The sequence below is a fragment of the Theropithecus gelada genome, chromosome 16 (genome assembly GCF_003255815.1).
Source record: "Theropithecus gelada isolate Dixy chromosome 16, Tgel_1.0, whole genome shotgun sequence".
NCBI lineage: Eukaryota > Metazoa > Chordata > Mammalia > Primates > Cercopithecidae > Theropithecus > Theropithecus gelada.
Window position 1 is genome coordinate 9291441 of NC_037684.1, and position 72089 is coordinate 9363529.

The window sequence follows — 72089 nt, forward strand, 5'->3', positions numbered from 1 at the left end:
CAGTGTAGAGAAGTCCTTAAATGATCTGATGGAGCTGAAAACTATGGCACGAGAACTATGTGGCAAATGCACAAGCTTCAGTAGCCGATTTGATCAAGTGGAAGAAAGGGTATCAGTGACTGAAGATCAAATGAATGAAATGAAGCGAGAAGACAAGTTTAGAGAAAAAAGAGTAAAAAGAAATGAACAAAACCTCCAAGAAATAGGGGTCTATGTGAAAAGATCAAATCTACATCTGATTGGTGTACCTGAAAGTGATGGGAAGAATGGAACCAAGTTGGAAAACACTTTTCAGGATATTACCGAGGAGAACTTCTCCCAACCTAGTGACGCAGGCCAACATTCAAATTCAGGAGATACAGAGAATGGCACAAAGATACTCCTTGAGAAAAGCAACCCCAAGACATATGATTGTCAGATTCACCAACGTTGAAATGAGAGGAAAAAATGTTAAGGGCAGCCAGAGAGAAAGGTCGGGTTACCCACAAAGGGAAGTCCATCAGACTAACAGCGAAAGTCTCAGCAGAAACTCTACAAGCCAGAAGAGAGTGGGGGCCAATATTCAACATTCTTAAAGAAAAGAATTTTCAACCCAGAATCTCATATCCAGCCAAACTAAGCTTCATAAGTGAAGAAGAAATAAAGTCCTTTACAGACAAATAAATACTGAGAGATTTTGTCACCACCAGGCCTGCCTTATGCAAGCTCCTGAAGGAAGCACTAAACATGGAAAGAAACAACCGGTACCAGCCACTGCAAAAACATGCCAAATTGTAAAGACCGTCAACGCTAGGAAGAAACAGCATCAACTAATGAGCAAAATAACCAGCTAACATCATAATGACAGGATCAAATTCACACATAACAATATTAACCTTAAATGTAAATGGGCTAAATGCTCCAATTAAAAGACACAGACTGGCAAATTGGTTAAAGAGTCAAGACCCATCAGTGTGCTGTATTCAGGAGACCCATCTCATGTGCATAGACACACATAGGCTCAAAATAAAGGGATGGAGGAAGATCTGCCAAGCAAATGGAAAACTAAACAAAAAAACAGGCAGGGGTTGCAATCCTAGTCTCTGATAAAACAGACTTTAAACCAACAAAGATCCAAAGAGACAAAGAAGGCCATTACATAATGGTAAAAGGATCAATTCAACAAGAGAGCTAACACCCTAAATATATATTCACCCAATACAGGAGCACCCAGATATATAAAGCAAGTCCTTAGAGACTTACAAAAACACTTAGACTCCCACACATAATAATGGGAGACTTTAACACCCCACTGTCAATATTAGACAGATCAACGAGACAGAAAGTTAACAAGGATATCCAGGAATTGAACTCAGCTCTGCACCAAGCAGACCTAATAGACATCTACAGAACTCTCCACCCCAAATCAACAGAATATACATTCTTCTCAGCACCACATTGCACTTATTCCAAAACTGTCCACATAGTTGGAAGTAAAGCACTCCTCAGCAAATGTAAAAGAACAGAAATTATAATAAACTGTCTTTCAGACCACAGTGCAATCAAACTAAAACTCAGGATTAAGAAACTCAATCAATACTGCTCAGCCACATGGAAACTGAACAACCTGCTCCTGAATGACTACTGGGTACATAACGAAACGACGGCAGAAATAAAGAAGTTCTTTGAAACCAATGAGAACAAAGACACAACATACCAGAATCTCTGGGACACATTTAAAGCAGTGTGTAGAGGGAAATTTATAGCACTAAATGCCCATGAGAGAAAACAGGAAAGATCTAAAATTGACACCCTAACATCACAATTAAAAGAACTAGAGAAGCAAGAGCAAACACATTCAAAAGCTAGCAGAAGGCAAGAAATAACTAAGATCAGAGCAGAACTGATGGAGATAGAGATACACAAAACCTTCAAAAAATCAATGAACCCAGGAGCTGGTTTTTTGAAAAGATCAACAAAATTGATAGATCACTAACAAGACTAATAAAGAAGAAAAGAGAGAAGAATCAAATAGACTTAGTAAAAAATGATAAAGGGGATATCATCACCAACCCCACAGAAATACAAACTACCATCAGAGAATACTATAAACACCTCTATGTAAATAAATTAGAAAACCTGGAAGAAATGGATAAACTCCTGGACACATACACCCTCCCAAGACTAAACCAGGAAGAAGTTGAATCCCTGAATAGACCAATAACTGGCTCTGAAATCAAGGCAATAATTAATAGCCTATCAACAAAAAGAAGTTCAGGACCAGATGGATTCACAGTCGAATTCCACCAGAGGCACAAGGAGGAGCTGGCACCATTTCTTTTGAACTTATTCTAATCAATAGAAAAAGAGGGAATCCTCCCTAACTCATTTTATGAGGCCAATATCATCCTGAAACCAAAGCCTGGCAGAGACACAACAAGAAAAGAGAATTTTAGGCCAATAGCTCTGATGAACACCAAAGCAAAACCCTCAATAAAATACTGGGAAATGGAATCCAGCAGCATGTCAAAAAGCTTATCCACCGTGATCAAGTGGGCTTCATTCCTGGGATGCAAGGCTGGTTCAATATAAGCAAATCAACAAATGTAATCTAGCATATAAACAGAACCAAAGACAAAAACCACATGATTATCTCAATAGATGCAGAAAAGGCCTTTGATAAAATTCAACACCCCTTCATGCTAAAAACTCTCAATAAATTCGATATTGATGGAACCTATCTCAAAATAATAAGAGCTATTTATGGCAAACCCACAGCCAATATCATACTGAATGGGCAAAAACTGGAAGCATTCCCTTTGAAAACTGGCACCAGACAGGGATGCCCTTTCTCACCACTCCTATTCAAATAGTGTTGGAAGTTCTGGCCAGGGCAATCAGGCAGGAGAAAGAAATAAAGGGTATTCAGTGAGGAAAAGAGGAAGTCAAATTGTCCATGTTTGCAGATGGCATGATTGTATATTTAGAAAACCCCATCGTCTCAGCCCCAAATCTCATTAAGCTGATAAGCAACTTCAGCAAAGTCTCAGGATACAAAATCAGTGTGTAAAAATCACAAGCATTCCTCTACACCAATAACAGACAGAGAACCAAATCATGAGTGAACTCCCATTCACAACTGCTTCAAAGGGAATAAAATACCTAGGAATCCAATTTACAAGGGATGTGAAGGACCTCTTCAAGGAGAACTACAAACTAGTGCTCAATGAAATAAAAGAGAACACAAACAAATGGAGTAACATTCCATGCTCATGGATAGGAAGAATAAATATTGTGAAAATACCCATACTGCCCAAGGTAATTTATAGATTCAATGCCATCCCCATCAAGCTACCAATGACTTTCTTCACAGAAATGGAAAAAACTACTTTAAAGTTCTTATGCAACCAAAAAAGAGCCCACGTTGCCAAGAAAATCCTAAGCCAAAAGAACAAAGCTGGAGGCATCACGCTACCTGACTTCAAACTATACTACAAGGCTATGGTAGCCAAAACAGCAAGGTACTGGTACAAAAACAGAGATATAGACCAATGGAACAGAACAAAGCCCTCAGAAATAATACCACACATCTACAATCATCTGATCTTTGACAAACCTGACAAAAACAAGAAATGGGGAAAGAATTCCCTATTTAATAAATGGTGCTGGGAAAACTGGCTAGCCATATGTAGAAAGCTGAAACTGAATCCCTTCCTTACATCTTATACAAAAATTAATTCAGGATGGATTAGAGACTAAATATTAGACCTAAAACCATAAAAACCCTAGAAGAAAACCTAGGCACTACCATTCAGGACATAGGCATGGGCAAGGACTTCATGACTAAAACACCAAAAGCAATGGCAACAAAAGCCAAAATTGACAAATGGGATCTAATTAAACTAAAGAGCTTCTGCACAGCAAAAGAAACTACTATCAGAGTGAATAGGCAACCTACAGAATAGTAGAAAAGGTTTGCAATGTACCCATCTGACAAAGCTCTAACATTCAGAATCTACAAAGAACTTAAACAAATTTACAAGAAAAAGTCAAACAACCTCATCAAAAAGTGGGCAAAGGATATGAGCAGACACATCTCAAAAGAAGACATTTATGCAGCCAACAGACACATGAAAAAATGCTCATCATCACTGGCCATCAGAGAAATGCAAATCAAAACCACAATGAGATACCATCTCACATCAGTTAGAATAGCGATCATGGCCGGGGGCGGTGGCTCACTCCTGTAATCCCAGCACTTTGGGAGGCCAAGACGGGTGGATCACGAGGTCAGGAGATCGCGACGATCCTGGCTAACACGGTGAAACCCTGTCTCTACTAAAAATACAAAAAAAAAAAATTAGCCGGACGTGGTGGCTGGCACCTGTAGTCCCAGCTACACGGGTGACTGAGGCAGGAGAAAGGCGTGAACCCAGGGGGCGGAGCTTGCAGTGAGCCGAGATCGGGCTACTGCACTCCAGCGACAGAACAAGACTCCGTCTCAAAAAAAAAAAAAAAAAAAAAAAAAGAATAGCAATCATTAAAAAGTCAGGAAACAGCAGATGCTGGAGAGGATGTGGAGAAATAGGAACGCTTTTACACTGTTGGTGAGGCTGTTAACTAGTTCAACCATTGTGGAAGACAGTGTGGCGATTCCTCAAGGATCTAGAACTAGAAATACCATTTGACCCAGCCATCCCATTACTGGGTATATACCAAAGGATTATAAATTATGCTGCTATAAAGACACATGCACACGTATGTTTATTGCAGCACTATTCATAATAGCAAAGACTTGAAATCAACCCAAATGTCCATCAATAACAGACTGGATTAAGAAAATGTGGCACATATACACCACAGAATACTATGCAGCCATAAAAAAAGGATGAGTTCATGTCCTTTGTAGGGACATGGATGAAGCTGGAAACCATCATTCTCAGCAAACTATTGCAAGGACAGAATACCAAACACCGCATGTTCTCACTCATAGGTGGGAATTGAACAGTGAGATCACTTGGACACAGGAAGGGAAACACCACACACCGGGGCCTGTCCTTTGGTGGGGGAGGGAGTAGGGATACCAGTAGGAGATATACCTAATGTAAATGACGAGTTAACGGGTGCAGGACACCAACATGGCACATGTATACATATGTGACAAACCTGCACGTTGTGCACATGCACCCTAGAACTTAAAGTATAATTAAAAAAAAAAAAAAAGATTCTTATCTCTTCCTTCATTTTCCGGGTTGCTTTAGTAGTTTCCTTGTGTTGATTTTCAACCTTGTCTTGGATCTCGTTGAGCTGCCTTGCAGTCCATACTTCGAATTCTCTGTCATTTCTGAGCTTCCTTTTTTGTTAGGATCCATTGCTGGAGAACTAGTGTAATCTTCTGGTGGTGTCACAACATTCAGATTTTTCATGGTGCTAGAATTCTTACACTGTTTCCTTCTTATCTGGAGAGGCTAGCACTTATAATTTTTGTAATTATTTTCATGTGGAAATAATTTTTTGTCTTTCCCTTTCCCCGCCACCCCATCTCTAGGAGGGTATAATTGTAGAGTATGTTGAGTAGGGCCTTTTGGCTTTGCTTCTGTAACCCTATGCACTTCCGTTGGCAGGTTTTATATTGGGCTTTGAGATTTGATCTACAGGCCAGTAGATGGCGCTTAAGTGTAATTTTCAGCTGCAGCACAAGCAGATGAGTGTGTATCTGATCTTTCTTTACAGTGAAGTTCTCTCTATTGTCTCAGGAGGTGGGCTGGGCAGTGAAGAGCCCCCGTACCCTAAGCTTTCCTGTTCTTGGAGGGTAGCTGGAGCCCCTGGCTTGCCTATGAAGGCCCCAATAGTGACTGCAGGCACCAGCCCTGATGAGAGTGGCTGGGTGGCTCCTGGTGAAATGCGCTGAGGTCTCTGTGGGGTAAGGAGGTTAGGGGGCTGTACTGGCTCCCCATCCTACATAGGCAGGAACATGATCTGCTTCCCTATCACACCCCTGTTCTGGGCGGGGTTGGTGACTCCTAGTTCAGACACACATAGTCAATCTCTGGACCCCTATGAGGTTGAGAGCCACAGGAAACTGTTACGTGAGTCTCCATGGGAGTGGTTGGGGCAGAACCTTATAACTCAGCCCAGTAGAGGTAGCGTTGTGGCTCCTCTGTTTTCCGATGTGGTAGCGCTACTGCTTCACCGAAGGGTGGGGCGGTGGGCGCTCTACCCCAACCGCTTACCTGGTTGGTTATGGCGGTGTCCGCTGTTGGGTCGACCTGAACTTGGGCCCCGAAGGAAGTTGTCGGGCGGCAGCAGAGTTGGAATGGGATAGGTAGTTCCCCAGTTTCCAGGACCCTAGACGGCCTGCTGGGACAGTGCATATGAGTCCGGAAAGGGCTGGACCAGGGTCAGACTAGCCCAGACTTCAGGTACTGGCTGTGATGAGGAGAAGAGGTCTAGTCCCCTGGTCGGTCACCAGCTGAACTCGCAGGTGAGGGCAGGCAGAACACTTGGGCGGTGGAATCCCAAGGGAAGATCAAAAGCTTGGGGGGTTACGTTTTCAGAAGGGCTCTAGGCTGCAGCTGAAAATGTTCAGATGGGGCAAGGTGGCTGTGCTGTGGGTCTTCCACCAGGGAGGGCAGGACCCCTCAGCTGGGGCAATGGGGACAGGGAACTCTTGCACTTCCCTCCCACACAAGCAATGCTGGATTTCACTGTTGCAGGCACACAGAGGTGCATAGCCTCCTCTTCCCATTCTGGCCTGGGTGGTAGGGATGGAGCCAAAACGCTTGTTGCTGGCCTCAGGGAATTGGGCTCTAAGGAACCGAGCCATGGCCATAATTTCAGGTGGGGGCAGGAAGGCCTTTGTGGGCCGGAAGCCAGCGAGCCCCATTTGGCAGGGAACAGCAGACTCTGGGAGTCCTCGGTTACACAGTCTGCTCCTTCTTATCTCAGCTGCGGCATCAGTGCTGAAGGCACACGAAGGTATCCAGCCTCCTTGTTCCCTCCCAAACCCGGGAGCAACAGGGGTGGAGGGGGAGGCAGAGGCAGCAGAGATAGAAAAGGGCCTGTCAGCTACCTCGATGAGTTCTCACGCAGAGGAACACCAAGTCTCCACCTCGGTGTTCCAGCAGGAAAGGGGCGGGTGCGCTGGGCGCCAGAAGGTGGTGAGCCTCACAGTGTATGCGGAGAGTTGCCTGGTGTGCAGTCTGTCCACTACTCCTCCATATCTTGGCTGTGGCATCCATGCTGGAGGTACACTCAGATGTGTCCAGTCTTCTTGTTCCCTCCTTGGCCTGAGGGCAGCAAAAGCGGAGGCAGTGGCAGTGGCGACGATGGAGGGCTTGACAGTTACCTCTGGGGAACTTGATCCTGGAGGAACGCAGAGCCGTTAGGAGCCAGTGTTCAGGCGGGGTCAGGGCAGCTGTGCTGGGAGCCCAAGCCGGGGACCCTGTCTGGTGAGGAGCAGTGGGGATGCGGGCATTGTGCAGTGTGCAGTTTTGCCTCTCCTCAGCACCACAGCTGCAGCATCTATCTTAGGGTTGTGCAGAAGAGCCTGGCCCCACTTGTTGGCAGGGCTGCTTGGGGATCAAAGGCCCATGGGGTTCCACGTGGGCTTAAGTGTGCCTCTGCACAGACTCTGTGTAGGTCTGGAGGCCTACACAGTGGGGCGGGGGTTGGTTAAGGGACTCTCCCATACCCCTAATTGCAAAGATCTGTGGTTAAGTGTGGATTCCCCAGGGACTCTTTCTCTGCCTTAGGAAGCTTCTCCCTGCTCCAGCTTCGCTTCTCTCTGTTCTCTGTAGGTCCCATCACTTCCTTGGTGAAAATCCTAGCATGATCTCAGCCTATTCACTTGTAGAGTTAGTATTTTCTCACTGCTTTGTGTTCCTCTCTGAGAGAGAGGCCGGCACTAGCTGCTTCTACTCAGTCGTCTTCAGCCAGAAGCTGATGCTCTTCTTTTTTTTCTTTTGAGGCAGGGTCTTGCTCTGTAACCCAGACTGGAGTACAGTGGTGTGATCTCAGCTCACTGCAGCCTCAACTTCCCAGGCTCAAATGATCCTCCCACCCCAGCCTCCTGAGTAGCTAAGACTACAGGCAGACACCACCATCCCCAGCTAATTTTTGTACTTATTGTAGAGACGAGGTCTCCCCATGTTGCCCAGGCTGGGCTCAAGTGATTCACCCACCTCAGCCTCCCAAATTGCTGGGATTACAGAGAGGGGCTGATGCTCTTTTTCTTATAAACGACTCAGTCTTTTTGTGTGACTGCCAATGGAGTCTGTTTTTACATTCCGACAAGTATATTTTGGGTTATGTCCCAGTGTTGACTACTCAGTGTTAAGCTTCTCAGACACATGGTAGGGCTCTAGGATATATAGATTCGGGTGTTCTTTTAGTTTGAACACATTTTATTCAATTACCACTTTAAATATTTGCTCCATTCTAGTGCTTTATTTTGATGGACTCTTTGACGGACTCCAATTATATATACACTGAAAATCCATTAACTATCTTCTCATTAATCTTTTATTATTTTTCATTTTTAAAAAAATAGACTTTTATTTTTTAGAGCAATCTTAGATTCCCAGCAAAATTGAGGGGAAGTACAGAGTTCCAGTACACACCCTGCCCAGCACATGCAGACTCTGCCGCCAACCCTCTGCTTCTTAGTCAACATCTTTATCAGAGTGATACATTTGTTACAATTGATGAACCTACATTGACATATCATTATCACCCAAAGTCCATACTTTACATTAGGTTTCTCTCTCAGTGTTGTACGTTCTATGGATTTGGACAAATTATTTTTTAAATTTCATTTCAATAGTTTTCTACGGAACTATTGTGGTTTTCGGTTACATGGATAAGTTCTTTAGTGGTGATTTCTGAATTACTGGTGCAGCCATCATCCGGGCAGTGTTCATTGTACCCAGTGTGGAGCCTTTTATCCCTCACCACCCTCATTCTTCCCCACAAGTCCCCAAATTCCATTGTAACATTCTTGTGCCTTTGTGTCCTAATAGCTTAGCTCCTATTTATAAGTGAAAACATATGATATTTGGCTTTTCATTCTTGAGTTATTGCACATAGAATAATGGTCTCCAACTCCATCCAGGTTGCTGCAAAGGCCATTATTTTGTTCCTTTTTATGGCTGAGTCATATTCCATAGTATGTATATAATATATATGTAACTCATATATATACACATGTGTATATATATGCCAACATCTACTTTTTTTAAAATTTTTAAATTATGGCCATTCTTGCAGGACTAAGAATGGTGAGCTGGTATCACATTGTGGTTTTGATGTGCATTTCCCTGATCGTTAGTGATGTTGAGCATTTTTTCATACGTTTCTTGGCCATTGTATATCTTCTTTTGAGAATTGTATATTTATGTCCTTTTCCCACTTTTCAATGGGATATATATACCACATTTTCTTTATTCACTTGTTGGTTGATGGGCATTTAGGCTGGTTCGATATTTTTGCAATTTCAAGTTCTCCTGCTAGAAACATGTGTGCGCAAGTGTCTTTTTCATATAATGATTTATTTTTCTCTGGACAGATATTAGGTAGTGGGATTGCTGGATCAAATGGTATATCTATCCTTTTAGTTTTTTAGGGAACCTCCATACTGTTTTCATAGTGGTTGTACTAGTTTATATTCCCATTGGAAATGTAAAAGTGTTCCCTTTTCACCACATCCATACCAACATCTATTTTTTTTTAATTTTTAAATTATGGCCATTCTTGCAGAAATAAGAATGGTAAGGTGGGATCACATTGTGGTTTTGACTTGCATTTCCCTGATCATTAGTGATGTTGAGCATTTTTTCATATGTTTGTTGTTCATTATATATCTTCTTTTGAGAATTGTTTGTTTATGTCCTTTGCCCACTTTTCGATGGGATTTTTTTTCTTGCTAAGTTTTTTGAGTTCCTTGTAGATTCTGGATATTAGTCCTTTGTTGGATGCATAGTTTGCAAATGTTTTCTCCAACTCTGGGTTGTCTGTTTACTCTGATGATTATTTCTTTTGCTGTGCAGAAGCCTTTTACTTTAAGTCCCATCTATTTTTTATTTTGTTGCATTTGTTTTTGGGTTCTTGATCATAAATTATTTGCCTAAGCCAATGTATAGAAGAGTTTTTCTGATGTTATCTTCTAGAATTCTTATGGTTTCAGGTCCTAGATTTAGGTCTTTGATCCATCTTTAGTTGATTTTTATATAAGGTGAGAGATGAGGACCCAGTTTCTTTCTTCTGCATGTGGCTTGCCAATTATCCTGGCCTCATCTCTTGAATAGGGTGTCCTTTCCCTACTTCATGTTTTGTTTGCTTTGTCAAAGATTGGTTGGCTGTAAGTATTTGGCTTTATTTCTGGGTTCTCTATTCTGTTCCATTGGTCTACGTTCCTATTTTTATACCAGTATAGTTTGAAGTCGGGTAATGTGGTGCCTCCAGATTTGTTCTTGCTTAGTTTTGCTTTGGCTATGTGTGCTCTTTTTTTATTTCATATGAATTTTAGGATTGTTTTTTCTAGTTCTGTGAAGGACGATGATGGTATTTTGAAGAGAATTGCATTGAATCTGTAGATTGCTTTAGGTAATCATTTTCATAATATTGAATGATACCCATCCATGAGCATGGAATGTGTTTCCATTTGTTTGTATCATCGATGATTACTTTCAGCAGTGTTATATAGTTTTCCTTGTAGAGATCTTTCACTTCTTTGGTTAGGTAGATTCCTAAGTATTTAACTTTTTTTTTTTTTTTTTGGCAACTGTTTTAAAGGGGGTTGAGTTCTTGATTTGATTCTCAGCTTGGTCACCGTTGGTGTGCAGCAGTACTACAGGTTTATGTACATTGACTTTGTATCCTGAAACTTTACTGAATTCATTTATAAGATCTAGGAGCTTCTTTTTTTTTTTTTTTTTTTTTTTTTTTTTTTTTGGAGACAGAGTCTCCCTCTGTCTCCCAGGCTGGAATGCAGTGGTGCGATCTCGGCTCACTGCAAGTTCCGCCTCACGGGTTCACACCATTCTCCTGCTTCAGCCTCCCTAGTAGCTGGGACCACAGGCACACGCCACCACCCCCAGCTAATTTTTTGTATTTTTAGTACAGACAGGTTTTCACTATGTTTGCCAGGATGATCTCAATCTCCTGACCTCGTGATCCGCCCACCTCAGCCTCCCAAAGTGCTGGGATTAACATAATCCTAGACTTCTTGGAGGCTTTGTTCATATTTTCTTTTTTTGTCTTTGTTGGATTGGGTTAATTCAAAGACTTTGTATTCGAGCTCTGAATTTCTTTCTTCCACTTGTTCAATTCCATTGCTGAGACTTTCCAGAGCACTTTGCATTTCTAGAAGTGTTTCAGGAACGTCGTTTCCTGAAACTTTTATTGTTTTTTATTTACATTTTTCCTTAAATATTTCTCCCTTCACTTCTTGTATCATTTTTTGGATTTCCTTGCATTGGGCTTTGCCTTTTTCTGGTGCCTCCTGATTAGCTTGATAACTAACCTCCTGAATTCTTTTTTGGATACATCAGGTATTACTTCTTGGTTTGGGTCCATTGCTGGTGAGCTTGTGTGATTTTTTCAATGTGTTAAAGAAACTCTTTCTTAAATGAGAATAAAAAAGAAATCTATTAATTGCAAAGAGCAAATTGTAACTGCACAGTGGGGAAACCTGGCAGACGCCACTTTATCCAAATGATCAGAGTTAACATCATCAGGAATGGAACTAATCACTATCAAATACCTTCTAATACCATGAACTGAGAACCATAACCGCCCTTCTATGGAATTCTTGCCAAAAATGCATAACCTGAATCTAATCATAAGAACACGTGAAATGACCCCAAATCAGATACTCTGCAAAATAATAGGCCAATCCTCTTCAATAGCAGCAAACATATGACAAAGACTGATTAACATCTCCAGATTAAATGAGACTTAAAAGAAAAGAAAGCTCAATACAACGCGTGGTATTAGATCAAATCCTAGACCAGAATTTTTTCTTATTTGCCATAAGACATTTGTGGCACAACTGATAAAATTCAATAAAGTCTATAGATTAGATAATACTATCGGGGCTAATTTACTGATTTTGATGATGGTACTATAAATGTCTTTTAAGGAAATGCCTACTGAAATATTTAGAGGTAAATGGGAACCCTGTCTGCTACTTATTTTCAAATGTCTCAGGAAGAAAAATGGTAGAAGGAGGCACAGGAACAAGGCAAGAGAAGGCCATCAGGATCATCTGTTGTCAAAGGACTCTGGGCACACTGACATCCAATACCCAATTTAAACTTTGGATTGTTTTATTATTATTTTGTTGGAGATGGGGTCTTACTCTAATGCCCAGGCTAGGATGCAGTGACACGATTATCACTCACTACAACCTTGAACTCCAAGAATCAAGCGATCCTCTTGCCTCAGCCTCTAGAATAGCTAGGACTGCAGGAGCACACCACCACACCCAGATAATATTTTGTTTTTGTCTTCTGGGGGGTGGGTATTGCTATGCTGCCCAGGCTGGCCTCATATGATCCTCCCACCTCAGCCTCCTGCTAATATATAATGTAAATATTTGCCTTTCACTATGCTCAAAGCTTTACTTAGCTTTGTTGGACCAGGTGTTGACTGTTAATTTGTGAAATGAAAGATGTGACTTCTTTCCATGCTTGGGATACAGAGGAGCATAGAGGAGCAGAAGCTTAGAAAAGCCATTATGTCAAGCCAACTAGAAACTATCAGAGGCATTGGTACAGCACTTTATTGCAAGAAGTGGCCGGAGACTACCAGGACAGATCTGTGGAACGTAGAAGTGTTCCTGGAATTCTCAGAAATCTTAATAGAAAGAAGCTAGGTTTAAAAAACAAAAACCTTTGCCTATTTATACATAATGAGAGCTCAGACAATATTAGTGGGTACTAAATATCTCAGTGACACTGATACCTGGAGAATTTAGATACATTCCAATTTCAAATAACTAATTTTTTCTCCTATGAAGTAGAATAAGTTAAACAAATGTCTTGACCCTCCCTCCATTGCCCCTTGTGTCAAATCTAGAAGTAAGAGAAAGAGGAAACAGGTGCTGTGGAGTTGTTGGTCATATAGATTCCCAAAAAAACAAGGAGAAGTTCATCCTGATGTTCAGAACCAAATCATATACATGTAAATGTGATCAATGCCTTGAACAGGGAAATAGCTAAGAAGTACATTTTGGGGAATGAGGTATTTACAGCCTTATGCAAAAGAAAATAAAAGGCTGTAGGAGAGTGGGGTGTGATAGACATGGGGATGCACTCCCTAGATCCCCTTTTAAAGTACTTGCTACCCAGATATGGAGAGGGCGCTCAGCAAACAGCCTGAAAGTGTCAGTTCCTTTGAAATCTGCCTCAACTGCAGAGCCACCTTGCCTGGGGTCACAATCCCTTCCCAGAAAGTTCACAACTGGGCCCTGAGCAAGACTACATTCCTCCTCACATGGGGATCCAGGTTGACAGAAGGTCCCTGTCTGAGACATTGTCAGTCTTGAGGTAGAAAGAAACAAATGTATGGAGAATCTAAATGGTGGCTCTGAAACCTCTTGTTCAGGGTAGCACACATCATTTCTACTCACATTTATTTGGCCAAAACAAATCACATGGCCCAGCTTGATTGCAGTGGAGTAGGAAGTGTAATCCTAAGAGTGTAAGAAAATATTTTGGGAACGAATACAGTCAGCCAGGCATAGTGGCCCATGCCTATAGTCCCAGCTACTCAGAAGACTGAGGCAGGAAGATTGCTTGAGCCCAAGAGTTTAAGTCCAGCCTGGGCAACATGTCTCTTAAGAAAAAAAAAAACTATGAAGAATACTTACTCACAAATAATCACTTTTATTCCTTTTATATACCTTTCCTTCCTTAGAGAAATAACAAAAATTCCATTCCAATGCGATGCCCCATCATAGACAAAGTCCAGATCATGTGGTGGTCCTTCTATCAGACCTGGGTATGACTCCTTTGGAGATGTATGACTTAAAAATACAAGTTATCATGCATACACACAATATACATATGTGAAATAAATAGTACAATAGTGAAATATTTATACAATATTGAAATAAATAGTAACAGAATAACATTTAATAATCCTCTCATTTGATAGGCCAGGAGTGGTGGCTTATGCCTATAATCTCGGCACTTTGGGAGGCCAAGGCAGATGGATCCCTTAAGTATGGGAAGTTGAGACCAGCCTGGGCAACATGGCAAAACCTTGTCTCTAAAAAATATTACAAAAATTATCAGGCATGGTTGTGTATGCCTGTGATCGCAGCTACTCAGGAAGCTGAGGTGGGATGGATATTGCACAATGGCACTCCAGCCTGGGCAACAGAGTGAGACCCTGTCTCAAAAAAAAAAAAAAAATCACCTCTCATCTGGGAAGGGGAAGAATGGGAGGCACAGAATAGTCCCTGGTCCATAGAAATTTTGAAATGCTGCTGGGCAGACACTGTGACGCACTGTTACCCAGGGGTGGGGACTGTTCTCTGAGTGGTTCTGATTCTAGTCAGTGGTTCCCGATGGCTTTTTCCTCCATTTCACTCCAGCCTTACTGAGGTATGATTGACAAATAAAATTGTATATATTCACAGTGTACAACATGATGTTTTGATACATTTATACACTGTGGAATGATTAAACCCAGCTAATTAACATATCTATCACCTCACATAGGTATGTTTTGTGATAAGAACAATTAATTTCTACTCTCTTGGGAATTTTTAAGTATACAATACATTATTATTCCTTGTAGTTGCCATGCTGTACAATAGATCTCCAGAACTTATTCATTTTGTGTAACTGAAACTTTTGACCATTTGACCAACATTTCCCCATGCTCCAGCCTCTGTCCACCATCCAGCCCCTGGCATTCTTTCTTTGCTTCTATGAATTCGACTTTTTTAGATTCCACATATAAGTGGAATCACGTGGCAGTCATCCTTCTGTGGCTGGCTGATTTCACTTAGCATAATGTCCTTCAGGTTCATCCACGTTGTTGCAGATGACAGAATTTTCTTCTTTTCTAAGGCGGAATAGTATTCCCGTGTGTGTGTGTGTGTGTGTGTGTGTGTGTGTGTCATACTTTCTTTAACCATTCATGCATCAATGGACAGTTTGGTTAATTCCATATCTTGGCAATTATTAATAATGCTACAACAAACATGAGATTGTAGATACCTCATTGGCCTACTGATCTCATATCTTTTAGACATACACCCAGAAATAGGATTGCTGGATCATATGACAGTTATGTTTATTTTTAATTATTTTTAGAAATTGGATTTCACTCTGTTGCCCAGGCTAAAGTGCAGTGGTGGCATCCTAGATCATGGCAGCCTCAAACTTCTGAGCCCAAGTGACCCTCCCGCCTCAGCCTGCAGAGCAGCTGGGAACACAGGCTCATGCCACCATGCCCAGGTAATTTTAAAAAATGTTTTGTAGAGATAAGATCTTGTTATGTTGCCCAGGCTGGTCTCAGATTCCTGGCTTCAAGTGGTCTTCCTGCCTTAGCTTCTGAAAGTACTGGGGTTACAGGTGTGAATCACTTAGCCTGGCCTATTTTTAATTTTTTGAGGAACCGCCATATTGTTTTCTCTAATGGCTGCACTAATTTAAGTTCCCACCAACAGTGTGCAGATACTGCCTTTTCTCCACATCCTTGTCAACACTTATCTTTTGTCTTTTTAATAATAGCTATATGGGTATGAGATAATACCTCTTTGTGTTTTTAATTAATATTTCCTTGATTATTAGTAATATTGAACACTTTTTCATATACCTATTGGCCATTGAAATGTCTTATTTTGAGATATTTGTCTACTCAGATACTTTGCTCGTTTTTAAATTGAATTATTTGTTTCCTTGCTATTGAATTGCTTGAGTTCTTTTTATATTTTAGATACTAACCCCTTATTAGATGTATGGTTTGCAAATATTTTCTCTCCTTCTGTAGGTTGTCTCCATTCTTTTGATAATTTCCTTTGCTGTGCAGAAGCTTTTTAGTTTTGTGTCATTCATATGTCTTTTTTTGCTTTTGTTGCCTGTACTTTTGGGGTCATATTCTAAATATTCATTGCCAAGACCAAAATCAATAAATTATCTTTTGGGTTTTCTGCCAGTGGTTTTACAGTTTCAGCTTTTACATGTAAGTCTTTAATCAATTTTGAATTTATTTTTATATGGTAAGAGGTAAAGACCCAATTTCATTCTTCTGCATTGGATATCCAGTTTTCCCAACACTATTTATTGAAAAGAGTATCCTTTCACCATGTATGTTCAAGGTATCTTTCTCAAGGTTGCTTGGCCTATGAATGTGTATATTTATTTCTGGGATCTCTATTCTGTTTAATTGGTCTATATGACTCTCTTTATGCCAGTACCATGCTGTTTTGATTACTATAGCTTTGTACTACATTTGGAAATCAGGTAGTGTCAAGTCTCCTGCTTTGTTCTTCTTACTCAAGATTGCTTGGGCTATTTGGGGTCTTTTGTGGTTCTATAGAAATTTTAAGACTGTTTTTCTGTTTCTGTGGAAAATGTCCTTGGAATTTTGATAGAAGTTGTAGTGAATCTGTAGTTCACTTTGAGTAGAATAAACATTTCAACAATATTAATTCTTCCAATCCATGAGCATGGGATATCATTTCATTTATTAGTGTCTTCTTCAATTTCTTTCATCAATGTTTTATAATTTTTAATGTACAGACCTTTCACTCCCTTTGTTCAACTTATTGCTAAGTATTTTTTGTAGCTATTGTAAATGGGATTGGTTTTCTTGATTTCTTTTCTTTCCTTTTTTTTTTTTTTTTTTTTTTTGAGACAGAGTCTCACTTTGTCACCCAAACTGGAGTGCAGTGGCTTGATCTTGGCTCACTGCAACCTCCACCTCTTGGGTTCAAGTGATTCTCCCATCTCAACCTCCTGAGTAGGTAGGATTACAGGTGTCCACCACCATGCCCAGCAAATTTTTGTATTTTTAGTAGAGATAGGGTTTTACCATGTTGGCCAGCCTGATCTCAAACTCCTGGCCTCAAGTGATCCACCCACCACAGCCTCCCAAAGTGCTGGCATTACAGGTGTGAGTCACCATGACTGGCTGATTTCTATTTTGCATAGTTGTTATCGGACAGAAACGTTGCTGATTTTTGCATTATTGGTTTTGTACCTTGCAACTTTACTGAATTTGTTAATTGGTTCTAACAGTTCCTCTGGAGTTTTTAGGGTTTTCTTGAAGGGAAACCCCCTGAAACCATTGCTACGGAATAAAAGATGAAATGCTCCTGATTATTGTAAATACAAAATTGCATGCAGGATTGTGTAAAGACAATGCAATGTTGGGCTGCCAGAATGAGCCAACAGCGCATGATGTGCTTCCCCTGCAGAAAACCTATAAACGGACATGCAGTCAGGGAGGTTTCACATCACCAAGATTCCTATCCCAGAAAAGCAGATGTTCATAGCCCTGGGAATAGAATGCGACTCCTGTGGAGAGCCTATAAATGGACACATGAGGGTGCCTGTTCATATGAATAAGCTAGGGTTATAAACACCCTTATCTTGCCATGGCTCTTCTAGGTCTCTTTAGGGTTAAGGCATACTCCCGTCTGAGAATTTGTGGTCTAACCAGTTGTCTAGCTTCACGTCCTGTTTCTATTGATTGTTTGCAGCCAGCTTTTGCTGCAACTGTTAGTGCTGATTAATATCTTGCTAAACATAGGTTATGAATAGACTGTGTTTCTGTTTTAAGGCTCTGTTAAAAATTGCTGATGCACACACTATATTGTAACTTCTTATCTCTGTATATTGCACTTCTGCATACTGTTAAAGAATTACTTCATCCCCATGTGACCATCTCACCTCATAATCAAATGACCTAAATCCCTCACTAACCTACCCCTGCCCTCACTAAACTTAATAATAAATGCTGGCATATCCAGTGCATTGGCAGCATCGCAGGACCAGAAAGCAGTGACTCCCCTGGACCCAGCTTTCACTATCTCATGTGTGTCTTTTATTTCTCGACCTGCCGATCTGTCTGGGAACAAAGAAAGAGCCCCATTGCAATGCGGGCTGCTGGCCCGATCCCACAATATTTTCTATATATAATATCATGACATCTGCAAACACAGATAATTTTATTTTGTCCTTTCCAATTTGGGTGCCTTTTATTTCTTTTTCTTGCCTAATTGCTCTGGCTAGGAATTCAGTATCTCTTGAATAGAACCCATGGTTCCTGCTTTCACTCTCAGGAGGGTGTCATTAACTTTTTCCATTTTTTTTTTTTTTTTTTTTGAGACAGAGTCTCACTCAGTTGCCCTTCTTCCACTTTTAAAGTGGAAGGTTTCCCTTTTCTATTATTTTCTTCAACCACATTTAAAGCAGGAACTGGGGACTATACCTTCCTTTAGAGCTCACCATCTTTCTCAACCTACTGCTTGCCCAAAGAATGTTGGAGTCCAAGAGCTGTGTTAGGTCTCAAAGCATCACAGTTTTTGCTTTCTGGATTTTAAAAATCTAGGTCTGGCTCCTTGGCAATTTAACTTTATCAAAAACATCTTGTTGGTTTTTTTTCAAATCTGTATGGTCCCAATTAACTCTGTGTGCTAATACAATTCAATATTTTTGAGACGTGCTTTTCTCTTTAGATTTAATTATATTACCTTGAATTAGCAGGCTTTCATCAGAAAGCAATGCACTCAAGCTCTTTTCTCTGAGTAATTTTGTCCACTGAAAGGATTTATTGACTGACATCTTAGTTGATTCAGAGGTTTCCACCATAGGTTTAATAGCTACTTATTAACTGCCTCTTTGCCAAAGACTGAGTTTGAATTTCTGTCTTTGTTACCCAAAGACATTCTCAGATTTTTTATTAGTTGAAGAAAAGAAATATTTGCAACTTCTTATTCTAAAAGTCCAAAAATGTGTAGACCATTTTCTTCCCTTCCTGCTTGCAGAGAGTTTAGTGCTTTTCCAAGCTTATTGTTCCTCCCACCTTTTGTATTACCCTACCTATTAGCAATCAAACTATATTACTAGAATCTGTTTCCTTACTTCTTCACTCAAACCCACAGGCTCATTTAATACATTATCTTCATTCTAAGTTATTAAAGGTGACTGCTTTGTCCAGTCTTTCACTACTACAAAACAGGGGTTGCTGTCTTCCCAGCCTCCAATATTTTCCTCATTGCTCACCACTCAGCCCTGGAACAAAAGCCACAGTTTAAGTTATTTTGTTATGCAGCATCCCCCTCTAAGCACCAATTTCTGTATAAATCAGAACTAGCCAGATTTTGCCGTGGTAACAAATTATCCCCAAAGTTTCTGTGACTGTTTAAAAATAACAAATGTTAATTTCTTTCTTAAACGACATGTCTGTTGTGGATCCCATTTGGCTCTACTCTTCATTGTTTTCATTCCAGGACCCAGACAAAGCAGCCACATCTGGGTCATTGCTTATCTTATACCAGGAAGAAAAAAGAACACGGCAGAAACACTCAATGGCTCTTCAGAATTCTTCTTGGAAGTAACACACGTTACGCCTGCTTATATTTCATTGATCATAACATGTCACATTGCCAAGCCTGACACCAATGGGACACAGCATATGATCTACTTCTGCATAGGGACATCAACCTTACCAAACAATATTTCAATTTACCACACCATCTTTTGCTCCAAGATGACTATACCAGAATCTGGCATCTCGTCCACATTTCAGCCAGCAGAAAAGAATTCACACTCTTTTCAAGGGCACAATATGAAAATTACACACATTACCTTCCAATATTCCATTGGCCAGGCCTTGGGAATAAGCCATATCTATGTGCTTTGGAGCATAGGAAATATAGTTTGTGGTTTTTTGTTTTGGGGTATTTTTTTTGGTCTATCTTCCCCACTACCCCCAAAATCACAGTTCTTACCTGGGCACCCCGATAGTGGGTTTTTTGTTTTGTTCTGGGTTTTTTTTTTCTTTAATCTGGTCCAATAATTGTGTCTTACTTGGAATTTAGTCTCAACACTATTGAATAAATAACAACAATCCAGTCTCCACTATAGGCTCTGCACAGCTGCCAATGCTAACGTGGAAGATGGCAAGGAGCCCCGTGCCTTGTCTTCTCACTCTGGGAGCACAGGCTGTGAGTTAAAATGGCAACAAAAATGTTCTGTCTCCAGATGTGAAACACAGTGGGCATGTAGAGCTGGGACATGGAGTGCCACACAACTGCTATCTGCAGGGTCCAGGTGATGGATGCCTTTATTGGGTGTCAAGCTGAAAACAAGCAAGAGAACTGTGTTCTCATCTGAGGAGAATGTAATCACTCCTTCCACAACTGTTGCATGTCCCTATGGGTACAACAGAGCCATCTCTGACCTCTCTGCCAGCAAGACTGGATGGTCCGAAGAATCAGAGACGGAGAGTAGTAGAAGGCTTTCTTAGTGCACTTGTCCTGACCCCTGGTGGATCTTGTTATCAAGTGTCCAACAAAGGCTGAAACATTCCAGGGCATTAATTCTTCAAATAGGACACCATGGATCTGTCGTTTGGAACTCCTCAAAAGCAGAATTTACAATTTCATCAGTTTTATTTTCAGAAATTCTCTACAATTAAGAAGATAATTTACTAAAAATGGTCTTTCCTACCTCTGTGGTGTGTCACACACACTGATTAGAAGTGCTATAAAAAAGAAAATTCCAAATCGAATGACCTTCAAAATTTGCCTATTAATATACAGTGTGTTATGAAAACAGTTCCATTCATTCAGAGAACTTTTGCATGTTCATGGTTGATCAGTTTTTAAAACAGAGAATAGTAATAAATAAAGTACAGTTTAAAACCCAGAATTGGCAGGGTATGGTGGCTGATGCCTGTAATCCCAACAGGTGTGACTGGGGTGAGAGGAGTGACACAGGGCCCAGCAAATGCAAAGTTGGATGCGTTCTTCATTTAACATTTTTATATTTCATTCATCAAAAATGTTTGCATTAATTTTGATTTTAAAATATTGTGCATCTTGGTCACTGAGAGGTGGTGTTTCTTTGGTGCCCCCTTCCATTTTGCACTAGCAGGTGCCTCACTCTCCTTCCATTTTGCACTAGCAGGTGCCTCTCTCTCCTTACCCAGCCCTCCCCATAGGCTCATTGTCTTAAGTGCGGTGATGATTTCAAGGGATTCTACATAGGTGGCTAGCCATCATTTTGTACACTTTAAACAAGTGCAATTTCATGTACGTCGATTACAGCTCAATACAGCTATTTTTATAGTAATATATAAAGTAATAGGGCACAGGCTCTGTGCACTGGTCGCCTTTCCCTGCAGCCGTGGTCTTAGGGCTAGTTTCTCGCATCTCCAGAACCCAGAGGCCAAGACAATCCCCCAGGGCAACGCCCTTGGCGCGGGACCTGAGACTCCTGCTGCAGGCATCTTCTTTGGCTCCTCCTGAGGCGGGGTGCTGCGCTCAGAAGCTTAGGCCCGCACCCACCTCCCTACCCTACGCGCCTCCCCAACCCCCTGCTGCAGAGATTGATGCCCACCCACTCCTTTTCCGGGCAGGCGAGGATTAGACGGGGTCAAACTCCAGGGGACGCTGGCCTTCACGCCCACCAACAACTGGTCAGGGTGAGGACCCCCAGACCCGCCGGGATGAGGGGAGAATCTGAAGTTCCCAGGGTCTGCGAAAGAGGCTGGAGAAAGCTCATTTGGAAAAAAAAAAGACGTGCAAGTGTCTACAGGGCCCTCAGATGTGGTTTAAATTCTCCGCAAGGAAACCGAGGCGGGTACTGAGGTCGGTCTCACCCTTTCCAGGGCGCGCAGTGAGGTCAACCCGGGAATGGCTATCACCGCGGGAGGAGAGCAGCCCAGGGAACGAAAGACGCGTCCAGTTACCAGGGATACGTCCTGGACACCTGTGGTCATCCCTGCGGGAATAAGGTTGAGTGATTCCTTAGGTCAGGCACTGCGGTTAAGTCCTGCAATCCCAGCAAATTCACAGGCAAAGGCAGAGGCGGGAGGATTTTTTTTTTTTTTTTTAAATTAGCCAGGCTTGGTGGCCCTAACCTGTAGTGATAACTACTTAGGAAACTAAGGCAGGAGGATCCCTTTAGCTCAAGAGTTGGAGGCCGCAGTGAGCCGTGGTCGCGCCACTGCACTCCAGCCTGGGCGACAGAGCTAGTTCCTGTTTCAAAAAAGAAACAATTCCTCAAATGTTAATTATGAAATATTTCAGACGTACAAAAAAGTGTACCCACCGGCGCAACCACTTCCACCTTAGCAAGTGAAGCCCCACTACAATCGAAGCGTCAGGCGTATCCTCCCGGGCCTCTTTCCCTCCCTCCCAGGCCCTTCCCTCTTCCGATTTCCCTCCGGCCCCTCCTTTCCCCTCCCTCCCCTCCTGACCTCGACTTCCTTCCCTTCTCCGTCTAAGGGGCAGGGCGGAAGATCGAGCCTCAGCGCTGCTCCACACCCACGCTGGATTTAAAGCCCACGCAGTAGGCGTCTGTCTCCGCGGTGGCAGCGTTTTCTTGTCCTCCCCGGGACTGGGAGAGTGCAGCGCTCCTTGTTCCATTTCCTGCTGCAGGAAAGCGAGACCGCCTTCAGCCTTCTCTCTGCGCCTCCCCAGACCCTCAGCTCTCCAGTGATTCTGATGGCCCTGCACTGGGAGGGGGTCACCCATTCAGCAAAAAGTCACCGAGGGCCCAAAATGTTTTGCCAGAGAACTAGGACGGCTGAAAATGTTACCCTGATGGTACAAACGGATTAACTCCTTAGGCGCACATAATTAGCTGTTTTCTGAGGGTATAGAAAGCCACTATGGGTGGAGTGGCTCATGCCTGTAATCCCAGCACTTTGGGAGGCCAAGGTGAGAGGATCGCTTGAGGGGAGTTTAAGACGAGCGTGGACAATTCAGAAAGATCCCATAGCTACAACAACAACAACAACAACAACAACAAATTAGCCGAATATGGTGAGCACGCCTGTAGTCCCATCTACTGAGGAGCCTCAGGTGAGAAGATCACACGATCCCAGGAGTTTGAGACCAGTCTGGGCAACAAAGGGAGACCTCCTCTCTACAAAAAAGAGAAACAAAACTAGCCAGGCCTGGTGGCCTGCGCCTGTAGTCCTAACTACTCAGAAGGCTGAGGTGGGAGGATCCCTTGAGCCCAGAGTTTTCAGGCTGGAGTGACTGACTGCACTCCAGCCTGGGCAAAAGAGCAAGTCCCTGTCTCAAAAAAAAAAGAAAAAAAAAGAAAAAAAAAAAGAAAAAAGAAAAAGGAAAGGAAGAGAGAGAAAGAAAGAAAAGAAAGAAAAGAAAAGTCAATGCATACTGCTGGTGAGTCAAGGAAGTAACCATGTTCTCCCGAAGTAGCAACCATAGTTATAAAATAACTATCATATGATCCAGCAATCCCATTTCTGGGTGTATATCTTGTTTTATATTAAATTTCAATTTTCTAGCACCCTTTTATGAGTATGTATCTAAAAGATGTGAAATCAGTATGTCAAAGAGGTATCTACACTCCCGTGTTCATTGCAGTATTATTAATAATTACCAAGATATGCAATTAAACTGTCCATCGATGCATGAATGGATACAGAAAATGTGTTACATATGCACACACACACACTCTCGCTCTCAAACACACACCACACAAAATGAAATACTCTTCAGCCTTAGAAAAGAAGGAAATCCTGTCATTTGCAACAACATGGATGAACTTGGAGGACATTATGCTAAGTGGAGTAATCTAGGCACAGAAGGACAAATACTGCATTATTCCAATTATATGTGGAATCTAAAATAGTTGAATTAATGGAAGCAGAGAGTAGCAGAATGCCAGGGGCCAGGTGGGGGACAGAGGTCAGGGAATGAGGAGATGTTGGTCAAAAGAGACAAGGTTTCACTTAGGATGAATAAGTTCTTGAGATCAGTTGTACAGCATGGTGAGTATAGAGAATAATAATGCATTGTATACTTAAGGGTATTAGAAACCAAGAGCTGGATCCTCATTGTTATTTATTTGTTTAATTTGTTGATGTTGACTGTTGTGGTTTTTTTTTTTTTTTTTTTTTTTTGAGAGAGTGTCTTGCTTTGTCACCCAGGCTGGAGTGCAGTTGTGCAATCTCGGCTCACTGCAACCTTCGCCTCCCAGGTTCAAGCATTTCTCATGCCTCAGCCTCCCAAGTTGCTGGGACTACAGGCTTGTGCCACCATGCCCGGCTGAATTTTTTTGTATTTTTAGTAGAAGTGGGGTTTCACTATATTGGTCAGGTTGGTCTCAAATTCCTAGCCTCAAGTGATCTGCCCACCTCAGCCCCCCAAAGTGCTGGGATTACAAGCATGAGCCACCATACTTGATCTGTTGTGATTTTTGCCAGATATCCTGTATATGCCTAATACTAGAACAATCTGAGCAACTAAATAAACAATGTAGCATTGGAATATAACACAAAGTATTAAATAAATATCTATAAGTCCATTCTTACAAGTAAAGGAATAATTCCAAATAATTTATGTAGATAAATTATCTACATAATTGATAAATTATTATATATATATATTTGTGTCCTGATTTACTTGATTTTTTTTCTATTTATTTTCAGGGTTTGGTGGGCCATTGTTATGGACTGAATGTTTGCGTCCCACCCTTCACCCCCAAATTCCCATGTTGAAGCCCCAACCTGTAGTGTGGAGCTGGGGCTGCTAAAAAAGTAATTAAGGTTACATGAAGTCATGGTGGGGCTTTGATCTGCTATTGGTGTCCTTATAGGGAGAGACCCCAGAGAGCTTGTTCCTTCCCTCCCTGTGCATGCAAACAAGAGGGCATGGGAGCACACGGAGAGAAAATCAAGTAAATAGAAAAAATAGATATAAATGATAAAATATCATTTATGTAGATAAATTATTTTGCAGGATATGCAGATATTGGCCCCCTCAAGAAAGTGGAGCTTCAATTCCCACCCTTTTGAGTGTGAGCTGCCCTTAGCAACATGGGAGGAAGGGAAAGTAACTTCACTGTAGAGAAACCTGGCAAACACTTCTTCTGTCAGCTGGCCAGGGTTAATATCATCAGTGATAAGGCATGTTGATAGCATATACGCTTGATGTGATGTGATGAGAATAACTCTTCATTTCTGTGGTCTTCCTCTTGAAAACCTATAATCCCAGTCTGAGAAAAAAATCAGACAAACCCAAACGGAAGGACATTTTATTTGTAGATACCTGACCAATACTCCTCAGAAGTGTCCAGGTCATCAAAAATAAAGCATCACAGGTCAGAGGAGCGTAAGGAAACATGACCACTAAATGTAGTATGGTGTCCTGGATGGGATCCTGGAATAAAGACACTAGAGAAAAACTAGAGAATCCAGGCCGGGCGCGGCAGCTCACCCCTGTAATCCCAGCACTTTGGGAGGCGGAGGCGGGCGGATCACGAGGTCAGGAGAACACGACCATCCTGGCTAACATGGTGAAACCCTGTCTCTACTAAAAAAAAAAATACAAAAAATTAGCCGGGCGTGGTGGTGGGCGCCTGTAGTCCCAGCTACTCGGGAGGCTGAGGCAGGAGAATGGGGTGAACCCGGGAGGCGGAGCTTGCAGTGAGCCGAGATCGCGACACTGCACTCCAGCTCCAGTCTGGGCGACAGAGCGAGACTCTGTCTCAAAAACAAACAAACAAACAAAAAACTAGAGAATCCAAACACAATGTGGGGTTTAGTTAATAGTCATGTACTAAGTAAGGTTGGTTCCTTAGTTGTGATGAGTGAATCACAACAGTACGGTAATAAAAAAGGGAACTAACCACTGCAATGGCTCACACCTAATCCCAGCACTGTAGGAAGCCCACGCAGGAGGATTGCTTGAGCCTGGGAGTTTGAGACCAGCCTGGGCAACATAATAACACCCCGTCCTCTACAAAAAAGTTTTAAAAAATTAGCCAGGTGTAGTGGCATGCACCTGCAATTCCAGCTTCTCAGCTAGTTGGGGTGAGAGGATCACTGGAGTCCAAGAGTTAAAGGCTGCAGTGAGCTGTGATCACCCAACTGTACTCCCGCCTCGGTGAGAGAGCAAGACCTTGTCAAAATAAAATAAAATAAAATAAAATAAAGAGGAAACTAAATGAAGGGGACACAGGAACTTTCTGTACTATCTTTGTAACTTTTTCTGTAATTCTACAACTACTCTAAAATAAAAAGTTAATTTAAAATATAAAAACACTTTGTTTCATTTTATAATGGCTGGGTAGGTTTTCAGATCTTTAATGAAGTACGTCCCAGATGTCTAGAGGCAGAGTCCAGAGACGGGCAGGCACCCAATTGAGCCTGGTGCACTGGCTCACGCCTATAATCCCAGCAATTTGGGAGGCTGAGGCAGGAGGATCACTTGAGCCCAGGAGTTTGAGGCTATAGTGAGCTATGATTGCACTACTGCATTCCAAACTGGGCAACATAGTGAGATCTTGTCTCTCAAAAAAAAATTGAAAGTTAATGTTGCTTAATCTTTTACTGGCTCATTTTGGCTCTCGCATGGGGTCACTGGCCTCTGTCTTCTCCTTTTCCCCCATTTAATCATTTATTTTACAAGACCATTTTTTTCCAGTTTAATGAGACACAAACTCTCAACTTTTTATTTAAAACAGAAATGCAGTAGATCTGTAAGCTAAATCTTTTGCCATTCATATGGAAACAAATATCAGTAATCCTCTTTGGTCTAAACAAAAATTCATAATTATTTATACATTTAAAAATATATATTGTTTCAAATATTGTTAGTGGGGCAATAAATCATAAAGAGATACAACCAGTCAAAATTAGACTTTTAAAGAATTACTCTCAAAGACATGACAACAACTCCAAAGTCCAGGGATCTTATAAGACTAATTTATTAGGAACAACATTTACAAAGATAGCTTTTTAATGCTGAGTTGTACCTGATTTAATGCAGTCAGAAAGAAAAAAGAAGCATTTTTCTTCTTATTTTGCTGATCTGTCAGATTTTACTTAAGTTAGGAGAGCCTACAATTTCAAGGCTAGATAACTGGAATTCCATGAGTTAACACAGAAAGACAGGAGAAAGGCAGGGAAGTTCAAAACTCACAATCTGGGGGGAAATCAGCAGAGTAAGATTATTAATAAGTGAAATGTTGGACATAAGATTTCTTAATTTCCATTAGTTACACAAATATTTTATTGTTAGTATTTAGATTAGTGTTTTAGAATGTTTTGTAGAGACTGAAAAGCAAATAAATAATTGCATTAGCATTGTTAAGTATCAGTGTTTTCTGTTTGACAAATAATCATACAGCTGTGTTCTCGGGCTGCAATAACAAAACACCAGAGACTGAGCAGCTGAAACAACAGAAATTTGTTTCTCACAGTCTGGAGGCTGGAAGTCCAAGACAGAGGTGCCAGCAGCAAGAGTTTCATTGTGAGGGTTCTCCTCTTGGCTTGTAGGTGGCTGCCATCTCTCTGTGTGCTCCCATGCCCTCTTGTTTGCATGCACAAGGAGGGAGGGAATAAGCTCTCTGGGGTCTCCTCCTATAAGGACACCAACCTTAGCAGATCACAGCCCCACCATCACTTCATGTAACCTTCGTTACTTTTTTAACAGCCCCAGCTCCACACTATAGGTTGGGGCTTCAACATGGGAATTTGGGGATGAAGGGTGGGATGCAAACATTCAGTCCATAACAATGGCCCACCAAACCATGAAAGTAAATGGAAAAAAAAAATCATAGTTCAAGAATGACATAAAACTTCACTAGGTGTGTTACAGAGCAATGCATAGAACTAAACTGAGAAGTTAAAAACATAAGCTCATTGGTTTTTAAAGACAATCTTTCCCAAGTTCGGTTCACCTTAGGGCTGATACACACCTTCAGAACCAGATTTTGGTCTCTAATATTATCTTCCACTGAAAGCCAGGGGAAACAGGTTTCTGTTCATTTCATTTTGGCCTATAATTTCTCTTTAAAGTGACCATTAATGTTCACTATCACAATTAAGGCTTCGTCTGCGCCATTCTGAGAACAAGCTCTGGAGATCACAATTTTAAAGGATTAAATATTCACAACGGTATTCTTTGTTCTGACAAAATTATTAATCTGACAGTGACTGAATTATCTTCGGACTCTCCCAAGCACTAAATGGATACAGCAAAGATGAATGTGAAGAATTCAGGAACAATTGCTTCTGCTATGGCCTGTAAGCTCCTAACAGACCAGGTTTCTGCAGAAAACAATTCTGGATAAATTTTTAAAAACAACAAACTACATGAAGGGACTTAAAAAAAGAAGCCCAGCCTTGGAAGAAAGAAAGGCCACACACTGAGTTTCTTATTTTTATGGCTTTTACCCAAAGTGCAAGACACAGATCTGCGTCGTGCAAGGCAGCTAAAGTTCCTTTAGAAAGCCACCATCTTTCTGGCTGGAAGAGTCAGGGGTCAGAACGGGGGCCAACCACCGCTGCTGAAAAGAGTTGGGTGAGGAACCCTGAAAGGAGGGCCAGAAATGGGGCAGCTCCAAACTCTTTGTGTCAGCTCTGTCCAAATCTCTGACTTGTAAACTAAAAAGAAAGGTTTCTACCATCAGCAGACTGTCACCCATAGACATTTTCAGAGCATTTTGGTTTGGAGTTCTTCCTAATGGCCACCCTACGGAAAAATATATAGGTGTTGTTTTGCCCTGGAAGCCAGACAGATCAGAATATTGGGTAAGATAGCTGGGTCAGCTGTCCTTGGACGGATCCCAAACACTATGTTCCTTTCCAGGCCTGAGAATCGCCGGACACTGTCCAAAACAATGTGATCACCCAACATATCACATGCATCTCTGAGCTGCACAACCCTTTTCTTCCTCATTGCTTTCAAGAGCTCATACTTATAGCGTTCCACTTCTTTTGTAGTGCTGACAAGCACAGCAACATCCTTTGGAGAATAGCCCCTTTCAAAGAAGAACCTGCAGGTGTCTGCCACAAAGGTCACTATTTGCTCCACAGTCAAGCGTTTCTTAATTTGTAAGGTTCCCTGAACACCCTGGGACCATTCAGCTTCAAGAAGTATCTCAAGGGAACCAGGGGGGATGTTAAATGAAGGATTATTTCTAATTACTTGCATTTCTTTTTGTAAGTACTTGGCTATTGGATCTGCATTGCGAACTATTCTGGTGAGCTCTTCTCTTGGATACTGGTCTGAGAGAAGGGGGAGGCCACTGCAATCCAAGTGGCTGGTCTGAAAGTAGTCCAGAAAGATCCAGAGAATTCCTGGGCCATCCTTTGCTCTCCGAGTGATGGTTTTTGCCTTCCCATACCAGTCCCCATCCTCAGAACGGAAATTCTGAGCTTCGTCAATGACGATGTGTTGAATGTGTTCAAACTTTTCTTTTATGAAAGTTTTCCGGGTCTCTGCTTGGCAGATATTTTTATCACTGTAAAAATTAAAAGAACACACTCAAGTTTTATCCAAAAAAAGCAAGGGGAGAAAATGAATGTATCATGTTCCTCTGAGCACAGTATGTTATCACAGATTATTTTACCACTCAATTCTCAAGAAGGAAGGTGACTTAGCAGAAAAAATTAAACCCAGATTAAATAATACTTAGAGACATAAGATCCAACTGCTTACCTGATAAAGTTCCTCAGAGGCTGGTTTTCGCAAACATAGAGAATTCTCTCTGCCTCACAGTGAAACACATTCCTGATCTTCTCCATGATCTTCATGGCCATGATGGTCTTCCCTGAGCCAGGTAAGCCGTGGACAAACAATTCTCTGTTCTTGCGGAGGTTTTTGGAGAATATCTCATACTGCTGGGCTGTGAGCAGATTTAAAACCTCACAGCCGAGCTGGTCACTCAAGAGAGACCTGAAGCCGCGCAAGACAATCACGAGGGACTGCAGCAGGCCTTCCATGTGCCGGGTGCCTCCTAGTCTATAGGACGCGGGGTAATCCATTGGAGACACTGCAGCCTCCAAGGCCTCTGCGCTGCTCTCAGGACTCAGGCAGAGGACCTTGGCCCTGACACACACCTTCCCGGTGTAGCCCCCCACGTTCACCAGGTTCTGCTTCAAAGTAAAGGCGGTGCGAGTGCAGTAGTCCTGGCCCTCTGCATCCTGCTCCCTGAGAACGGTGTAGAGAATGGGGGTGCTGTTCCGTGCTATCAGCAGAGCATCACAGATGACTCCTGGCTTCTCCTGCAAGTTCAGGTCCACAGCCCAGCTTCTAGAGAGGATCACAATTCCCTGGGAGAAAGGTTGCATTTGCTTGTTTATTAACTCCTGTAGTCCTTCGTGCTCTGAGGTCAGGTCCCTCCAGAGGGACTCTGGAGTATATCGCAAATGTCCTGGTGGGACTGTATGTGAAAAGAATGATAAATTAAGGGAAGAGAAATAACCCTATTGATTATGATGACTAATTATGATTAACTAATTGATTAACTGGATTATTACTTATGGAAGTTTCAAATATTATTTTATAAATATTATTATAATTATAAAGGAAAAGAACGCTTGGAATACCTGGTATACTTCATCTAAATCCATGTGTTTTTTAAAACTTACAACCTTGGGAAATTCCTTAACCTAAGACTTTGCTGTCTCATCTGTAAAACAGAACTAAGAATAGCACATTTCCTATGAGGAGGAATAAATGAAATAACATAAAATGTTTGGTTCATTGTAGCTGCTTGAGAAATGTTGGTTCTCTTCCTCCCCTTTCTACTTTCGAAGTACCTGAATCTCAAAATGCCCCATTGCTGGGAGTAGCAGGAGCCCCTCCCCTGGCCCCAGGAAGAAGGTATTCATTAACTCCATATTTGCAGGGGAGAGGGAGTCATATTAAAGCCTTTACTGGCAGCGAATTTCCTGCAGTCCTGGACTGGAAGATCCTTAAAGCTATCTCTCCTGGAGCAGACTTCTTGCATCACTTAAAGATCAACGTATGGCTCCCCACTATCACAAAAGTCTTCCCTTTGTCACACACAAACAAGAAATAATTCTGTGACATGAGAATATACTTGCATTGGAGGATTATGAACTTATTTCAATGATCATGGGTTCCAAAGTTGGGGGGAAGATAACTGTTGTCCTGTTGTGGTAGTGTTAGAGTACAAACCCAAATCAAGATTTGCAGTGGTAATTTCAAATGAAATTACCCAGATTTTATTGGTAATTGTTTATTGTTCATTGTTGCTGGTGCTTTCTCTTTCGTACCAGGTGCTCATACAACTTGATTATGCCTGCAACCTAGATGACAGTGAGTAGGAGATGGCATCTATCATGAGACACATCCAGGTTTTAGAGATGTTAAAATATAGGGGGAAACACACATCTTAGAATGGATAAAACAGGATAACTGAGCATATGTTTAAAATGAAGCTTTGGAAACCAAAGAAATGTAAAATAAGGAAATACACCATTTGTTGATTGCACCAGGGAATTTGCACGTATCTCTCTGATCCTCACAAATTTTCCAAGGAAGATATATTTATTCCCATCTTCATATGAGTAGATAAGGACTCAAAGAGGTCAAGTGAGAGCTGGGTGCAGCTACTCAGGAGGCTGAGGTAGGAGGATTGCTTGAGCCAGGGAATTTAAGGCTGCAGTGAGCTATGACTATACCACTGCACTCCATCCCGGGCGACAGAGCAAGATAGTGTCTCAAAAAATAAAAAATAAAAAATAAAATCAAGTGACTTGCCCAACATCACACCACTAGGAAATGACAGGGCCAGAGTCTGAACCCAAGTCTCTTGGATATCAGATCCTCTACTGTTTTTGCCCTGCCTGGCAAGTCACAGACTACTCCTGCCTGATAAATGGTAAAAGTCACTAAAACACTTGATGTTTATTCACCTCATTATTGCATAGGTCTTCTTTTTCTTTAATTGTATAATGGAACATGCTTCTGAAGGAAATTATGGGAAGATCAGAAGTGTCTCTTTCATTTCTTTGATATTCCACATAACAGTAATGATAGGGACCAGACTAGATGTTCAATTAATGCCACCATTCCAGGTGCACCAGAGTAGTCATCACTCTCCATGTGATTTGAGGACTCTGTGCCTTTGCACAGGTGTGCTCTGAAACTCTGATGTCTTCTTCCACCTTGATCACTTGATAAACTCCTCATCCTCCCCAGAACTCCCATATTCATCCTTCTGTCCTTGGAGCTCCCACCTCGTATCCATTCTGGGAACTAATTTCAACCATGGATCTAGGGAATCTTTAGAAACAGCAGTTAAGGGTCCAGAGCAGTTGTTCTCAAACCATAAGAAATCAATCAGGTGAGGGAGCCTAAAGGTTTAGGATACCAAGAGGAAGAACACTGGGGCTGGCTGATTCCGATCTGCTACACCAGGCCCTGAATATCTTTAGTGCCAGTAACCCCATTACAGACAAAATTTCTATTTGAGACAATCATTGCATTTCTTCCAAGAGAAGCACTGACAGCATTGAATCCGAACCTAATTTATTGTCAATCAATGCTAATAATTAATGTGCTAAGAACATCTTTATTCTTTTTTAAATTTTTTTATTATACTTTAAGTTCTAGGGTATATTTGCACAACGTGCAGGTTTGTTACATATGTATACGTGTGCCATGTTGGTGTGATGTACTCATTAACTCGTCATTTACATTAGGTATATCTCCTAATGCTATCCCTCCCACTTGTCCCCTCCCCACAATAGGCCCCGGTGTGTGATGTTCCCCTTCCTGTGTCCAAGTGATCTCATTGTTCAATTCCCACCTATGAGTGAGAACATGCGGTGTTTGGTTTTCTGTTCTTGCAATAGTTTGCTGAGAATGATGGTTTCCAGCTGCAACCATGTCCCTACAAAGGACACAAACTCATCCTTTTTTATGACTGCATAGTATTCCATGGTGTATATGTGCCACATTTTCTTAATTCAGTCTGTCACTGATGGACATTTGGGTTGATTCCAAGTCTTTGCTATTGTGAATAGTGCTGCAATAAACATACGTGTGCATGTGTCTTTATAGCAGCATGATTTATAATCTTTTGGGTATATACCGAGTAATGGGATGGCTGGGTCATATGGTATTTCTAGTTCTAGATCCTTGAGGAATCGCCACACTGTTTTCCACAATGGTCGAACTAGTTAACAGTCCCACCAACAGTGTAAAAGTGTTCCTATTTCTCCACATCCTCTCCAGCACCTGTTGTTTCCTGATTTTTTAATGAGTGCCATTCTAACTGGTGTGAGACGGTATCTCATTGTGGTTTTGATTTGCATTTCTCTGATGGCGAGTGATGAAGAGCATTTTTTCATGTGTCTGTTGGCTGTATGAATGTCTTCTTTTGAGAAGTGTCTGCTCATATATTTTGCCCACTTTTTGATGGGGTTATTTGCTTTTTCTTGTAAATTTGTTTGAGTTCTTTGTAGGTTCTGGATATTAGCCCTTTGTCAGATGAGTAGATTGCAAAAATTTTCTCCCATTCTGTAGGCTGCCTGTTCACTCTGATGGTAGTTTCTTTTGCTGTGCAGAAGCTCTTTAGTTTAATTAGATCCCACTTGTCAATTTTGGCTTTTGTTGCCGCTGCTTTTGGTGTTTTAGACGTGAAGTCCTTGCCCATGCCTATGTCCTGAATGGTATTACCTAGGTTTTCTTCTAGGGTTTTTATGGTTTTAGGTCTAACATTTAAGTCTCCAATCCATCTTGAATTAATTTTCATATAAGGAGTAAGGAAAGGATCCAGTTTCAGCTTTCTACTTATGGCTAGCCAATTTTCCCAGCACCACTTATTAAATAGGGAATCCTTTCCCCATTTCTTCTTGTTTTTGTCAGGTTTGTCAAAGATCAGATGGCTGTAGATGCGTGGTATTATTTCTGAGGGCTCTGTTCTGTTCCATTGGTCTATATCTCTGTTTTGGTACCAGTACCATGCTGTTTTGGTAACAGTACGATGTTGTTTTGGTTACTGTAGCCTCATAGTATAGTTTGAAGTCAGTTAGCGTGATGCCTCCAGCTTTGTTCTTTTGGCTTAGGATTGTCTTGGCAATGCAGGTTCTTTTTTGGTTCCATATGAACTTTAAAGCAGTTTTTTCCACTTCTGTGAAGAAAGTCATTGGTAGCTTAATGGGGATGGCATTGAATCTATAAATTACCTTGGGCAGTATGGCCATTTTCACAATATTGATTCTTCCTATCCATGAGTGTAGTATGTTCTTCCATTTGTTTGTGTCCTTTTTTATTTCACTGAGCAGTGGTTTGTAGTTCTCCTTGAAGAGGTCCTTTACATCCCTTGTAAGTTGGATTCCTAGGTATTTTATTCTCTTTGAGGCTATTGTGAATGGGAGTTCATTCATTATTTGGCTTTCTGTTTGTCTGTTACTGGTGTACAAGAATGCTTGTGATTTTTGCACATTAATTTTGTATCCTGAGACTTTGCTGAAGTTGCTTATCAGCTTAAGGAGATTTTGGGCTGAGACAATGGGGTTTTCTAAATATACAATCATGTCATCTGCGAACAGGGACAATTTGACTTCTTCTTTTCCTAACTGAGTATCCTTGATTTCTTTCTCTTGCCTGATTGCCCTAGTCAGAACTTCCAACACTATGTTGAATAGGAGTGGTGAGAGAGGGCATCCCTGTCTTGTGCCAGTTTTCAAAGGGAATGCTTCCAGTTTTTGCCCATTCAGTATGATATTGGCTGTGGGTTTGTCATAAATAGCTCTTATTATTTTGAGATACGTTTCATCAATACCGAATTTATTGAGCGTTTTTAGCATGAAGGGGTGTTGAATTTTATCAAAGGCCTTTTCTGCATCTATTGAGATAATCATGTGGTTTTTGTCTTTGGTTCTGTTTATAGGCTGGATTATGTTTATTGATTTGCGTACGTTGAACCAGCCTTGCATCCCAGGGATGAAGCCTACTTGATCATGGTGGATAAGCTTTTTGATGTGCTGCTGGATTCGGTTTGCCAGTATTTTATTGAGGATTTTTGCATCGATGTTCATCAGGGATATTGGTCTAAAATTCTCTTTTTTTGTTTTGTCTCTGCCAGGCTTTGGTATCAGGATGATGTTGGCCTCATAAAATGAGTTAGGGAGGATTCCCTCTTTTTCTATTGATTGGAATAGTTTCAGAAGGAATGGTACCAGCTCCTCCTTGTACCTCTGGTAGAATTCGGCTGTGAATCCGTTTGGTCCTGGACTTTTTTTGGTTGGTAGGCTATTAATTGTTGCCTTAATTTCAGAGCCTACTATTGGTCTATTCAGGGATTCAACTTCTTCCTGGTTTAGTCTTGGGAGAGTGTAAGTGTCCAGGAAATTATCCATTTCTTCTAGGTTTTCTAGTTTATTTGCATAGAGATATTTATAGTATTCTCTGATGGTAGTTTGTATTTCTGTGGGGTCAGTGGTGATATCCCCTTTATGATTTTTCATTGCGTCTATTTGATCTCTCTTTTCTTCTTTATTAGTCTTGCTAGTGGCCTATCAATTTTGTTGATCTTTTCAAAAAACCAGAACATCTTTATTCTTAATATCTGGAATCTAATTGTAAAACTATAAACATAATTTGTTTACCACTATTAATGTTCAAAATCTAATAACAATAACAATGTTCCAAAAGTGAAAAATGTCATTTAAAAAAAAACTTTAGTTAATATATTCCTCTACCAAATACCCAAACACTCCTACTCCCATTTTCTTAATTTCCTGCCTTCCCAATCTCACCCTTCTCCCTTATCACAGATACTTTTAAGTTTCTTGCCTACTCTTCCAAAATTGCTTTATGCAAATACAAACAAATATTCTGCCCTTTCTTTCCCAACAGGTAGCAAACCACTCAGCAACTACTTTTCTTCACTTAGCAATGTATTGTGGAGATCTTTCCGTATCAATGCACAATTCCTTATTCTTTTCTTACAGCTATCTAACACAGATATGGATGTACCATATCTTGCTTGACCAGTCCCTATTGATGGGCCCTTTAGTTTTCCCCCCAATCTTTTGCTATTATGTTAACACTACAGCGAGTAACCTTGTATGTCTGGTATGTATGCAAGCATACGTAGCATACACACACACACACACACACATATAATAAAATCCTAAAAGTTAAACACATTTGTGATTCCAATATATTAATATATTGCCAAATTGTCCTCCAATGGAGTTGTACGAATATGGACTCCCACTAGCAACGTACAAGAAGGTGTGTTTCCCCACAATCTAGCAAATAAGAGATAATGTCAGGTTTTTTCATTTTTTAACAATCTAGTAGATGGAAATAATATCTCCTTTTAATTTACATGTCTCTTATTTTGATTAATATTTAGCATCTTTTCAAATGTTTCAGAGCTGTATGAATTTTATTTTCTCTGGACTATCTTTGTCGATTTTTCTGTTTGTGTGTGTGTGTGTGTGTGTGTCTGTGTGTGTGTGTGTGTGTCCTTATAAACTTCTGGAAGCTCTTTATATATTAGAGACACTGGCCCTTTGGTTGTGATATGGGTTGCAAATATTTTTTCTACTTGGTCATGGTCACTTGACTTTGTTCTTAGTGGCTTTAGTCATGCACAATAGTTATTTGTATGCAGTGATATATATCAGTCTTTTATGGTTCACAGATTTTGAATCTTGATATTTTTAAGTCTAATGCAAAAATTACAAAGATGTTTGCCTATGTTTTCTTCTAGAACTTTTCTGGCTTTTTGTTTTAAATTCTTGATCCATTTGGAGTTTGTATTAGTATATGAAGTAAAGTATGAATTCATCTTTTAAAAAGTTAATTGCCACCAAGCTACCCTATATATTTATGAACATTTCTGTTTTTCTCTACTTATTTGCAAGGCCAGTTTCATGATAAACTAAATTTTAATTTATGTTTCTGTGTATTTCCAGATCCTACATTCCATAACTTTGGTCTAATTACATGCCAATACAACTCTTTTTATTATTTATATATATATACTAATTACATGCCAATACAACTCTTTTTATTATTTATATATATATACTAATTACATGCCAATACAACTCTTTTTATTATTTATATATATACACTATATATTTAAATATATATAAATAATATATATTATACATAAATAAGTATATAACATATAAATATGAAATAATAAAATAAAAATGTATACTTATTTATATAATATATAAATATATAATATATTTTATATATCTATATATTATAGTTATATAATTATATATTATATGTATTTATATATCTATAAATAATATATGTTATCTATAGATAGCCTCTCTTGTTTTTCAGGTTTTAATTTTCCACCTGTTCTTGCTCATTTAGTTTTTATGTTTAGATTTAAATAATCTCTTTTAAAATTGATATATAAAATAATTTCAGAATTGACAACTTTGTGATGATGATTCTTCCTTCAAAGTACATAACATTCCCTGATTCACTTATTCTTCTGTGTCCTTCAATATTAATTTAACTTTTGCTTTAGATAGGTTTATTGCAGATATTTTACCTTTTTGTTGTTATTGAAAATTGGGTGTTTTCTTTCATTATACGTTATATTAAAGATACTGAATTCTGCATATTAATTTTTATAGTTGTTTCTTATAATACTAATATAAGCTCTTATATTCATTCTGAATTCTTTTACTCTTTACAGTAGCTTTTCATTTGATTCTCATGAGTTCTCCAGATATATAGTCCTATCTTCTTCCATTTTAATCCCTCTAATTTCTTTCTCTTATCTAACTGTATTGGCCAATTAATATTACATTGTGCTTGTAATATGCAAGTGGCTGTTTTGTTCCTGAATTTAATAAAATGCCTATAATCTCTCCCAATTAACATGATGTTCTTGGTGGACATATATACATATATATGTAAATATAAATATAATGTTAAAGCACTATTTATAGGTTACTGTTTTATTGAGGACCTTTAAAAAAAAAACATGTATTGAGCTTTACAAATACCTTTTTGATGTATTAGAAGACAAATATATAATTTATCTGCATAGATACATAGAAATGATGAATTACATTAACTCTCCAAATGCTGATACATCCTTGTATTTCTGGAATTCTGTCTTTGCATCCTCATTAATAAGTAAGATTAGTCTGAGTTTTCCTTTTTCTTTTTTTTCTATCTTTAACAAATTTTATAATTACTATTTCTCACACTTAAAAAATAGCTTAGGGTTGGGCACAGTAACTCAGGCCTATAGTCTTAGCTTCTCAAGAGACTGAGGTTAGAGGATCACTTGAGCTCAGGAGTTTAAGGTTGCAGTGAGCTATGATCACACCACTGCACTCCAACCTGGGTGACAGAGCAAGACCCTGTCTCAAAAAACAATGACTTGGGAATTTTTGTTATTTTTCTATGAATCTAGAACAATGCAAATAGTGTAAAATATGCCTATTCTTCAAAAGTTTGGTAGAAGTTTTAGAAGATTGATTTTTTTAAATACCAGAATAATAGGCTGCTCCTCTATGGGCATATAGCCTATTATTTTGTCTTAGTTATAATTTATTCCATGGTAATAAGCTCTACTAAAATGAATCTATTGAGCTTAAAAAATGATTAGCAGCGCTTAATAGGTTTACTCTTAGATTTTATATTGTTTATTGTGGACAGTTTCTAAAATATAAATTTGATATGTAAACGAATGCAAGGACCTTGGATAAGGGAAAAAATGAAATTGTAGTGAGGCAGTCATTATCTATTAATTTAATGATCCTTGACAGATATTTACACATATATAGGACATTTATGTATCAATTACAGTGCCAGATAAGCCACTGACTTACTGCACAGATTTAAGCAAGTGGTTTTCCCTCTCTGGGATTCTACAAAGAAGACAGCAATGGATTCCTAAACAAAGCCTATCATGGCAGCAAGGGATAAGAGTAGAGAAAAGGCGTTGACCTTGGTCCTGAATTATTGTGTTTGTGCTGCTTGCTACATGATTGTCCTAAACCCAAAACATGGGAAGAAATGCATAATCCATCTCCATTTTAAATGTTTTGTTTTCCATCTTGACCTAGATTTATATTCTTTTCTCATATTTACAACCACCACTCCTCTGGAAAATCTGGCAAGGGTAGGCAGATTTTTGGCTGCTCTCTGGTGCAGTGTATGACTAGTTTGACTAGATAAAAGGTTTCCAATCTAGATTAGCATAAAATCATGAGAGTAGTTTGATAAAAGTGCATATTGCAAGCCACTCTTCCCAGGTATTCCAACTTGTTATGAGTGGAGTAGGAACTCAGATATGTGTCCTTTTAAAAATGACCAGAAACACTGATGATCAGCCAGAGTTGGGAACTACAAGAACAAATAATCTTCAAGGGAAATAATGTTCCTGGATTCTATGTGTGGTACTGCCTTAGCCAGTGGGGTCAGTGAGGGTTCATTTCTAAACCACTTATCACCAAGAGGATTGTAACATCATCACATCTTATCTATGGGTTTGCAGAGCACTTTCAGGATTTTACAAAACAAAACAGTTTAATCTCCCTTTATCCTGACATAGAAACTGGCTGGTGTTGAGAAGACAAACCATAATTACCTGAAAATAAAAGTTGCTGGAGTTCCTTTTTATGTTGAAGGCCTTTCTTGGAGTACACCGGTCTGCTAAGGGGAGGCCCACTAGATAGACTCAGCTGACATTCAAAATCTTCAGACAACTGTAGCAGATCTTAAGAAAGAAAATTCACATTATTCTGACATGTTAAACTCTTCATACTGAAAGAGGCCTTATCAGTAGGTGGAATGTCTGACTTTCTAAATAGTGTGACTTGAGAGATAATATCAAAATAACTCTCCACTCACTCTGTCTAGATAAGTGCCTTTATTGCATATCAAGGTTGCCAAAACCCACCCTGAAAAGCCATTATTTGGAAGTTTAAATGTATTTCTCCATTCAGTGTAATTCTTTGTTCTCTGTATCTGGACAGCATTCTGTTTGCACATCTCTTATGATACCTAGCACATTCTTTTAGTACTGCTGTCTGTGCATGTATCTTATTTTACATCCCCTCTCCAACCGTCACCACCTCTCCTGAACCCAACTCTCATCCCTGTTAAACAGCATCTCATCACTGATTTGCAATTACCATTACTCACACTTAACAAATAGCTCAGAGCTTGGGCACAGTAGCTTATACCTGTAGTCTCAGCTACTCAAGAGACTGAAGTGAGAGGACCACTTGAGCCCAGGAGTTCAAGGCTGCAGTGGACTATGATCGTGCCACTGCACTCCAGCCTGGGTGACATTCTGACACCTATGCTTATTCCTGATGTTAAAATGAGACACTGTGTGAAATCAAAGGACGTTATAGAGTGCATTAACTTTTTCATGTGCTTTGGAGATTGGAATCAGCTTTATAACATCTCCTTTCCAAGTACATATCCACTTTACTCAGAAGACTGTGTCCCAATTTTTATGTTCTCTCTGTATTTCTGCAGGCTTAGGGTGTTCTCAGGTGTTCCAGAGACACTGAGATAGCCCACTAGCCCTCCAAATTATAGCATGATGGGGTATATACAGAAATATGTTTGGGAAGCAGTAGTGATGCAAGGCAAGAAATACTTCAAACTGTTAGGAGCAGAGGGGTAGAGCAGATTATAGCTGCTGGCATAGAGCATAATGGGTACATGGTGATGAGTGGAAGAAAAGGCAAAATATCAACAGGATAAACAGAGACACAGAACAATATGAAAGGGTGCTGAGGACAAACCTTGAATACACCTCTATCCCCATGACCCTCATCACCCTGAAATACTTTCTGTTCTTTTGGTTTTGAGACAGGGTCTCACTCTCACCCACGCTGGGGTGCATTGGTGTAATCATGGCTCACTGCAGCCTCAAACTCTGGGGCTCAAGTGATCCTCCTACCTCGGCCTCCCAAAGTGCTGGAATTATAAGCGTCAGTCACCACGCTTGGCCCTGAGCTGCTTTCAAATTTTTCTGAGCTGCAAAATCAACAATGTCCTCAAGGATCAAGAGATAAACTACATCTTAATTTAGGCAGGGTACTATTATGAGGTGATAGCAAACTTCAATCCAAAGGGCTTTTTTTTTTTTTAGACAGTCTCCCTCCATCACCTAGAGTGCAGTGCAGTGACACAATCTCGGCTCACTGCAACCTCCTCCTGCCAGGTTCAAGCAATTATCCTGCTTCAGCCTCCCAAGTAGCTGGGACCACAGGCACGCACCACCACATTTGACTAATTTTTCTATTTTCAGTAGAGACAGGGTTTCGCCATGTTGGTCTTGAACTCCTGCTCAGGTGATCCACCCACCTCGGCCTTCCAAAATGCTGGGATTAGAGGTGTGAGCCACTGAGCCCAGCCCAAAGGACTTTTAATACTTCAAACAAGCAACCCCAGAAAGCAGTACTATGCTGGTGATGGTTTAATAAACAGATCTAGTTGAGAAGAGATCCCTCGTTCATAGCCAACTGCCAGTTTCGGTGTTATAAATCTTCCCACCACAGACAATTTCAAGCTCCTAATGGATTATCACTAAATACAGAGTTGGAAAGCAATGCACAGTAGCACTCCATTTTATAGTATTACCACCACAAAGATACAATAGATGTAAATAATCTCTCAAGCAAAGATAATAGTAAAATGTAGCAAATAATTAGGAAGTGGTGAGTTTAAATTTATTACATTTGTTTCTGATACAATTTATTTAGGTGCAAGTATATATAACCTAATTTTTAGTAATAACTATGTTTAACAACTACCTCAAAAATTCCTGAAAATTTAATAATTGATTCTAAAGCCAGTAAGAGCCATTCCAGTACACCACTGCAAGGGTGGCCATTCTCAAATAATTTTCTGTTCAGTTACGAATGTAGAAAATCACCACTTACAGACACGTGAGTTAGGTTTCTAATCACCCAACAAAATTTTCTCATGTATGAAAAGTAGGATACTTGGGGATTCAAAATAAAGTGTTTGGTGGATGTAAGATATTCAAAGTCATAGGCAGCAAAGGAAAATTTAATATGGGAGGTCCCAAGGATATAGAAAGGACAGGGAGGGAGGAGCTTTCTCCCTCTTACCTGGATCTGTGTCTGTCATCATGCCTACCCATTTCTTAGTTGTCAAGCTGCAGACGTACTTGTCCTCCACTATCCATGAATTGGGAGCTTCAGAGAACACTGCACAGCAAAATGGCTCTACTCTGATCATACAAGCATAACCATATAGCTCTCCCTTAGCTAACACATCCACAATTTTGAGTGTGAAGGTTATCTGACCCTGGGCTTGGCAAAAATGAACACAAGGTAGTTTGTGTATTGTTTTTACTATTTCACTTCTCAAAGAGTCAGGGTTAACATTTTTTTTTGCACATCCCAGAACTTTCTTACTCTTATCATCCACTCCAATAAAAAGATAGCCTCCATCAGTGTTTGCAAATGCAGGGACGTATTCTGGAATTATCTTTTTTACATATTCTTGGATGTGTTTTGTAGAGAACCGTTTAAACTCTACTGATTGAGACTCAGGAAAAGGCAGGATTTCACCATATTCGAGATAGTCTTTTTGGAAAATTGGGTCAGCAGGATCTGAGTTAGGGAGCTCTTGGTGTATACCCTTGTGAACTTTGTGAAAAGGTCCTTCTTCCAAGATTTTTGCATCATTTTTCTTTTTCTTCAGGAAACAGAATGCCTCTCTTGAGTTCATGAGAAGTTCAGATGTCCCAGATCTACGGTGTAATGAAGAACGGAGGCTGCAAAGGCGGGGCTTGACAGAGCCATCTTCAGGTAAAAGGCCACTGCTCCAAGATTTAACAAAAATGTAAAAACGCCTTCCTTGTTGCTTGGTCTCAAAGAAAGCCTGCAAATCTGAAGACTGAATAAGCTCTCTCAAAGACTTTTCTAAATCCAGCCCCATGTCCACGAGATGCTCATCCTTCTTGGCCATCCGAATCACTCCTCCTCCTGAGTTTAATAAAGCACACGCAGCCTGTAAAACTCTCTCCTTCTCTTGGTCTCTCTGAACTTTCTGCAGCTTGTTTCTGTTTTCTTCTCCAAGGGTCACTTCTCCTACATTGATGACCAGGTCTGGGTAAGATGGTTCCACCACCAGGGAGCACTGATTTGCCTCCATGTTGAACTCACAGCTGAAACTATTAGAAGACATGAATTGTTACATGCATGCAATTCATTTATTAATATATTATTTTCTGTCTAATATGTGCTGAGAGAAGGCAATAAACTAGCAAGCAAGACAGGAGCAATCCCTTCTCTTTAGGAGGAGAATGGTTGGCAAGGAAGGGTGCTAATGAAATTGGCATTTAACATCATGTATTATATGAGTTATGAGAAGAAAAATACACTAAAGGGGTATCTAAACGAATCTGGAGACGATGGTTCAACAAGACTTCCAAGGCAAAGGTGACATTTAATCAAGACCTGAAGGATGCCTTTGAATTGGCCGGGTGAAGTTATCAGCATTGAAGAATGGAAGCGGTGGATCACATGAAGGGCATGTGTACAACGGAATGAGACTATCTCAGTTTAGATTGTTGATGTTCCAGTGAACATTGACTTTAGGGGATGAGTAAAAGAAGACAGCATAGAAAAGGAGACTGTAGAAAGGACTGACTGTGAAAAACCAGAGGTAGGAGAAAAACCAAGGGCATATGGTATTAAGGAAGCCCAAAACAAAATCACCTGCGCAGAGGTCTCAGATCTATGATATAATGAAAAACGGAGGCTGCAAAGGTGGGGCGTGACACAGCCAAGGTGTCTAATACTGCTGACAGGTACAGCTAGGTGATGACTCGAACGTGTTATTAGGTGTAGTAAAATTAAGGTTATTGGTGACTTTGAAAAATGCTGTTCAGACACCTGGGCAGTGGGCACCAGGAGGCAATAAATCACAGGCTAAGGTCTTAGAGACTAGAGTTAATGGAGATGGCTTGAATTCCACTTGTCATTAAATGTATTATAACATTAACCTAGATATTTAATCTTTCTAACTCTGTTTTCTTACCTATAAAACATGGTGCATCCACCTTAATATGCCTGTTATTATGAGGATTAATTGAGAATAATTCTCAAAAAGGATTTAACACTATGCTTTGGTTCACAGGTGTTTAGTAAAGGAATCTGTATTAACTGTCCATTTCACAATGAGTCAAAGAATGAATGGGAGGTTAGGAAATAGTATCACCACATATATACAACTTGTTCACCATATGAAGCTATAAAGGAGAGAGGTAAAAAGAAATGTAGCTGGAGGAAAAGAAGAAGCTAAAGAATTTTATTAAGATGGGAAAGGTCTAAACATATTTAGATGGGAAGAAGCTAGTAGGGAAGTGAAAATTTAAAGAGATAGAAGGAAGTTAGCATGATTGAAACAGTGAAGGCCCTGAAAAGAGAGGTAAGGAAGGAAGGTGATCCAGAATGCAGAAGAAGGTCAGGAGGAGGAGAAACGGAGATAATTGGCGTGGGCAAAGGTAGGCGTATCGCTTTGGTGGGAGGAAGCTGAAAGAGTCCCCTTCTGATAGCTTCACTTTTCGCTTTGAGGTAGAAAATAAAGTCACTCCCTGAGACAGAGGCACTTGGTATAAAAACAGGACAAAAACATTTTGTGTGTGTGAGATGAGGTCTCACTCTGTCATCCAGGCTGGAGCGCAGTCACAGCTCACTGCAGCCTCAAACTCTGGGGCTCAAGCAATCCTCTCACCTCAGCCTCCCGAGTAGCTGGGACTACAGGCACACAGCAACTATACCCAGCTAATTCTTAAAAAAAAAATTTTTTTTGTAGAGATGGGGGTCTCCCCATGTTGCCCAGGTGGGTCTCAAACTCCGGCTCAAGCAATCCCCCTGCCTTGGCCTCCCAAAGTGCTAGGGATTATAGGCGTGAGCCACAATGCCCAGCTGACAAAATCATTTTAATAACAGAATGGAGACAGTTTGAAACAGACATTATAAAGAACAAGATAGATATTTGACATGGGAAACAAACAACTTACAATGAAAGATTAATACAGCAGACAAAATAAGTAAATCATATCTTCAAGTATAAATATAGATAAACTCACAAAGCATGATGATAAATTTTAAAAGCAGGTTTGCAGAAGATAACACACAATAGAATAGCATTTAGATTAAAATATTTTAAAAACCATAATAAATATGTTTATCTTTCGTAAAAGGAGAAAAACATTGTGAAAATGCACCTTTTTTTTTTTTTTTACAGAGGTTACAAATAAGTATGGAAAAGAATGAGATTAGAGAATTAAGGAACCTTTAGCTGTACATACAATGCTATAAGTTCAGAAGAAAAAGCACCTGTACTAAATACATCTCAGAGGTGAGTGGGACATAAATTTTTGTTGTTTTCTTCTCTTTGCATTTCTGGAATTCTGAGTTATTACAACATTTTTTAAAAAGTCATCCTCCTTCGAATTAAAAGGGTAGTCGGGGGAAGGCTAGGATTTTATCACGGAAGTAACTGAAATCTGGACTACACATTCTAAGACAAATAGGTCAGGGAGTGAGGGTGGCAGGGATCTCATTGATAGGAACAAAGTAAAAAGGTGAATGGATTGTAGGTCTCAATAAGGGAAATAAAAAGGAAGGAGAGTGAACTTTGAAATACAAATTACGAATAATCAAGATTAAGAATTGTTCAAAAAGATCAATATAATCAACAAATAACTGATATCATTATTTGAAAATTATTATTTAAAATGAAATTGTAAAAAACCAGTACAATCAACAAATACTTCTCATCATTATTTGAAAATTATTTTTTAATAAATATTTTAAATATAATCAACAAATACCTTGCATCATTATTGGAAAATTATTAAAATAAAATAAAACTTAAAGCAATCAGTATATTCATAACCTATTTTGAAGTCATCAAGGATATATACAATATGTAGAAGCAGACTATCACAGCCTTATTTTCCCTTCCTACAAAAATCCATCCTATACTAAAGGCTTGAAATTACAAGTCTGAGTGGGTGCTAGTAACTCTGAACAGATAAGGTGGATGTTGACGCAGGTGACAGAAGGAATGAGATGACTGAGGTATGAAGACATTTAGAAGAAATTTGTTAGATAAAAGTGAAGGCTGGGCCAGGTTCGGTGGCTCACGCCTATAATCCCAGCACTTTGGGAGGCTGAGGCAGGCAGATCACTTGAGCCTAGGAGTTTGAGACCAGTCTGGGCATCATGGTGAAATCCCATCTCCTCAAAAAATACAAAAATTAGCCAGGTGTGGTGGTGCTCACCTGTGGTCCCAGCTACTCAGGAGGCTGAGGTGGTAGAATCACCTGAGTCCTCGAGATGAGATTGTGGTGAACCAAGATCGTGCCACTGTACTCCAGCCTGGGGGTCAAAGTAAGAATCTGTCTCAAAAAAAAAAAAAAAGAAGGCTGGCACATCCACATTCTTACCACCTTGCCTACTTTAGACCCTTGCCTACAAATTTATATTTCTCAAAATTCCATTCTGCATTCTAAGACCATTGAAACATTTTTATCAAGTTATTTGTAAAATATTCCTTTTGATATACAGGGATTTCATAGTTAAATACTTTCTCTGCCCCATAAACTTTATTGTCAAAGCCAATAGATGCTGATAGTTTTTCACTGGCAACTGTATTTAAACAGCAACCCCACCATCTGCTTAGATTTTTTGCAGGCAAAAAAGGCTTAGGGAGCTCTATCCCTAGCTCTTTCCTTAGGATTAAAGGAATTATAATCAGCATCACTTGCACATTCTTTGTAAGGTACAGATATTGTCCCATACAAATTTGAAATCCTAAATAAAATTAAACTAAGTTAATAAGAAATTAAGAATTCAGAAAAGAAACTCAGGACACTTACCAAAGCGCTTCAGAAACAAAAGCACCTGATTCTAGTCGGTTTACAGGATAACTTTCTCAAACTTTTCAGTGTAGCCAGTGTTCCCACCAACATAGTGAATTAGCGCCAAATGCTCTCTTTCCACCAAAAGCAGTCCTGAAGGCTCTGTATACAGAAACCTACATAGACAGAGGTAGCAGAGTTCAAGGATTAAGACTCAGATTTCCTAGGTTCAAATCCCAGTTCCACCATTTATTAGCTGTACGGTTTCCATTTATTAGTTGTACGGTTTCCATTTATTAGCTGTATGGTTTCCATTTATTAGCTGTCCCCATTTCTCCCCATGCCCCAGGATCTAGTCCTGCAGGACCCCTGATGGAACAGTGAGTCTGACATGAACACGCAGGGACAACCACCCCCAAACAGGGGGCTGAGTGGGTAGCATCTGTGCATTTCTCCCCTGCCAGGAAGGCTTACCTAATTTGCTCAGCAAACTCCCTAAAAGGTGATGAATTAGCCTGGGAAAACTTTGCAAGTCAAATTGTCTAGTAGTGCCCAATTTTCTGTATGCTTCTGGGTGGTTCTTACTTTTTTGTTTTACTTCCCTTTTCCTTCCATCCTCCCACCCATCTCCCCTAGATCACAGGGGATTGGCTAGCCTCAGATAGAAACTGAACAGAAAGGGAAATGGGAGGGCAGAACAAGGTTGTGTAATAGAAGGCTCCACCCACCATCCCCCTTCTCCTGCAGTGACCACGTGGTGCAGAGAAATCTGTGTGCTTGGGAAGAGAGGGCACAGCGATTTTAAGACTTTGCATTGAACTCAGTGCTGCCCTGTTACAGTGGAAAGCAAAACCAGGCTGAATCCAGCTTATACCTGCCCATGAAGGCAAAATTTGGACCAGCCCTAGTGAGATAGAAATTGTCCATCCCAGCAATTGAAACCTGAGTTCCAGCAAGCCTCGCCACTGTAGCTGAAGTGCTATTGTGCTCTAAATAAACTTGAAAAGCATTCTAGGCCATAAGGACTGAAACTCCTAGGCAAGTCCTAGTGCTGAGCTGAGCTCAGAGCCAGTAGGCTTGAAGGGCACACAACCTACTGAGATACCAGCTGTGGCAACTAAGAGAGTGCTTGCACCACACCCCTCCCAACCCCAGATAGTGTAGCTCTCAGCTCCAAAAAGATCACTTCCTTCCACTTGAGGAGAGAAGAGAGAAGACTAAATATGACTTCTATCTTGCATCTTGGATGTCAGCTCAGGCACAGTAGGATAGGACACTGGTCAGGGTCATGAGACACCCATTCCAGACCCTATCTCCTGTACACTTCTAGACACACTCTGAGCCAGAAGGGAAACTGCTGCCTTAAAGGGAAGGACCCAGTCCTGGCAGGATCTATCACCTGCTGACTAAAGAGCCCTTGGTCCCTGAGTAATCAGCAATGATACCCAGGTAATATGCCGTGGGTCTTGGGTGAGAATCTGCTGGCTTCAGGTGAGACTCAGCACAATCCCAGCTGTGGCACATACAGGCAGAGACGCCTTTGCTTTAGAAAAGCAGAGGGAAAAGTAAAGGGGACTTTGTCTTGCACTGTAGATACCAGCTTAGCCACAGGGGTAGAGCACCAAGTAGGCTCTTGGACAGCATTTCTGGACATGCCCTGGGTCAGAGGGTAGTCCACTGTCCTGAAGAGTGAGTCCCAGACCTGGTAGCATTCACCACAAGCTGACTAAAGAGCCCTTGGGCTTTAAGTGAATATCAGCAATAGCTAACAGTACTCCCTGTGGACCCATGGTCATGATGGTCACAGGGTGATCTCCTCTGCCTGTGGAAAAAGGAGGGAAGAGTGGGAAGGACTGTGTCTCACGATTTGAGGGTCATCTCAGCCACAGTAGAATGGAACACCAGGTAGATTTCTAAGGTTTTTCTTACTCCAGTCCCTGGCTCCTGGATAGCATCTATGAACCCACCTAGGTCCTGAGGGAACTTGCCACTCTGAAGAAAAGAACACAGCTTGGCTGGCTTCACCACCTGTTTATTGTTTGAAAAGATAAACAAAATTGACAAACCTTTGCCCAGGTTACCTGAGAAAAAAAGGTGAATACCCAAATAAATGAAATCAGAGATGAAAAAGGAGACAATACAACTGATACTGCAGAAATTCAAAGGATCATTAGTGGCTACTATGAGCAACTGTATGCCAATAAATTGGAAAATCTAGGGAAAATAAATTCTTAGACACATGCAACCTACCAAGATTGAACCATGAAGAAATCCAAAACCTGAACAAACCAATAAGAAGTAATGAGAATAAAGCCATAATAAAAAGTCTCCCAGCGAAGTAAAGGCTGGGATCCGATGGCTTCACTGCTGAATTCTACCAAACATTTAAAGAAGAACTAATACCAACCTTATCAAACTATTCAAAAAATAGAGAAGGAGGGTAGACTTCCAAAGTCATTCTATGAGGCCAGTATTACTGATACCAAAACCAAAGACATATCAAAGAAAAAACACTACAGCAAAATACTAGCAAACTGAATTCAACAATACATTTAAAAGATCATTTATCATGACTAAGTGCTATTTATTCCAGGGATGCAAGGATGGTTCAACAAATGCAAATCAGTCAATGTGATACATCATATCAACAGAATGAAGGACAAAAGCCATATGATTTCAACTGATGCTGAAAAAGCACTTAATAGAACTCATTACCCCTTCATGGAAAACCTCTCAAAAAACTGGGTATAGAAGGAACATACCACAACATAATAAAATCCACATACGACAGACCTACAGCTAGTAGCATACTGAATGGGGAAACACTGAAAGCCTTTCTTCTAAGATCTGGAACACTATAAGGATCCTCACTTTCACCATTGTTATTCAACATAGAAATCCTAGCTAGAGCAATTAGACAAGAGAAAGAAATAAAGGGCATCTAAATTGGAAAGGAAGAAGTCAAATTATCCTTGTTTGCAGATGATACGATCTTACATTTGGAAAAAGCCTAAAGACTACACCAGACAACTATTAGAACTGATAAATTCAGTAAAGTTGCAGGATACAAAATCAACCTACAAAAATCAATAGCATCTCTATATGCCAACAGTGAACAATCTGAAAAAGAAATAAAAAAAGTAATACCACTTACAATAGCCACCAATAAAATTAAATACCTAGGAAGTAACCAAATAAATTAAAGATTTCTACAATAAAAACTGTAAAATCATGATGAAAGAAATTGAAGAGCCAAAATATGGAAAGGAAGTCCATGTTCATGGACTGGAAGAATCAATATTGTTAAAATATCCATGCTTCTCAAAGCAATCTACAGATTCACTGCAATCTCTATTAAAATACCAATGACATTGTTCACAGAAACAGAAAAAAAATCCTAAAATTTATATAGAACCACACAAGACCTATAATAGCAAAAGCTATCCTAAGCAAAAAGAACAAAACTGGAGGAATCACATTACCTGACCTCAAATTATACTACAGAACTGTAGTAACCAAAATGGCATGATACTGACATAAAAACAGACACACAGACCAATGGAACAGAATAGAGAACCCAGACACAAATACACACACCTACAGTGAACTCATTTTTCACAAAGGTGCCAAGAACATACACTGGGGAAAAGACATTCTCTTCAATAAATGGCACTGGGAAAACTGGGCATCTATCTGCAGAAGAATGAAACTAGACTCCTAACTCTTGTCACATACAAAAATCAAATCAAAATGGGTTAAAGACTTAAATCTAAGACCTCACACTGTGAAACTACTACAAGTAAACATTGGGGAAGATCTCCAGGACATTGATCTGGGCAAAAATTCATTAAGCAATACCCCCATAAGCATAGGCAACCAAAACAAAAATGGACAAAAACGGACAAATGGGATCACATCAAGTTAAAAACCTTCTGCACAGCAAAGAACACAATCAACAAAGTGAAAAGACAACCCACAAAATGGGAGGAAATATTTGCAAACTACACATCCAACAAGGGAGTAATAACCAGAATAGAACAGGAGCTCCAACAACTCTATAGGAAAAAAATGCAATAATCCTGTTGAAAAATGGGCAAAAGATTTGAATAGACATTTCTCAAAAGAAGACAAATGTCAAACAGACACGTGAAAAGGTGCTCAACATCACTGATCATCAGAAAAATGCAAATCCAAACTACAATGAGGTATCATCTCATCCAAGTTAAAATGGTTTTTATCCAAAAGACAGGCAATAACAAATGTTGGCAAGGATGTGAAGAAAAGGGAACACTCATACAGTGTTGGTGGGAGTGTAAATGAGTACAACTATTATGGATAACAGTTTGGAGGTTCCTCAGAAAACTAAAAATAGAGTTACCACAAAATTCAGCAATTCTACTCATAAGTATTGACCCAAAAGAAAGGAAATCATGTATCCAAGAGACATCTGCACTCCTATGTTTCTTGCAGCACTGTTTACAATAGCTAAGATTTGGAAGCACCCTAAGCATCCAACACCAGATGAATGGATCAGGAAAATGATGTGCATATATATAGTGGAGTACTATTCAACCATAGAAAAGAATGAGATCCAATCATTTGCAACTACACGAATGGAACTGGAAATCATTAGGTTAAATGAAATAAGCCAGGCACAGAAAGACAAGCATCGCATGTTCTCACTTATTTGTGGCATCTAAAAATCAAAACAATTTTATTCTAAGAGCAGAAGGATGACTACCTGAGGAAGGGTGGTAGAAGGGAAGGGGTGAGGTGGGGAGCGTTAATGCGTACAAAAAAATTAGAAAGAATGGCCGGGCGCGGTGGCTCACGCCTGTAATCCCAGCACTTTGGGAGGCCAAGGCGGGCGGATCACGAGATCAGGAGATCGAGACCATCCTGGCTAACACGGTGAAACCCCGTCTCTAATAAAAGACACAAAAAAATTAGTCGGGCGTGGTGGTGGGCGCCTGTAGTCCCAGCTACTCGGGAGGCTGAGGCAGGAGAATGGCCTGAACCCGGGAGACGGAGCTTTCAGTGCGCCAAGATCGCACCACTGCACTCCAGCCTGGGCGACAGAGCTAGACTCTGTCTCGAAAAAAAAAAAAAAAAATAGAAAGAATGAATAAGACCTACTATTTGATAGCACAACAGTTATTACAGTCAATAATAACTTGATCGTACGTTTTTAAATAACTTGAAGAGTGTAACTGCATCGTTTGCAACTCAAAGGATAAATGCTTGAAGGAATGGATACCCCATTCTCCATGGTGTGCTTATTTCACATTGCATGTCTGTATGAAAACATCTCATGTACCCCATAAATATATACATCCACTACGTACCTACAAAAATAAAATAAGATAAAAAACTAAAGAGCATAATTGGATTGCTGGTAACACAAAGGACAAATGCTTGAGGTGATGGATACCCCCATTTACCCTGATGTGGTTATCAAACATGACATGCCTGTATTAAAATATCTCATGTAACCCATAAACATAGACATCTACTATGTACCCACAGAAATTAAAAATTAATTTAAAAAAAAAGAAAAGAAAGGAAAGTGGGCTGCGACAGACGTGCCCTCTTGGAAAACTAAAACATAGAGCTCTTTGTCCTTCTCGGGTAGCACGTGTATTCTACAGATCTTGTCCACAGGGAGACATTTTTCTCATTTCTCCCCTCTCTAGATTATAAACCTCCCCGCAGGGTAATGGCAATTCTAATTCTGCTGTAAGTTTCTATATTAAGGAAAATAGTTTAGAATGGTTGGTCGGTCACACGAAACCTGTAGAACTAGTTTCTCAAGTCTACAATACCAAGAACTCTGAAGCCTGAGACCTGCAGCCCTGGGAGCCACCAAGGTGCACTTGACCCTGTGACCTCCCAGGCTTCGGTTCCTGCTCCGCGCCCCCCAGAAACCGCTGCTCGCTGGCCAGGGGCTCTTCCAACTTCTAGCGGGAGCAGGTGCACAGGTCAGGCCCGCCCGGCCCCCAATGCCTTCCGCAGCCACTATCCACCCCCGCCCCGCCTCCCAGTCCTCCATAGCCCGCTTTTCAGGCACCTGCTGAGCAAACTAGCTGGGCCCCCAGGCAGGGGAGAAAAGCACAGATACCCTCACTCCACTCCACCCCCAGACCCTCCGCACCCCTCCAGCCCCTCCCCAACCCCCAACACCCCACACCCTGGCTGGAGTAAGGTGGGGCGGGTGCTGCTCTCTTCTCGAACCTGGCATTCGAGTTACAGCCCAACGCGGATTCAGCTGGACTAGACCCTGAAGCAGGGGTAGAAACGGAACTCCGGAGTCCCAGGCTAGTGGCCGGGACCCTCTCTGACCTCTCAAGCTCCGGCGCGTCCGAAACCACCTTCGCGTTTCCCTGGAAGCGCCCAGGTCGGGTCCTTATATACTAGCGGGTTGGCGCCATCCTGTGCACGTCCCACGCAGAGGATGCACGCGCCAATGGGCGGGTCTACTAAGCCCGCGAACTCTTTGCAGCGTTTGATTTTCTGGAAGCTCCCAACTTCCTGGTTGTTGCCACGTGTCTTAGTTTCGGGAAATTTGGGGATTTTTTTCCTCCCTCTTCTTGCCACCCTTCCTCCGTCTCCTCGCTCCCTCCATCCAACCCTCCCTCCCTAACATCTGTCTATTCATCTATCTGGATTACACTAAAACAAAGAATAAACATTATGAAGAAAGAGAAGAGCTTCCCAGGCCCCCGCAGCCGTCTGCTCCTGCGCTTCCAACCGGGTGGGCGGGTTCCTTCCTCGCACCCTCTTCTATCCCGGTGCCTGCGGTCCCACATTCCAGGTACCCCTCGGAGAGTCCACCTGAGCTCTCGCTAGAGCTTTCCCCTTCCAACTCGCTCGAATTGCCCAGACACCTAAGCTGAGCTTCTCTCCCCAACGCCCCAGAAAGTGGGTCTTGGAGACCGGGGCAAAAATTTGGGCCTCCGCTTCTGTTTCGGGCCTCCGCTTCTGTTCGCTTGCCAAATGCGGCAGGTGTGCAGATTGGTCCACTCTTGGTTCCTGGCTGGGTTTATGGAGCCTGCGGCCGAGGCAGGCTCCGCGGACCCCGAGCCAGAGTAGGATTTAACGGCGGCCGGTGCGCTGTGTTTGGTCAACCCCGGTAACCGTCACACTGCTCGTGATACGAAAAAAACCAGCCAGCGTTCTGCTTTTCTGCCCTACTGCAGTCTTTAGCACCCGCCCGAGTATTTAGTACCTGTCCGAGTATTTGGATTTTGCAATCCTCCTCTCTTTGGTCAACTCCCCATCCTTGGCCGAGAGCTCGCCCTTGGCCGGGCTCCGTGCTGCCAGCCTTGCGGGACCCTCGCGTATGTCCCGGGCGGCTCTGCCTGAGGCCCAGTTCTCACTGATGCTGAGTGGCCCAAAGGTGCGAGCAGCGGTTAATGCTGGGCTGATTAATACAGGCTCCAGTGGAGGCGAAAGTAAGTAAGTAAAACGAATTGCAGTATATATACACAATGTGTATATGGATACACGTACGTATATATTACACATATGTGTATGTAACGCACGTTTGTTACAATGAGGTCATAATGTTCATGCTGTTTCATAACCCACTTTCTTTCAATGACCACCTTTTCATTTCAGTAAATCTTCGTATTCTCACATTCCAGCTTCTCCATTTTTCTTTAACATGTTGTTTACAGATAGTTTGTGCAAACCTGTACCGAATCGGGAACTATGCATCTACAACATGCTAAAAGATTGTCAACCTAGGATCCTATAACAACCTATAACAACCACAAAAAAAAGAGACCTACCTAAATGGAGGCAAAGTAATGACTTCAGACAAAAAAAAAAAAGGAATTCTGAAAATCTGAGGGAATTTGTCACCAGTCGATCTTTCTTATGAAAAAATATTAAAGGAAGTGTTTTAGGTGGAAGGAAAATGATACCTGAATGAAACTCAGACCTACAAAAAACAGTGAAGAGCCCAGATGATAGTAAACATGTAGATAAATATAAAAAATCCTTTTGCACTTAAAATTATTCTTTTTTCAATACGACAAAATGTATTTTCATCGGATATTAATTATGAACCCATAATGCATGTAAACTAAATACAATACCTCAAATCATTCTGCACAAATTACAGATCACATTTATTTAATAACAAAATGTCTAGTTTAATAAAACGTTTTTAGAAACTCACAATATAATTTTCAAAAACAAAGAATAAAAATATTAAATACATCACTTTATGGCAGAGGACAACATAAATTTATTTCTGCAACACAGCAGGCAAACTGCTGTGTTTGCAGAGTGGAGAAAAAATTTAAAGCAAAAAGTCAGGAAATGGGTGTTCATAAATTTCTGGTTAACTGAGGCTCAATAGTTATTGTAAGAAACAGGAGCCTTTGAACATCAGATTTTGTTTATAAAAATAAAAACTTCCCCAAACGTCAGATTTTTTCACCTCAGCAAATGTTTTTTCCTTTGATAATTCATAATCCTGCTGTTCATTTGTCACTTTTATGAATATCTGGTAACTTCATAAACAACTACCAATGGCACACTTCAAATGCTGATTCTGTTGAATTTTCTTATATATTTTTTTCCCCCCAATGAACCTAGGGCCTATGATAGAGAAGATATTGAAACATACTAAGGTACCAATTGGTCTTAGAGAGACTTCACAGCAAGTGTTTAATGAAAGCCGCTACATTTCCAGCTCTAAAAAAGAGCCAGACAGACACAATCCCTGCTTCCAGAGTTCACCATTCAGAATACAGCAGGGCAAGCACTGATTTTGAATCATTATGAGCTTTGATTTCATCTTTCAGGATTTACATAGATACTGATTTCTTCTGGAAGGGCAAATAAAATCTTCCCTTACATCATTCTTTGGATTCTCATAAGGGGTAGTTTGAAGTCTGTATGTTGACAAGGCCAGTAGATACTTAGTTTTCTCTAATTGCCTTCTACTACTTCAGACTATGTCAAGTATTTTGTTTTCCCTTTCAGTTCTCCCTAACCTCTACCTTCTGCAGTTTTGTCTATCCAGTCGGCTTTTCTGTAACACTTTGCTACACCTTTCTGTTCCCCTTCACTGTTTTCCTCTGTTGCTTTCCTCCTTAACAGAAGCCTGGTCATCTGGACTTCCCCATCTTTCCTTTCCTGGCTTTTTATTCACATGGGTGACTAATCTCAGAACTTCCTTAAAAGTTGGATCTTCAGTAAATATAACTCGTCAGCACTTTCGATCTGCATTTCCTTGAGCTTTTGTTGTTGCTTTTTTAATCATCAGATCTTCTGTGCAATAATATTATCTTCCTGAATGCTATTTAGAAATATTATCCTCAAAACACCAGTGGTTTCTTAAAGATACTTGTTTTAAAAGTTGTATCAAAAGAGATTGATAAAGGAATCTATAACTCAGCAAAGGATGCTTCTACTTTATTGTGAATTCCCACCATTACAAGTACTGGATTCTGCAAGTCCAACATTAAAACCTGGTATGAGACATCAATTTATACATATAAGAGTTAGATTATAATTTTAATTTTTTGATGGATATTAAACTGAAATTTATATAATACATGAGGTCTGAATCTTTAAAAAAGTAAATTATAAAAATTTAATATAGTTAACTGTTCACTGATACGTCTATTGACTTCATCATAACCTATATATTTAATTAAAAATCAAACTATGAGTGTGCAAATCAGATGCTATCAAGCAAATTGCCATCTAAGATCCGTAATTCTTTTTATATTTTTAACTCAGATGAATATATAAGACTCAGTACATTTTAATGTTCCAAATTGTTCTAAAAAATAAAATTATCAGAAGCTTCCAGTTAACACAGTTCCGCTAATTCATTTCCCCACCTCCCCCCCGCCCCCACCGTGAACTACCTGTTTGTGTTGTGAGGTAGCAATCAAAGACTATGATCTTCTGTGAGGGTAGGAGCCTTAATTCTTATACATTAGCTCTTCATATGAAGAGTATGGACAAAAAAAAAAAAAAAAAAACAGATGAGTCACTTTTCATTATTCATTGACTCTTGGTGTTTTCATAGTATGTTAAATGCCTGATTTCCACAAAAATACCAATATTTATTCTGAAAGGCAATCGTAAGTTCCAAATCGTATGTTCCAAGTAGCAGATTTTTTTTTTTTTTTTTTTGAGACAGAGTCTCGCTCTGTCACCCAGGCTGGAGTGCAGTGGCGCGATCTCGGCTCAATGCAACCTCCGGCCCTCCAGGTTTAAGCAGTTGTCTGCCTCAGCCTCCAGAATAGCTAGGATTACAGGCGCGTGCCACCATGCCCAGCTAATTTTTTTGTATTTTTAGTAGAGATGGGGTTTTACCATCTTGGCCAGGCTGGTCTTGAACTCCTGACCTCGTGATCCACCCGCCTCGGCCTCCCAAAGTACTGGGATTGCAGGCGTGAGCCACCGCGCCCGGCCCAAGTAGTAGATATTCACAACTTCCAACATGATCTCTAGGAATAATCCGCAGTTCTAAACCCTGTTTTAGAAAAACATTTCCAGCAGTCTGTGCAAGATTTATTCCTATTCTATCATTGGTAATAACTGCACTTGTTGCAGCATGAACTTTAAATTCTTCGGCTGCAAACTTTAAGACTGCTGTGAAAGGTGTACTTTCAGGAACACAGAGTACTTTGTATGGCATCAGACATCGGGTCAGATGTCAGCATGATCTTAAAGGAAACCTTCGACATGGTGGTGCCGGGATGAATCTAGAACACACACCAACTCTGCGGGGTAGCATGACTTCCTCCACTGTGCTGAAAATTATTCTTAAAATAATTAGTTTTTTAAAGGAATAAAGCTATGTATTGTGGTGCTTATAATAGAAATATTTTATTTTTAGAAATAGAGGAAATGGGTGTGTATTGTTGTAAAGCTCTTCCGTAATTCACAAAGTCATATACTATGACTAAACTGTGGTAAGTTGAAGGTGCAAATTGTAAGCCCTAGAGCTACCACTGAAGAAGTGGGAACAAAAACATATAGATAATAAACCAAAAAAGGACTTTTCCTTATGACTCCTATATTCTTCCTGTTTTTATAAAAATATTATTTGTCCTACCTGTTTTTGCTTTATAAACATGCAATAGACTTTTTCCCCATAAGTTATTGCGGTACAGGTGGTATTTGGTTACATGAGTAAGTTCTTTAGCAGTGATTTGTGAGATTTTGGTGCACATACCATCCAAGCAGTATACACTGCACCGTATTTGTTGTCTTTTAATCCCTTGTCCCCTTCCCACGCTTCCCCCAGAGTCCCCAAAGTCCACCGCATTATTATTATGCCTTTGCTCCTCATAGCTTAGTTTCCAGGTATCAGTGAGATTATACGATGTTTGGTTTTCCACTCCTGAGTTACTTCACTTGGAATAAGTCTCCAATCTCATCCAGGTCACTGCAAATGCTGTTAATTAATTCCTTTTGTGGCCGTGTAGTATTCCATCATGTGTGTGTGTATATATAATATGTGCTATATGATATATCTATTCCATCATATATATACATATCACATATATTCCATCATATATACATATCACATATTATATGTGATATATATATGATTATTCCACATATATTATCCACATATATTATTCCACATATATAATTCCACATAATATATATGGAATATATGTCATATATCACATATATATCCGTTTGTATGTGGAATAATCATATATATACATATCACATATTATATATATACACACACACAATGGAATACTACTGTTATATGTATATCTATAGATATCACAGTTCCTTTATCCACTCATTGATTGATGGGCATTTGGGTTGGTTTCATGATTTTGCAATTGTGAATTTTGCTGCTGTAAACATGCGTGTGCAAGTATCTTTTTCGAATAATTGACTTCTCCTCTGGATAGACACCCAGGAGTGAGACTGCTGGATCCAATGGTAGTTCTACTTTTAGTTCTTTAGGAAATCTCCACACTGTTTTCCATAGTGGCTGTACTAGTTTACATTCCCACCAGCAGTGTAGAAGTGTCTCCTGTTCACCGCATCCACACCAACATCTAAAGAGTTTTTTGTCTCTTTTATTATGGCCATTCTTGCAGGAGTAAGGTGGTATTGCACTTTGGTTTTGATTTGCATTTCCCTGATCGTTAGTGATGTTGAGTATTTTTTCATATGTTCATTCACCATTTGTATATCTTTCCTTGAGAATTGTCTATTCATATCCTTAGCCCAGTTTCTGATGGAGTTTTTTTGTTGTTGTTGTTGTTTTGTTTTTTTTTTTTTTTCTTACTGATTCGTTTGTGTTCATTGTAGACTCCGGATATTAGCCTTTGGTCAGATTTATAGATTTTGAAGATTTTTTCCCGCTCTGTGTGTTGTCTGTTTACTCTGCTGACTGTTCCTTCTGCTGTGCTAAAGCTCTTTAGTTTAATTAGGTCCCAGCTATTTATCTTTGTTTTTATTGCATTTGCTTTTTGAGTTCTTGGTCATGAAATCCTTGGCTAAGCCAGTGTCTGGAAGGGTTGTTCCAATGTTAACTTCTAGAATTTTTATAGTTTCATGTCTTAGATTTAAGTTCTTAATCCATCTTGAGTTGATTTTTGTATAAGGCGAGAGCTGAGGATCCAGTTTCATTCTCCTACATGGGGCTAGCCAATTATCCTAGCACCATTTGTTGAAAAGGGTGTCCTTTCCTCACTTGATGTTTTTGTTGGCTTTGTCAAAGATCAGTTGGCTGTAAGTATTTGGATTTATTTCTGGGTTCTCTATTCTGTTCCATTGGTCTATGTGCCTATTTTTATACTAGTACCATGCTGTTTTGGTGACTATAGCCTTATAGTATAGTTTGAAATCAGGTAGTGTGATGCCTCCAGATTTGTTCTTTTTGTTTAGTCTTACTTTGGCTATGCAGGCTCTTTTTTTGGTTCCATATGAATTTTAGAATTGTTTTGTTCTAATTCCGTGAATAATGATGGTGGTGTTTTGATGGGAATTGCACTGAATTTGTAGATTGCTTTTGTCAATATGGTCATTTTTACAATATTGATTCTACCCATCGATGAGCATGTGATGTGTTTCCATTTGTTTGTGTTGTCTATGATTTCTTTCAGCAGTATTTTACATGTATTTTTCCTTATGGAAGTCTTTGTACTCCTTGGTTAGGTATATTCATAAGTATTTTGTTTGTTTATTTATTTATTTATTTATTTATTTATTTATTTTTGCAACTATTGTAAAAGGCGTTGAGTTCTTGATTTGATTCTCTGCTTGGTCGCTGTTGGTATATAGAAGTGCCACTGATTTGTGTACATTAATCTTGTATCCGGAAACTTTGCTGAATTCTCTTATCAGTTCTAGGAGCTTTCTGGAAGAGTCCTTAGGGTTTTCAAAGTAAATTATTATATCGTCAGCTGTGACAGTTTGAGTTCCTCTTAACCGATTTGGATGTCCTTTATTTCTTTCTTTTGTCTGATTGCTGTGGCCAGGACTTCCAGTACTATGTTGAAGAGGAGTAGTGAGAGTGGGCCTCCTTGTCTTATTCCAGTTCTCAGAGGGAATGCTCTCAACTTTTCCCCATTCAGTATTATGTTGGCTGTGGGTTTGTTATACATGGCTTTTATTACATTAAGGTTCATCCCTTGTATGCCGATTTTGCTGATATTTTTTATTGTAAAATGACACTGGATTGTGTAGAATGCTTTTTCTGCATCTATTGAGATGATCATGTGATTTTTGTTTTTAATTATGTTTATGTGGTGTATCACATTTATTGACCTGCATATGTTAAACCATCCCTGCATCCCTGGTATGAAACCCACTTGACCATGGTGGATTATCTTTTTGATATGTTGTTGGATTTGGTTAGCTAGTCTTTTGTTAAGGATTTTAGCATCTATGGTCATTAAGGATACTGGTCTGTAGCTTTCTTTTTTGTTACGTCATTTCCTGGTTTTGGTATTAGGGTGATGCTGGCTTCATAGAATGAATTAGGGAGGGTTCCTTCTTTCTCTATCTTGTGGAATCGTGTCAAAAGGATTAGTACCAATTCTTTTTTGAATGTCTGGTAGAATTCTGCTGTGAATCCATTTGGTCCTGGACTTTTTTATTGTTGGTAATTTGTAAATTACCATTTCAATTTTGCTACTTGTTATTGGTCTGCTCAGGGTATCAAATTCTTCCTGATTTAGGAGACTTGTATTTTTCCAGGAATTTATCCATCTCTTCCAGGTTTTCTAGTTTATGTGTGTAAAGGTGTTCATAGTAAGGGAGGAGACCACCCCTCATATTGTCTTATGCCCAATTTCTGCCTCCAAAGAAAGAAGAAGTCAAAACTAAAAGGCAGAAATGAAATCCACAAGCAGACAGCCCGACGCCACACCCTGGGCCTGGCAGTTAAAGATCGACCCCTGACCTAATCGATTATGTTATCTATAGATTACAGACATTGTATAGAAAGGTAGTATGAAAATCCTGTCCTGTTCTGTTCCATTCTAATTACTGGTGCATGCAGCCCGCAGTCACTTACCCTGTGCTTGCTCAATCAATCACGACCCTCTCACGCAGACTCCCTTAGAGTTGTGAGCCCTTAAAAGAGACAGGAATTGCTCACTCCGGGAGCTCAGTTTTTGGAGACATGAGTCTTGCCGAAGCTCCCAGCTGAATAAAGCCCTACCATCTTTAACTCAGTGTCTGAGGGGTTTTGTCTGCAGCTTGTCCTGATACATTTCTTGGTTCCCTGACCAGGAAGCGAGATGATTAACGGACAGTCAAGGCTGCCCCTTAGGCAGCTTAGGCCTGCCCTGTGGAGCATCACTGCGGGGGACTCCAGCCAGCTTGAGTGACCCGGGTCCAGAGAGCCCTCTGGGATAGGCAATTGCCCTGGTGGAACGCCTCGCCAGAGCAGTGCGTGGCAGGCCCCCATGAAGGATCAACACAGTGGCTGAACACCAGGAAGGAACTGGAACTTGGAGTCCAGACATCTGAAACTTGGTAAGACTTAACCACTCCATTTGAGTGGAAGCGTGACCTGTTCACCCACAGCATTCCTGTACCAGAACTTTAGTTTTTGTTTTTGACTTGACTTGGATTGCTTGATACTTTGGTTTTGATTTTGACTTGGCTTGGATTTTTTTTTTTATATATATATACTTTAAGTTCTAGGGTACATGTGCACAACGTGCAGGTTTGTTACCTATGTATACACGTGGCATGTTGGTGTGCTGCACCCATTAACTCGTCATTTACATTAGGTATGTCTCCTAATGCTATCCCTCCCCTCTTCCCCTACTCCACGACAGGACCCGATGTGTGATATGCTCCTTCCTGTGTCCAGGTGTTCTCACTGTTCAATTCCCACCTATGAGTGAGAACATGTAGTGTTTGGTTTTCTGTTCTTGCGATATTTTGCTGAGAATGATGGTTTCCATCTTCATCCATGTACCTACAAAGGAGGTGAAATCATCCTTTTTTATGGCTGCATAGTATTCCACGTTGTATATGTGCCACATTTTCTTAACCCAATCTATCATTGATGGACATTTGGGTTGGTTTCAAGTCTTTGCTATTGGGAATAGTACCACAATAAACATACATGTGCATGTGTCTTTATAGCAGCATGATTTATAATCCTTTGTGTATATACCCAGTAATGGGATGGCTGGGTCAAATGGTATTTCTAGTTCTAGATCCTCAAGGAATCGCCACACTGTCTTCCACAATGGTTGAACTAGTTTACAGCCCCACCAACAGTGTAAAAGTGTTCCTGTTTCTCCACATCCTCTCCAGCACCTGTTGTTTCCTGACTTTTTAATGATTGCCGTTCTAACTGGCATGAGATGGTATCTCATTGTGGTTTTGATTTGCATTTCTCTGATGACCAGTGATGATGAGCATTTTTTCATGTGTCTGTTGGCTGCATAAATGTTTTCTTTTGAGAAGTGTCTATTCATATCCTTTGCCCACTTGTTGATGTGGTTCTTTTTTTTTTTTTCTTGTAAATTTGTTTGAGTTCTTTGTAGATTCTGGATATTAGCCGTTTGTCAGATGAGTAGATTGCAAAAATTTTCTCCCGTTCTGTAGGTTGCCTGTTCACTCTGATGGTAGTTTATTTTGCTGTGCAGAAGCTCTTTAGTTTAACTAGATCCGATTTCTCATTTTTGGCTTTTGTTGCCATTGCTTTTAGTGTTTTAGACATGAAGTCTTTGCCCATGCCTATATCCTGAATGGTATTGCCTAGGTTTTCTTATAGGATTTCTATGGTTTTAGGTCTAACATTTAAGTCTAATCCATCTTGAATTAATTTTTCTATAAGGTGAAAGGAAGGGATCCAGTTTCAGCTTACTACATAGGGCTAGCCAGTTTTCCAAGCACCACTTATTAAATAGGGAATCCGTTCCCCATTTCTTGTTTTTGTCAGATTTGTCAAAGATCAGATGATTGTAGATGTGTGGTATTATTTCTGAGGGCTCTGTTGTGTTCCATTGGTCTATATCTCTGTTTTGGTACCAGTACCATGCTGTTTTGGTTACTGTAGCCTTGTAGTATAGTTTGAAGTCAGGTAGCGTGATGCCTCCCGCTTTGTTCTTTTGACTTAGGATTGTCTTGGCAATGCGGGCTCTTTTTGGGTTCCATATGAACTTTAAAGTAGTTTTTTCCAATTCTGTGAAGAAAGTCATTGGTAGCTTGATGGGGATGGCACTGAATCTATAAATTACCTTGGGCAGTATGGCCATTTTCACAATATTGATTCTTCCTATCCATGAGCATGGAATGTTCTTCCATTTGTTTGTGTCCTCTTTTATTTCATTGAGCACTGGTTTGTAGTTCTCCTTGAAGAGGTCCTTCACATCCCTTGTAAATTGGATTCCTAGGTATTTTATTCTTTTTGAAGCAATTGTGAATGGGAGTTCACTCATGATTTGGCTCTCTGTGTGTTATTGCTGTATCAGAATGTTTGTGATTTTAGCACATTGATTTTGTATCCTGAGACTTTGCTGAAGTTGCTTATCAGCTTAATGAGATTTGGGGCTGAGACGATGGGGTTTTCTAAATATACGATCATGTCATCTGCAAACAGGGACAATTTGACTTCCTCTTTTCCTCATTGAATACCCTTTGTTTCTTTCTCCTGCCTGATTGCCCTGGCCAGAACTTCCAACACTATGTTGAATAAGAGTGGTGAGAGAGGGCATCCCTGTCTGGTGCCAATTTTCAAAGGGAATGCTTCCAGTTTTTGCCCATTCAGTATGATATTGGCTGTGGGTTTGTCATAAATAGGTCTTATTATTTTGAGATATGTCCCATCAATACCTAATTTATTGAAACTTTTTAGCATGAAGGCCTTTTTTGCATCTATTGAGATAATCATGTGGTTTTTGTCTTTGGATCTGTTTATATGCTGGATTACATTTACTGATTTGCATATATTGAACCAGTCTTGCATCCCAGGAATGAAGCCCACTTGATCATGGTGGATAAGCTTTTTGATGTGCTGCTGGATTCGGTTTTCCAGTATTTTATTGAGGATTTTTGCATCGATGTTCACCAGGGATATTGGTCTAAAATTCTCTTTTTTTGTTTTGTCTCTGCCAGGCTTTCGTATCAGGATGATGTTGGCCTCATAAATGAGTTAGGGAGGATTCCCTCTTTTTGTATTGATTGGAGTAGTTTCAGAAGGAATGGTACCAGCTCCTTCTTGTACTTCTGGTAGAATTCAGCTGTGAATCCATCTGGTCCTGGACTTTTTTTGGTTGGTAGGCTATTAATTATTGCCTCAATTTTAGAGCCTGTTATTGATCTATTCAGGGATTCAGCTTCTTCCTAGGTTAGTCTTGGGAGAGTGTATGTGTCCAGGAATTTATCCTTTTTTTCTAGATTTTCTAGTTTATTTGTGCAAAGGTGTTTATAGTATTCTCTGATGGTAGTTTGTATTTCTCTGGGGTCGGTGGTGATATCCCCTTTATCATTTTTTGTTGCATCTATTTGATTCTTCTCTCTTTTCTTCTTTATTAGTCTTGCAAGTGTTCTATCAATTTTGTTGATCTTTTCAAAATACCAACTCCTGGGTTCATTGATTTTTTGAAGGGTTTTTGCTGTCTCTATCTCCTTCAGTTCTGCTCTGATCTTAGTTATTTCTTGCCTTCTGCTAGCTTTTGAATGTGTTTGCTCTTGCTTCTCTAGTTCTTTTAATTGTGATGTTAGGGTGTCAATTTTAGATCTTTTCTGCTCTCTCTTGTGGGCATTTAGTGCTATAAATTTCCCTCTACACACTGCTTTAAATGTGTCCCAGAGATTCTGGTATGTTGTGTCTTTGTTCTCATTGGTTTCAAAGAACATCTTTAATTCTGCCTTCATTTCGTTATGTACCCAGTAGTCATTCAGGAGCAGGTTGTTCAGTTTCCATGTAGTTGAGCAGTTTTGAGCAAGTTTCTGAATCCTGAGTTCTAGTTTGATTGCACTGTGGTCTGAGATGGTTTGTTATAATTTCTGCTCTTTTACATTTGCTGAGGAGCGCTTTACTTCCAACTATTTGGTCAATTTTGGAGTAAGTGTGATGTGGTGCTGAGAAGAATGTATATTCTGTTGATTTGGGGTGGAGAGTTCTGTAGATGTCTATTAGGTCTGCTTGGTGCAGAGCTGAGTTCAATTCCTGGATATCCTTGTTAACTTTCTCTCTCATTTATCTGTCTAATATTGACAGTGGGGTGTTAAACTCTCCCATTATTATGTGTTGGGGTCTAAGTGTTTTTGTAAGTCTCTAAGGACTTGCTTTATATATCTGGATGCTCCTGTACTGGGTGAATATATATTTAGGGTGTTAGCTCTCTTGTTGAATTGATCCCTTTACCATTATGTAATGGCCTTCTTTGTCTCTTTTGATCTTTGTTGGTTTAAAGTCTGTTTTATCAGAGACTAGGATTGCAACCCCTGCATGTTTTTTTTGTTTAGTATTCCATTTGCTTGGCAGATCTTCCTCCATCCCTTTATTTTGAGCCTATGTGTGTCTATGTACATGAGATGGGTCTCCTGAACACAGCACACTGATGGGTCTTGACTCTTTAACCAATTTGCCAGTCTGTGTCTTTTAATTGGAGCATTTAGCCCATTTACATTTAAGGTTAATATTGTTATGTGTGAACTTGATCCTGTCATTGTGATATTAGCTGGTTATTTTGCTCGTTAGTTGATGCAGTTTTTTCCTAGCATCGATGGTCTTTACATTTTGGCATGTTTTTTCAATGGCTGGTACCGGTTGTTCCTTTCCATGTTTAGTGCTTCCTTCAGGAGCTCGCATAAGGCAGGCCTGGTGGTGACAAAATCTCTGAGCGTTTGTTTTTCTGTAAAGGATTTTACTTCTCCTTCAGTTATGAAGCTTAATTTGGCTGGATATGAGATTCTGGGTTAAAAATTCTTTTCTTTAAGAATGTTGAATATTGGCCCCCACTCTCTTCTGGCTTATAGAGTTTCTGCTGAGACTTTCACTGTTAGTCTGATGGGCTTCCCTTTGTGGATAACCTGACCTTTCTCTCTGGCTGCTTTTAACATTTTTTCCTTCATTTCAACTTTGGTGAATCTGATAATTATGTGTCTTGGAGTTGCTCTTCTCAAGGAGTATCTTCATGGCGTTCTATGTATTTCCTGAATTTGAATGGTGGCCTGCCTTGCTAGGTTGGGGAAGGTCTCCTGGGTAATATCCTGAAGAGTGTTTTCCAACTTGGTTCCATTCTCCCCATCACTTTCAGGTACACCAATCAGACGTAGATTTGGTATTTTCACATAGTCCCGTATTTCTTGCAGGTTTTGTTCGTTTCTTTTTACTCTTTTATCTCTAAACTTCTCTTCTCAGTTCATGTCATTCATTTGATCTTCAGTCACTGATACCCTTTCTTCCAGTTGATCGAATCACTTACTGAAGCTTGTGCATTCATCACGTAGTTCTTGTGCCATGATTTTCAGCTCCATCAGTCATTTAAGGACTTCTCCACATTGGTTATTCTAGTTAGCCATTCGTCTAACCTTTTGTCAAAGCTTTTAGCTTCTTTGCAATGGGTTTGAACTTCTTCCTTTAGCACAGAGAAGTTTGATCATCTGAATTCTTCTTCTCTCAACCTGTCAAAGTCATTCTCTGTCCACCTTTGTTCCATTGCTGGCGAGGAGCTGTGTTCCTTTGGAGGGGAGAGGCACTCTGATTTTTAGAATTTTCAGCTTTTCAGCTCTGTTTTTTCCCCATCTTTGTGGTTTTATCTACCTTTGGTCTTTAATGATGGTGATGTACAGATGGGGTTTTGCTGTGGATGTCCTTTCTGTTAGTTTTCCTTCTAACAGTCAGGACCCTCAGCTGCATGTCTGTTGGGGTTTGCTGGAGGTCCACTCCAGACCCTGTTTGCCTGGGTTTCAGCAGCGGAGGCTGCAGAACAGCAAATATTGCTGAACAGCAAATGGTGTTGCCTGATCGTTCCTCTGGAAGCTTCATCTCAGAGGGGTACCCAGCCGTGCGAGGTGTCAGTCTGCCCCTACTGGGGGATGCCTCCTAGTTACACTACTTGGGAATCAGGGACCCACTTGAGGAAGCAGTCTGTCTGTTCTCAGATCTCAAACTCGGTGCTGGGAGAACCACTACTCTCTTCAAAGCTGTCAAACAAGGACATTTAAATCTGCAGAGATTTCTGCTTCCTTTTGTTCGGCTATGCCCTGCCTCCAGAGGTGGAGTCTACAGAGGCAGGCAGGCCTCCTTGAGCTGCGGTGGGCTCCACCCAGTTTGAGCTTCCCAGCTGCTTTGTTTACCTTCTCAAGCCTCAGCAATGGCGGGCACCCCTCCCCTAGCCTCACTGCCACCTTGCAGTTAGATCTCAGACTGCTGTACTAGCAATGAGTGAGGCTCCATGGTTGTGGGACCCTCTGAGCCAGGTGCAGGATATAATCTCCTGGTGTACCATTTGCTAAGACCCTTGGAAAAGCGCAGTATCAGGGCGGGAGTGTCCCAATTTTCCAGGTGCTGTCTGTCACAGTTTCCTTTGGCTAGGAAAGGGAGTTCCCTTAACCCTTGCGCTTCCCAGGTAAGGCGATGCCTCATCCTCCTTCGGTTCTCACTTGGTGGGTTGCACCCACTGTCCTGCACCCACTATCCAACACATCCCAGTGAGATGAACCCGGTACCTCAGTTGGAAATGCAGAAATCACCCGTCTTCTGCATCGCTCACACTGGGAGCTATAGACAGGAGCTGTTCCTATTCGGCCATCTTGGAATCCACCTCCAACTCAGCTTGGATTTCTTGATGCTCTGATTTTGGTTTTGATTCTGGTTTGTTGTAAACTGTAAATGTGTGTGTGTGTGCCTTTTTTTACCCGTTCTTTGTTTTGTGGTGTGCGTGTGGGGTGAGTGTCGTGTTTTGTCTCGAAGAAGCATGGGTCAGGCACAAAGTAAGCCCACCCCACTAGAAACTATGTTGAAAAATTTCAAGAAAGGATTTAAGGGAGACTATGGGGTACTATGACACCAGGAAAACTTAAAACTTTGTTTAAGATAGACTGGCCAGCATTACAGGTGAGTTGGCCATCAGAAGGAAGCCTGGACAGGTCCCTTGTTTCAAAGGTATGGCACAAGGTAACCTGTAAGCCAGGGCACCCAGACCAGTTTCCATACATAGACACTTGGTTACAGCTGTTTTTAGACACCCCGCCCCAACAGTGGTTGAAAGAACAGCAGCATAAGTGGCTGGCAGAGGCAAGGAAAGACCAGCAGAGAGAGAAAGAGGAAGAGAAAGAGAAACAAAGAGGGAGTAAAGGAAAGAGAGAGAGAGAAAAAGAGAAAGAGAAAGACAGAGAGAGAGAAAGAGAGGCAAAAGAAAAGTCAAAGAGAAAATGAGACAGAAAATCAAAGAGAGAAAGAAAGAAAGAGACATACAAGTAGTTAAGGAAAAAACAGTATACCCTATTCCTTTAAAAGTCAAGGGAAATTTAAAACCTATAATTGATCATTGAAGGTATTCTCCATAACCCTATAATGCTCCAATACCACTTTGTTGTCAGTGTAAACAAGGGCATATCCTGAAAGCACTGAGGCCTTCCTATCAAAAATCCTCAACCCAGTAACCCGCAGATGGCCCAAATGAATTCAATCTGTAGTGGCAACTGCTTTGCTAACAGAAAAAAGTTAAAAAAATAACTTTTAGAGGAAACCTCATTGTGAGCACATCTCACCAGAAGTATCCTAAGGGAAAAAATAAATAAATAAAGGATTATTTAACATTAACCACTGAAAATTCCCTTAACCTAGCAGGTTTCCTAACAGGGGATCTAAATCTTAATTACAATACAAAAGTCCGACCAGACTCTAGGAGGAACTCCCTTCAGGACAAGATGATCCATGTCTCCTCCCAGGTAAGTGAAGGGAAAAAAAGGCCATCTCTACCAATTCTGAGTTAATTTGGACAAAACAAAGTCTTATTAATAGCAAAGGATAATTAAAATCCCAAACTTACAAGATTTTCAACAAAAGTAAAGTTTGCTGAAAGTTAACAGTGTAACATGTATTATAGTAACTTCTAATCTTGTGGCCTTAGACAGTCTAGTCCACAGACATAAAAGAAATTCGCTTTGAAAAAGAATGGTTATCATCTTAAAAAAAAAGGGGGGGGGAAGGAGGGGCAGAATTTATGTAAAAAGAATGTTATATGGTAGATTCTTGTCCTGAAATAAATGGCTTTTTAAAGAAAGAAATGTTTGTAATAAGTCAGAAAGTTGAGGCATGTTGAAGAATTGTCTGTGAAAGTCATGAAAGAGAAAAATGTTATAAAAAATTTATGCAAGAAATTTTGTATAATTTAAAAGTAACTAGGCCTCCTGAATGGAAAACTATTGAAAAAAAAAAAAAAACCAGTTTATGTGCAAGGTGTATAAGAAAAGTAAAATATATCTTTGGTAAAAGGATTATCAGGAGGTGTAAGAATGTAAATTTTTACCTACAATAAAAGGTTAAAAAAATTTGTTTTGAAGGTTTAAGCAAGTATTAAAACATTAATTATAAAAAAAATTCTGTGTGTAAACATATTAGCTAAAGTTAAAGGGGTATCATCCAGTTTTTCTGTGAAGTGGACATTAAAGTAAAAACACAAGTGGTTTTTCTTAAAGTACTAACCTGCTATTTAACAAAGATTATAAAAGGTTAAAAAGAGTCTGTAAAAATCTTACCTTATGGTCTGACATTAAAAATTGAATAAATATGTATACAAAGTTTTATTAAAACTAAGTTTAACCTTAATAGCACACTAATATAAATGTGAAATTTAGTTTATCTAGTATAAACATCATACAGGAAGCATTATTAAATATAAAATGGTGTTAGGCTTCCTTCGGCCTAAAAACTAATAAAAATAGGTGCTAAAGGAAATTTCTCATAAGAAGGCACCAAAGACTATAAAGTCCACTGTTGAAGTCCCCACATTTAAAACAAAAAGTCAATTTCTTAGAAATTATATACTTGGTTTATCTTCCACTTTCCTTTCCCTCAAAACTAAAAGGCTTTTAGCACAGGTACCACCCCTAGAATTTCCAGTAATCCAGCACCAGCGTGAAGGTACTTCTTATCAAAAGGTGCAAAGAAGAAAAACTCAAGCCAGCCTAGGAAGGACCCTACCTTGTGCTGCTAGCCACCGAGACTGCCGTTCATACAGCAGAAAAGGGATGGACTCATCACAACCGAGTCAAGGTGCCACCCCTTCCAGAGTTGTAGGCCACAGACCCAGGGGAAAACCCTACCAAACTAAAGCTAAGAAACATTTAACTCTTTCATCTATTCTATTACTCTTTCTTCTTTCCTCAGTCTATTGCTGACCATCTGGTTATTAACATAACCAAGTTGATTTCACCTCAAAGTATTGCATTTAATGCTTGCCTTGTTCTACCCTGTGGGGACTTGCCAAGTCAAAGACAGCTTTCTACTTCAGAAAAGTACCTCTGTCCCTCCTGACTCTCCTTAGACTGGGCATTAGTAAATTAGGACCATTTAATCTGGGGAAATTTCAATAAAGACTCCAGTGTCAACCAGGAGTCTTGCTCCCCAATGTAGAGCTTTTATGGCATAGTTGGTCCAACATTCTATGGACCACTAAAGAGCAAGAATGGAATGCCCCAACTGGTTTTTGTAACTTCCCAAAATCATACATTCGTTTTACTAGAGGATCATAGAAGTTAAAGACTTAAAACAAGCTTTGGCAATTAAGACAGCATACCAAGATGCAAGTGCCTGGTTGGAATGGATCAAATATTCCATCCGCACATTAAACAAAAGGAATTGTTATCCTTGTGCACATGGCAGGCCAGAGGCTCAGATTGTCCCCTTTCCACTAAGGTGGTCCTCCAGTCCACCAGGCATGGGCTGCGTGGTAGCTCTTTTCCAGGATTCTACAGCCTGGAGTAATAAGTCGTGCCAAGCTCTCTCTGCTATATCCCAGAGTCCAGCACCCTGCGGGTCAGCCCCTGAGGGCCATCCAGCCTCCATCTCCCAACACTAAATTCACTTCTTGTCTCTCACCACAGGGAGGAAACTTAGGATTCCTTGGAGACCTGAAGGGATGCAGTGAGCTTAAAATTTTTCAAGAGCTTATCAATCAGTCAAGCCATGTTCATCCCTGAGCAGATGTATGGTAGCATTGTGGTGGACATTTACTGCACACTCTGCCAAATAACTAGAATGGCACTTGTACTTTAGTCTGATTGGCTATCCCTTTCACCCTGGCATTTCATCAACCAGAGGGAGGAAAAATAAGACATTGAAAGCCTCTTATGGGTCTTTTGACTCTCACGTCTATTTAGATGCAATTGGAGTCCCACAGGGAATACCAGATCAATTTAAAACTTGAAATCAAACAGCTGCAGGATTTGAGTCAATATTTTGGTGGGTGCCAGTTAATAAAAATGTAAATTGGATAAACTACATCTATTACAACCAACAGCAATGAGTTTTTCATGAGTTAAAAGGAAAACTCATGTCGGCCCCAGCCCTGGGGCAAACTGACCTGACAAAACCCTTTACATCCTATGTGTCAGAAAGAGAAAACATGGCAGTTGGAGTTTCAACCCAGACTGTGGGACCCTGGCCAAGGCCAGTGACCTATCTCTCAAAACAACTAGATGGGGTTTCCAAAGGCTGGCCTCCATGTCTAAGGGCCCTGGCAGCAATGGCTCTGTTAGCACAAGAAGCAGATAGACTAACCCTTGGGCAAAACCTGAATATAAAGACCCCCCATGCTGTGGTAACTTTAA

General features: G+C 40.3%; 1 protein-coding gene across 1 annotated transcript; it reads right to left on the reverse strand.

Moving 5' to 3' along the window:
* Positions 1 to 26623: 26623 nt before the first annotated feature.
* On the reverse strand, positions 26624 to 53204 carry SLFN11 (schlafen family member 11). Its single transcript, XM_025362198.1, has 5 exons — positions 53061 to 53204; positions 42058 to 43127; positions 39552 to 39680; positions 29648 to 30371; positions 26624 to 29450 (listed from the first exon to the last, which is right to left on the reverse strand). The coding sequence occupies exons 2-5, from the start codon at positions 43106 to 43108 to the stop codon at positions 28679 to 28681; spliced, it is 2676 nt and encodes an 891-aa protein (XP_025217983.1). The 5' UTR covers positions 43109 to 43127; positions 53061 to 53204; the 3' UTR covers positions 26624 to 28678.
* Positions 53205 to 72089: the final 18885 nt, after the last annotated feature.

What these genes read in the sequence shown, in the direction of transcription:
- SLFN11 (XM_025362198.1), bottom strand. Translation starts at nt 43,108, where the DNA reads ATGGAGGCAAATCAGTGCTCCCTGGTGGTGGAACCATCTTACCCAGAC. An exon ending in GATGACAGACACAGATCCAG is followed by an intron (nt 39,681 to 42,057) that starts GTAAGAGGGAGA and finishes TTCTTTCTTAAG; the next exon opens with ATCTGCTACAGTTGTCTGAA. An exon ending in CCAGCAACTTTTATTTTCAG is followed by an intron (nt 30,372 to 39,551) that starts GTAATTATGGTT and finishes TTTCACATACAG; the next exon opens with TCCCACCAGGACATTTGCGA.